The following is a 72,089-nucleotide window of genomic DNA, read 5'->3' as shown; positions in this document are numbered from 1 at the left end:
CCCTGCCTCTCTATGTGATTGCCATTTAGCGTCCAGTGCCAAGCCTCTCGAACCTTAGCCCTGCTTCTTTTAGGAGAGAACACCATGATTTTAGTCCTATTGGTGTTACTTTTCAACATATTAAGCATAGAATATTCGTGCAGAATGTCCAGGACAGCCTGGAATCCCTAGGTGTCAGATCTAAAAGTGGCAAGCCATTGGCATAGGCAAGCCACTTAGTGCCGGTCTTATCCAATATCTTTGGTGTGGAAACAGGATTCATAATTCCCTCTCTCAGATCTGCCAAATAGAGATGAAAGAGTATGGGGTGAGTATAGAGCCTTGTGTAAGACCTGTGTTGGTAGAGATCCACCTTGTCACTGCTTCTAAGTAGTTCATACGTACTTTTACTTTAGTGTCTTCATGTAGGGCAATGATCATACTTAACAGTCCCGAGGTAAATTCCAATTCGATAGCCTAAACCACGACCTGTCACTGTCAACCATATTGGAGGCTTCACCATAGACCAGAAGGGTCACATAAATAGGAAGAGTATGTATTAGCCTGGCCTGATATGATGGTCATAAGTGCAAGCCAGTTGATGGTAGTGTTAAAACCCCTCCTAAAGTCCGTTTGATTGAATGATATGATGTTGTTAGCCGTAATCCAACAATTTAGCTGTATCAATAAAACTGATGTGAAGATTTTGAATGGGGCATCGAGCATAGCCAGGAGTCAACAGCTATGTGTGTTGTGCCTACAGCCTTTTTCGAATACCGGTACTATAGTGCTCTGCCTCCAGGTTGAAGGAAGCTGCTGAGCAATGCTAATCAATCTGAAGACCCAGTGAAGTGCTCCCGCCAGACAAATGGATCCTCCTTAATGAGTTGGCTACACAGACCATCGGGCCATGAGCTCTCAAAGACTTACACGTCCCAATGATTTCATATAGGTCCGAGTGTTTTAAACAGTACTCCCATTGTATGCATGGTCTGTTTAACTCTGGAGCATTGTAAGCAGTAGATACCCCCAGTGTAGCCTCAATTTGTGCAATCCAGTCAGCCTCTAGCCCGTCACAAACAACTGCACTACTATCTTTGGTGGAGTTTCTAATCCTCCAAAGGTTTCTGGTGTAATTAACTGAAGCGCAATATGCCAATCTCTGCCATTTATCGCTTTCAAGAGTGTATTAATGCTTTTTCATCCAAAGACAATATTCACGTTGGATCTTATTGACTAATTGAGCATGAGAAATAGGCGGATGGCACTCATGGGTGATCTTTCACAGCTCCTATCTAAAGTCTCTTCCTGACACTCAATACCTTATCGTACTCACTCCGATGTACAAACCTTATGATATCAGCCCCCTTATTGTGTAGCCTTCTCCTAAGTGGCTTAGCACTGGTGTCAATAACTTCCATACAATTCTCATTCCTGGAGATCCTTATATTTGCCATTAAATTAGTCACCAGAGCTGCTGAGTTTTTCACAGTCTGATGAGGATTTTGTGAGTATACAATTGGCCACTTTACTGGCCAATGATACATTGTTAGTGGACCATGAAATATGGTTAAGGTGATTCTTGACAGTGAGCACACCTTGTTCTCTGCAGTAGGGGGTAGAGGAGACCAGCTCAAGATTCACAATGAAAGGCAAATGGTCACTACCATTAACCATAATTAAACCAAAAGAGTACTGCAAAATCGCCCCACTCAATCCTCATTTACTTTTTAGATGTAGCCTCGCAGGTGAAAATGGTGCTGAATTCCGCTCAAGTTCAGAGCAATTCACTGAGCTGTCATGGAAACCTTTGCGTATATGTTGCCGCAAAACTCCCAAGATTAAAAAATAAGGTTTCCAATCCTTTTAGAACATTACTATGCTCCATTGCAGAAGGGGGATCATAGACAGTGATGACCATAAACTCCTTCCCATATTTCACACCTGCATCCTTCTTGGCAAGGGTAATTCTACCAGCTAGAAGGTAGTTTGAGTTTCTGCTAAGTTCATTTAATTATAATGGGCATTCAACACCCAGGAGGAGTCCACCTTCAGGGCTAGCATGAGGACTCTGAGTAGCCAGCCTAGTGATCAAGTTCCATCCATCAATCACTAGTGGCTTCATGAACCAAATTTCCTGTAAGGCAATGACAGAAAAATCCTCTTTGGCCTAAGCATATACGACCTTAGCTATGAACGACAGCCTTTTTTTGCTTTAGCATTTTTAACAGCCGCTCCCAACGGTCCTTAACCCGAGCAATTCCACAAGGAGACACATCACACCTTTCTCTGACTGGAGGAGCCTGAGTACCTGCTGTTGCTGCCGGATTGCATCCAGGTTGAGCTGCCACACCTCCCCAACCCTGGTGAACCTCCTGACCCTCCACACATCACCATCACACCTGCCCTGGAGAGTTGGCCCACCCCGCTTGATTATATAGGTCTTCAATCTCCAGGGCCAAGCAGCAGTCATAGCCAAGGACAGCTTTACACAGTACAATATAGCTTATAACATCTTCCCCAATGTGTATTTAGAAAGCTGCACATTAAGAACATTCCCGTATGTCCACAATTCTAATGTCATCACCGCTGATGCAATGCAGATGAGTTACCCCATGTATAAGTTCCAAGAACCTAGTTCTGTTAATAAAAGTTACCTCCTGGAGGCCAACCAAACTGTTAACTGTAAGATCCTTACATTTTCTGGTTTTAACCACTGTCTTGCATACCTTGGAAGAAAGATAGGTCTTAAGTGTCAGTTCAGTGGTAAGCGTTTGTGACGAGACATGTATATGTTTAGGAAGCTCCGCATTTGCTGGTTTATAAAATGTCTATGTAATTCACCACTGATGCATTATCCACTATCATTCCCTTGTCAAGGTCACAAGATTGAGATGGGAGCTGATCCCCCTAGTACATTTTCCACTAAGGCACCCCCATCGAGCTAGGCTAAGAGCATACCGTGATGTGCCAGAAGTAGAGAAACCTCACGTTTCACTCACAGTAGGGTGTATATCCTGCACAGGCTTGGTAGTGTCGACAGTAAGCCCAGTTGTTTTGGAGCCTAAGCGCGGCACCAGGGGCCAACAGCTCAGACATCAACTCTGAGAACACAGCCTCCAATATGGAATTTGAATCTTCTTGAATTGGAAATAAATTAGTAATTTTGGCCAAACGCTTATGGCCATCCTTGAATGTTTTCTGTGGGCATGACCTTGTAGTACTATGAAACGGAGCGCTTGAGATGACTCCAGCACCTCCACAGCGCAGAGCAAGCCTGTGTCTGCCGGGTCCTTGCCCCCCATGTTTCCCATCAATGCCCTGGCTTGAGCATTAGTCATGTTACCTGCATATCACAGATCCACCCGGACACCTGACGGCGTGACATTGATGCGCTTTGTGTACTTCATGCCTAATGCTGGTGCAATGTTGGCATGATGCTGGCACGTCGCTTCATTGGCCTGGTATGTTTAAATATTCACAAAGCGGTTCTATGGGCGTCTCGTTTTCCCACAGTTGCCGTTTTGCCAAATGGACACAACCAAAAAAAAAAGAAAATATCTGAAGATCTAAGAACGGATACATTTAGCTATGGTTAGCATGAATAGAATAGAATAGAATAGAACAGAGGGTTTATTAGAGCAATACAGCTTACGGATGCAGCACAGATGGCACTGCGGAAGGCAATGGCAGCTGTTAGTTGTGTCGGTGATGGTGAGGCTGTAGATTGCTTTTAAGGCAAAGATGAGAGTGAAATAGGGCTCTGTTCTGATTGTTAGGCAGAATCATATGCAGTATCCTTTGGGAACACCACACACAATTAACACTACAAGTGACAGTAAAAATTAACCTTTGCTACAAGCCCATACTACACTGTAAAGTGGTAGCGATGGCTGAGCAGCCAGACGTATCTCAAGAGTAAAGTGAGCAGTATCAATAGTAACACAAAGGGCAGCAATGACTATGGTTCAAACAAACACTGACTCAAGGTTTCTGAGTAAAAGAATATACATTTATTTACACATCAGTTATAAAACATTTCACTATTATCAAGCAGTTGAAAAATCTTAATACACTACACAACACCCAATAGATTCTGGACAAGTTTAGCTCAAAATGAAGTGTGAGCAAAATGGCACTCCAGTAATTTAAAAGGGAGGGAAAGACAAAGTTAGACAAACGTTGAGCAACACCAACAAGTAAATAGGCAGGGCAATCTAGAAAAAGTAACTACAGTGAGGAATTCAAAGGACGGCGAACAAAGGAACCAAACACGAGAAAGAATTTTACAAAAAGAAATGGCGAATAAACCCAGCCGGAACCAAATAAAAGTAAATGGGGTCCAGAGGGTTTAAGTTCGAGGCTACTAACTCAGCCTAAAACAGTACCAAGGCTATTTAAATAGACAGTGGTAGGGAAAATAGGGTAGATTCCACTGCCACAAGCCAGATCTTAATGAAAAGGGAACGAAATAATGTTCAATGAGAAACATACAAAAAAGGATAACTATTAACCCTTTCCAGAACTCTATGTTAGATAGTTTGTACTGGGTCTGTGGATTTAAAAAGACTAATAAAGTCAATGGCAACTTTACATGTTCGGGGAGACAGTAGTCAGTCCCAGAAAATAGAGTTTAAAGGGGAAGTCTGAAAAATACAACCCTGTGTCACTGCACTGAAGGTGCTGTGTAACACACAGTAAAAAGATGATGCCTATGGAGTAGGTGAGGCTCCACAGTCTACGAACACAACAATGTTAAACACACACAGCAAAACACATGTAAGAGTGGGTAAAAAGGTTCACACTATTATCAGGTGAAAAAAATAAATCCTAGAAATCCAGCAAAGCTGCTGAGGGACTCAGTAGGTAAGGGAAATTAGCCATTCTGGAGAATTCTCCCTAACACTCACCCCCCACCCCCAGACTAAGGGACAGGAGCATTTAATCCACTCCTGGATGAATCTCTTCACTCTAGTTGGTTATAAACATCCTAGAGAGACCATCAGCATATTGGTGGTGACATCCTCATGCTCAATGGTGAAATCAAACCCTTCAAGGCAGAATGACCATCTTGGAAGTTGTGGGTTCTCCCCTTTCATTAGCATTAACCATCTCAAGGGTTGGTGGTCTGATTGATTCACAAAAGTAGATCCATACACGTATGGTCTAAACTTCTTCAAAGACCACACAATGGCAAAACATACACACTCTATGCTTGCCCACCTTGTTTCTGGTTCCTTCAGTTTCCTACTGATGAAGCAAATGGGGTGCTCCCTACCTTTCTCATCCAGTTGACTAAGGACTGCACCTATACCTGTATTGGATGCATCTGTCTGCACAATGAAGGGTTGGTGATAATCAGGAGCTCTTAGGACTGGAACTTGACAAAGGGTTTTCTTCAGATTTTCAAAGGCACTCCTCATTCCATCTAACCTTTTTAGGGAATTTTGTAGAGGAGATCACATTCAAGGGAGAAGCTATGGACCCATAGTTCTCTATTAAATTCCTGTAGTACCCAGTGTGACCAAGGAAGGTTCTCACTTGGGTTTGAGTAGTAGGGATAGCCCAGTTTTGTACAGCTTGTATTTTGCTAGGCAATGGCCTTATTTCAGCTCCTCCTACGTCATGACCAAGGTAGACCACTTTGCTCTGACCAATTTGACATTTGCTTTCCTTGATGGTCAGATGGGCCTGCTCAAGAGCCTGCAAAACATATCCTAACTGATCTACATGTGCTTTCCAAGTAGGGCTGAACATTGCAATGTCATCCAAGTATGCCATGCAGAGGTCCTCCATCCCATTCAGAACTTGATTGACAATCCTTTGGAATGTAGCAGGTGCATTCTTTAATCCAAAAGGGATAACCTTAAACTGGTACAGGCCTGCTGGGGTTGAGAATGCAGTTTTCTCCTTGGCATGGTCATTCAGGGCTATTTGCCAATAGCCTGACCTCAGATCAAAAGTACTGAGGTGCTTGGCTGCACCAAGTTTGTCCACCAGTTCATCTGTCCTTGGCAAAGGATGGGCATCAGTCTTGGTGACTGAATTTAGAGCTCTATAGTCCACACAGAAGCTCAACTCCTTGGATCCTGCCTTGTGTACTAGAACAACTGGACTAGACCATGGACTGGTAGACGGCTCTATAACCCCGAGATCAAGCATCTTGTTGACCTCTTCTTTGATGTGGGATCTCACAATTTCTGACATTATTTAACCTCTGCTTTTCACAGGTAAACGGTCACCAGTGAGAATATCATGCTGGTCCCAAGGGGTCAGGCCTGGTGAAAGTGAAAACAGGGATGCAAACTGATTTAACAGAACTTGGCACTCCTCCTGTTGTTCAGATGTCAGTTGAGAAGAGATATTGACACCTTCTATGTTCTCTTCTAAAGGTTGGCCTCTCAGGAGTTCAGGTAGAGGTTCACTCGCCTCCTCCTCTTGAGCTGAAGCTATAAGCAAAGCTCCCACTTCTGGTCTCGAGAGATATGCCTTCAAACGATTGGTGTGAAAGACTCTGGGTGACTCCTTAGACCTGCCTAAGTCCACCAAATAGTTCACCTCTCCAAGTTTGCCCACAACCTTGAAGGGTCCTATCCATTTGTCCTGCAAGGCCCTCTGCATTGCTGGCACCATAACTAGTACAAACTGGTCTTGAGTAAACTCAACCATGCTGGCCTTCTGGTCATGCCAATGTTTGACCAGAGCCTGACCTGCTTTTAAGTTATCACTAGCTTCTGCCATCATGTGTGACATTCTCCTCCGGAGATCTATCACATAGTCAGTCACTCTGACTGGCTTGGGGGAAGGAGCACTCTCCAACCCTTCCTTTATCAGTGCCAAGGGGCCTCTTACTGGATGGCCATAGAGAAGTTCAAAGTTACTGTAAACAACTCCCTCTAGACAGACTTCTCTATAAGCAAAGAGAAGGCATGGCAGTAGAAGGTCCCACTTTCTTTTAAGGGGTTCCTCTAAAGCACATATCATGCTCTTCATAGTACGATTACACCTCTCTACCAGTCCATTTGTCTGTGGATGGTAGGCTGTAGAGAACTTGTAAGTGGCTTCAGTTTTCCAACATGGCTTGCATGTAGTGGGACAAAAAATTGGATCCCCTGTCGGATAGCACTTCCTTAGGAAACCCTACTCTGGTAAAAATACCAAGTAGAGCCTCAGCTACAGCCTGAGCTGTAACAGTCCTCATAGGTATTGCTTCAGGGTACCTAGTAGCATGGTCTGCTACAACCAGTATAAACCTGTTCCCTGAAGATGTGGAAGGGACAAGGGGACAGACAATGTTGATGCCTACCCTCTCAAAAGGAACTCCTACCACTGGGAGAAGCACCAGAGGGGCCACTTTCTTGGCTCCACTCTTGCCAGAGGTTTGGCAAGTGTGACAGCTCCTACAGAACTTTTCAACTTCTGAACCCATTTTAGGCCAGTAGAAGTATAAGGAGAGCCTTTCCTTGGTCTTTTTGAAACTTAAATGACCAGCCAAAGGTATCTCATGGGCCAACTGTAGGAACTGGAGTCTGTTTGCAAGAGGCATTACAGGCTTTTTGTAGTCCCAAGGGATAGACTCAGTCGGTTCACTGTAGAAGAGGCCATCTTCACAGTGCAACCTATGCTTCCCAGGCTCTTGCCCATCGAGCTGAGAAGCTGGCTGTAGGCGAAGACCTTCAAGATTAGGATACTCTCTTTGTCCTTTGCTGAAGTCTGCCCTGTTGGGTTTACCTTCTGCCAGTAAAGATTGAAGCTCAGGATCGTCAACAGGGTAGAGATCTCCAACTAAAACAATCGCATCCTTCAGGTCTGACTCTTCAGAAACTGTATCAACCACACAGGGTTGTACCTCACACTCTGCCTCAGCAGGTGGAGGAGTCACAGGTGTGACTTTGGACAAACTTGGGGATGTCCTTGTTGGTAGCACAGGGGTGCTGTCTGTCTTTTTATTGGAGGTCTTGGGTTTCCCATTTTACTCGTTCTTTCCAGAAATAGCAGTGAGCAACTCTTGTAGATTGGGGGTGATAGCTTCTTCTATCTTCTCCCCTGGAGATCCTCTCAAGTTCCTCTCCCTTGCAGGCCTTGTTTGCTCTTGTTTCCTTTTACTGGGAGACGTGGTGGTACAAGAAACAACTCCAAGAGTTTTCAGGTCATTACCCAACAGGACTCTCCCAGGCACTTGACTCATCACACTAACAGGTATCTTGACAGTCATATCATTACACTGGAGGCGAGCTGGTAACTGGGGAAGCATTTGCACAGGGCCTCCAGTTAACTTGGTTAGGCGTTTGGGTGCCTTAGCAACATCCTCCACCTTGAAAAATGATTCATCAACCACAGGTATGCTGGCACCAGTGTCTCTGATGGCAGGAGTCTCCTGGCCATTCACAAGAATACTATCTTTATAATACTCTTTAGTATTATCTGGGATGGAATCATAGACATCTAAATTCTGCTGTTCCCACAAGCCCAGTGACACTAAAGAAACACTAGCTGAGACTCTCATGGGTTCATCAGCCAGTAGGTGAAAGGTTCCACTTGCCATAGGCACTTCTTCCTCTGGGGAGAAGGCTTATGAGACAGTGTGGACCCCTGAATGTTTACCCTTACATCTGGGATCCCCTTTCACATGTTCAGTTGACCCACAAACATAACGTTTTCCAAATGTTTTGAGGAATGGGGGTTTGTTCTGACTGCCATCTGGTTTGAGCCCAGATTGTGCACTAGCCTGGTTCGGTTTCCCTTGTGGTTTACCCTTATGTTGCTATTAGGGGCCCTCTGTTGGATTTGAGGTATTTGAATTCTCCTTGTTATCTTTCATTGACTGCTTTCCCTCATCCTTCTTCTGAGTTGCCCCAGAATCCTTGTGAGTAGCCCTGTTGGCAACCCACAAGTCAGCAGCCTTAGCTAACTTTTTTGGATCTATCTCCTTAGAATCAGCCAAGTGTTGTCTGAGCTCAGGAGAGCAGGCATCATAAAATGACTCCAACAGAACCAGATTTCTCATACCTTCATAAGTGTTTACTCTGTAACCCTTAACCCAACCATCTAAGTTTTTCAAACATTCACATACCCAGGTAGCCCAAGGGGTACCATCATGCTTATTGAGGGTCCTAAACCTTTATGGTACTGGGAAGGGGTTGTCTCAAATCTAGCAATTAAAGCTAGCTTCACACACTCATAATCCATCCTATCCACATCCCCCAACAACATCTGATGCAACAGTGGGTAGCCTAGAGAAGAGCCAAGGAAGCAACTGATTCCCTGTAATGTCTTGAATCCCATGGTTATATTCAAACATTGCCAACCAATCCAGAATATCAAACTTTCTTTAGCATACAGGGTCTCTTAGAACCGGAAGACCTAGAAGACTCTGGGAGAGAAGCATTTTCAATAGACAACGTTTTCATTTCTAAGGCGCGGTTCATCTCCATTTCTCTGTGTTTAAGTTCTTGATGCTTTTGTTCAGTTTGAGCATTTAAACATTTAAATTCCGACTGGATGTAGGACCTTTAGGGATCCCAGTTGAAAAAGGTTGAGGTTGCTGAGCAGGCAGAGGAGCAGTGAGGCCTACATTGTGTGACACACCTGCCTCATCTAATGCATCATTAATAGACATATTATCATCTTCTTCATTTTCCACATTTGCTGAGGTGTTAGGTATTTCAGACCCAACCTCCAGACTTTGTTTCGCTAACAACCAGTCAATCAATTAAGACCTTTTGCCTTTAACAGAGATTCCTTTCTCTACACAGATTGTTCAGATAATCCACAGTGTAACTAAGGAAGGTCCTATCAGTCATGATTAATCTTGCTTTTTCGTGATGTTTAGCCTTGTGGCTAGTTGATCCAAGGAAATAGCAGCACTCTAAGTGTAATGACTATGCTTGATCCTCACCGCTGTAAACCAGTGTTAGGCAGAATCACATGCAGTACCCTTTGAGAACACCACACACAATTAAGACTACAAGTGACAGTACAAATTCACCTTTGGTTCCCGCCTGTACTACTCAGTAAAGTGGTAGCGATAGCTGAGCAGCCAGACGTATCTCAAGAGTAAAGTGAGCAGTATCAACAGTTACACAAAGGACAGCAATTACTATGGTTCAAACAAACACTGACTCAAGGTTTCTGAGTAAAAGAATATACATTTATTTACACATCAGTTATAAAACATTTCACTATTATCAAGCAGTTGAAAAATTACAATCTTAATACACTACACCACGCCCAATAGATTCTGGACAAAATAAGCTCAAAATAAACTGTGAGCAAATTGGCACTCCAGTAATTTAAAAGGGAGGAAAAGAAAGTTAAAAAAAAGTTGAGCAGCATCAACAAGTAAGTAAGCAGGGCAATCTAGAAAAAGTAACTACAGTGAGGAAATCAAATCAAGAGGCCAGGGCCAAAGTCAAAGGACCAAAGTATTTGCAGAGGATCACACAGTTCAGATTAGTTTGGGGTTAAGTCTTTGCCAAGAGTTCAGAACGAAGTTGGTCGGACAAAAAGTTACTTTAAAGAATAGAGAAGGACAAGCCCTCAGATTGGCAAAAGATTTCAATCACTTTTACTGCAGTCGGACGGAACGAATGACCGGAGGATTTGAACAGTACCTTAAATGGAGAAGAAGGCTGCAGCTGAGGCGGACGATCCTGGCAGGTCTTGCAGGCTCACGGTTCCTGAAGCGACTGTCGGACTGACACGAAGTAGGAAGACTGGAGGATCCTGCACTGCCCAGGGAGGAAACCAGCAGTGGAGCAAATCAACAAATAAAAGGTGTGCTCCTTTAAACCCAAGCACGGTCCTGTCCTCCTGGCTATCCGGTTCACTGTAGCTCTGCACAGCAAATTCCACCAGAGGAGGGAGTCCTGGCTTGCAGTTTGGCAAACTGGTTAATCCAACCAGCTCAAGGGGAGAAGATTCCTTGCAGATATTCCCTGTCGTCGAAGTTTTGGGATTCTGACCCACAGCAGGGGTTCACCGGGAGGTCTAGTCATAGTAGAGGTCCTCTTCTGTTAGCTTATCTTTGGTTCTCTCGATCCAGTGTCGACTCTGCCTTCTCAGTCCCAGAGACCTGCTTTTTATGCAGATTTCCCCCATTCACACAGCCTGGCTAGCAATCACACAGCAGGGTGTCTCTACCGGCGGGACAGTCACCACAGCCAATCACACAGAGTGTGACATGTGTCTCCAAGGAGACCCTGTGCAGGGAATCTCAAACCCCTCCCTCGCATCCTGTCCCCCTCACACATTCAGGAGCCTAAAGAGGGCTTCTGTGCAGATGGCTGCCAAAAGACGGCGAACAAAGGATCCAAACCTGGTTTGGCGTGCAGAGTAAAACACAAGAAAGACTTTTACAAAAAGAAATTGCGAATAAACCCAGTCGGAACCGAAATAAAATAAACGGGGTCCAGCCGGTCTATAGTTCGAGGCTACTAACTTAGCCTAAAACAGTATAAAGGCTATTTAAATAGACCGCGGTAGGAAAAATAGGGTAGATACCACTGCCACCAGCCAAATCTAATGAAAAGAGAACGAAATAATGGTCCATGAGAATCAGACAAAAAGGGATAACTATTAACGCTTTCCAGAACTCTATGTAAGATAGTTTGTACTTGGTCTGCAGATTTAAAAAGTCTAATAAAGTCAATGGCAACTTTACATGTTCTGGGAGACAGTAGTCAGTCCCAGAAAATGGAGTTTAAAGTAGGAAGTCTGAAAAAGACAACCCTGTGTCACTGCACTAAAGGTGCTGTGTAACACAAAGTAAAAAGATGATGCCTATGGAGTAGGTGAGGCTCCACAGTCTATGAACACACAAATGTTAAACACACACAGCAAAAACAAATGTAAGAGTGGGAAAAAAGTCTTACACTCTTAGCAGGTGAAAACAAGAAATCCTAGAATTCCAGCAAAGCTGCTGAGGGACTCAGTAGTTAAGGGAAATTAGCCATTCTGGAGAATTCTCCCTAACACTGACCAAATCTTTGAACAACAGCTTAGTAGATGGAAGAGGGAGGTGAGGCTGGATTCTAAGGATGCTAACCAAGTGGTAGTGGGCTGCTGTTACTGTGGATTTGAGAGAGGACAAGCACTGCATGAAGCTTTAGAAGTGCCCTTGAACAATTTTCACTTGGGACTGATTGGATTAGGATTGATGCAGGGGAAATGGAAAGGATTAGAAGCGTAAGAATGGTAGATGAGGATAACACGTTTTTCTTCAAATCTGAGCTCAGGATAACTAAAGGCAAATAGCACTGAGGCCGTTCCCGATCTTGGTCTGAGGTTCGGGGCTACATGCAAGGGAAGAACATTTCTCTGGTGTCTGTACATATGATGAACAACCCCAAATTGGAATGTATTTACAATTGTGTGGGCAGAATAATCGGCTGGTAGAGGTAGGTGAAGATATTCTAGGTAATAGTGGGAAGTTGGTGCAGGACCAGGTAACGGGAAAATCCCAAACTCTGTTATGTAGCAAACCAAATCTCCTCCCAAGACTACCGTGTTCGCTTAATGAAATAAACTCCCAGGCACAAGCAAGGATCCCAGAGGAGTCACTGTTAAAACACACCCTAGTTAAAGATCACCCTAGTTCCACCCAGCTTTCTTGGCTATAGAACCTGCCCATTTGGGGCTTATGGAGTAAACCAGGGTGTGTTCTCCTGTTGTACATTGGTTGAACACATCCAGGTGGTGCAGGAAGGTCTAAGATCCTGACCATCATTGAGTCTTAGGCATACTCTGATCACTACAATATTTCAGAAAATGGACAGTTGACTTATCGTTCTTTTAAACCTTACCTCAAAGAAGTTCTCTGACAGTGAAATGACAAATTCCCCCCATAATGCCTTGACTCCAGTATTTGCCCATCCACGTATGCCACTGTGAGTGGTGGTCTGCAATCTTTATTCCAGCTCTGTTACATCTAACAGTTGCCTAGTGAATCCCTTATTTGCTTCCATCTACGGTCTCGAAGATTATATTGACACCAAACTGATATTGAAGCCTCAAACCAAAAAGGACACTTATAATGACAGAATCAACAAAGCTAACTCTAGCACTAGAGAACTATTCATCATCCTGAGAGAGTTAGAATCCCCCATTACAACAGTGGTAACCATTACTAAAGACACAACCTGGTGCACAAATATTCAACCCGCGCTCCTCAAAAAATCTATCTTTTTCAAAAGAAAATTGAAATATAAAAAATAAGCCTCTCAAGGGACCCATCGCTGCAGGAGTCACAGGTGATCCCTGTAATACCTTGTAACCGCTTTAAATTTGCCCCGGTATCCATCCATGAAGTAAGGGATATAATAGCAAGCCTTAAACCGTCTGAATGCCAGGGGGACACTGGCTTGGCTCCAATGATCAAACAGGCTGCCAGGGAACTAGCGCCTTTCATCGCTACTCTTTTAAACGCATCCTTCAAAACATGCACCATCCCTACCAACCTAAAAGATACCTGGGTACTCCCACTATTAAATAAAACACAGCCATGATCCCAACATCCCAACTAAGTACAGGCCAAAAACTACTGTTCCGTTCCTCCTGAAAATCCTAGGTAATGTGGCATATTTGCAGAATCAGACTCACCTTGGAATTAACAATCTCCTTGGTCTGCCACAGTCAGATTTCAGACCCAAACAAGGTACTGAATCAGCTTTAAACGATTTTTAAAAAATAAAAATGGATGATCTCAAGGATAAAGGCAAGCTTGCGCTCCTTCTTCTTCTGGATCTCTCGGCCGCATTTGATTTAGTCAATTAGAAAGTATAATGCCATCACCTGATAACAGCGGCCCACTTCTCTGCCAAAGCCACTGCCTGGATACAATCCTTCTTGGAAAATAGATCCATGAGGTATTTGCACCAACCACATCAGCTGAGCACCAGTCACCTGTCGAGTACCACAGGGATTGTGTGTCTCTCCAATGATGTACAATATTTTTACCAAGCCACTCTTCGATGATCTTGATAATCTGTGTGTGACCTAGACTAACTACGCAGATGACACTCAAATTCTCATCCCCATCACAGGCGACTGTGACATTGACTCAACCCTGCTCAACAAAATTTACCTCATTATCCGAGCGTGGATGGCCACTCATGGTCTTTGTCTTAATGACGAAAAGACAGAGCTACTTCTCATGGGGTCCACAGTAAGACTAAATAAACTAAGTAACCAATTTAAATCCTTCAACATAGACGGCATCAATATAAAAGTATCTAAGGAGGGAAAAACTCTGGGCATTTATCTTGACTCCGCCTTACCCTTGATTAGACAAGTCAATGCCACAGCTTCTGCCATGGCGTACACCTGCAAACTAATCAATGCCTGCAAACCTTTTCTCTCGACAGCAAGCTGGATTACACTGGCAAGAACACTAATCATATCTAAATTAGACTATTGCAACACCTTATACATAGGAACAGGTAAACACAATGTAAAAAAAACTACACATTTTGCAAAATAACGTGTTCAGAACCACACTCAATATCCCAGCACCCAGCACATATCCACTGCTAGACAAAATACCCAATATCTCTCAGTTAAGAACAGAATCCCATTGAAAACTGTAACCCTAACCCAAAAATGCCTTTCCAACTCGGCTCCTAAATACTTGGCATGCAAATTCTCCAGAAACACATCAGACCGACCTACTAGAACGGTACACTGACACTGCCTCAAAGTTACAAAATATTACCTTCAGAAAGCAGGTGATAGTAGCTTTCCCGTGCTTGCAGCCAAACTTTGGAACACTCTGCCAGTTAACTTAAATCCTACCACAGCTTCAGAAAAAATGCTAAAATCTGGCTCTTCTCACAAGAAGCATAATTAACGCATTTACCTGCCTTCCATGAATATATCTGTAATATCTTGAAATGTACCTTCTCTATATGTCTATCTATGCCTATACTTACTATGCAATATTCTGTAGTTTAACTGCTGTATATGTTACCTATGCCTATGTACGTATTATGTAACGTTGCAATGCGCCCAGATACCTGAGGGTTCAGTGTGCTATATAAATAAATAAACAAACAATACTCCAAGGCTGAGTTGTAGGAGAACTCAAGCTCATATTTTCCTGATATTTTAGTACTTCTTGAAAATACTAAAAGCTCTTGCTCCCCGCAACATTATGCATAGGCACTTTTTCTGATCAGCTGGTTTCCCTGATCTTTTTGCAATGCATTGATATGCATTTAAAGTATCACAAACTCTGCTCCTTCCTTTCATCCCCCCTACAGATGTTACACATCTCTCTTGTTTGTCTACATTCTTCTCGCTTTTACACTCCTCCCTCAGACAAAGGTCTGGAGACCTTATTATGGACACAATACGTCACACGTTTACCAAGTCTCACTGCTGCTAGACCACTGCCATAGTGACTGATGCAGTAGAGAAGCCAAGTAACAACAAATGTTAGCACATGAAGTTCATTATTGACCACCTCTCAGCCAATCAGAATCCTCAGATTGCAGTCAATAACTACGATATTGACTGCATTCTGAACATTCTGTCTTCATAAGCAGACAGGGAAACAACAATGCAATATCCAGACAAGAATGTTTTCAACAATACACTTCCGTTCTGGAAGGACCTTTTTTTGGCTACAAAATGCAATTTAACATGCAAATGAGAAAGCTATAACATTGGAAAATGCTTTCACTTTCTTATAGAGAAACTATTTACTTTACCTTGCACCAAGTGCATGCTTATATAAAACCTATTCCAGTTCGAGCATTTTGCAATCAAAATGCTTAACTCATGAAGACAAACACGTTATTTAAATGCTACAAAATAAAGCCACATTTAATTTACAATCTCATTGTGTCTATGTACTTTACTCGCTATTGGAGTAAAATGTTTACTGTATCACTAAAACTCCGAAACATCCATTGCTGCTTGCACCATGTGCTGATAGCCTTATAGATCTAGGGAGGGGTCTTTATGGCTTGGGATAATGACCCTTCCCCTACTTATGTCCCTCAGGCAATAACTCAGTGTTGGGTCATTATCCCATGATAACAACCCTTCCCTCAGTCTGTAAGGGCATATTATGCACACAGCCTAATGGAAGTGATACCATTGGCAAAGATGGGAGGTGCAGCTTCAAGAAAGTGATTTAAAGTGGCAAACTGACATATATTGTGGAAACGTCATCATTGATATATAGTGGCAGTGCCCACATAATTTAAGAGTGCAGGGTATGAAACAAATGTGCTCCTGTGTACTGTTGGTGACCTGGCAACTACTGGGGTTTGTCATGTTACCTTAGAGAGTCAGTTGTAAATTGTATGGATTTTTATCCAGTTAACCTCAGAAATAAATGTCCATGTGGGGCAACCCCACTCCCTAACCCTCTCACATTGCTTAGTGCTTCCTCTCTAGGCTTGCTAGCTCATGTACATTTGGGGGAGATGCTAATGTGTGCATGTCTACAATGCAGGGGGTGAGTGGCTTTTTATGCTAGGCTAAAAGCTTGCAAGTTGAATAGTGTACCACTGTTAATGCCGTTCCATTTAAAAATAGTCACCAGCAGCCATTGGCAATGAATTGATAGATAAGGAGGAGCAAGACTGTACGAAAAGCTACCACCACCAATTAAGCCCCCTCCCTCCCCCCAGGACATGGAACGCTCTGGATCCTCTGCTCTGCGCGTGTCAGCAACCAGAGCTGGAGCTTGTGCAGGTGATGCATGGGAGACAGGGCTTGCTGCAGAGGAGTTCCACGAAGCAACAGTGGATTCAGGAAAATGTAAACATATGTTTTTCTTTGTAAATGTGTGTGCATGCATGGGTGTGTGTATATGTGTATGTAATGTGTGTGATGTATGGGTTGCTGGGTGTGCGTGTGTGAGTGAATCGTGAGCGAATACCTTTGTAAATGAGCACATGGATGGTGTGTGAATGTGTGTGCATGCGTTTAATGCCTATATTACTTACCAGAAATCTATTTACTCTTAGTTCTACTCTTCCTCGTCCTAGTACTTGGCTATGAAGTACCTTGCCTCATAAGTACTGGGACAAGGAAGAGGGATGTGGAGTTAATGATAGCCAAAGGAGATGGTTTGGGGGTTGGAGGAGGTGAGTTGGAGAGAGAGGGGACATGTCAGGAGCATTGAGCAGGAGGAGGGTGCTAAAACAAAATGGGCATCCATGAAGAAGCAGGCATGATATGTGTTATTAGTGGCTAGACTGAAATTTTGGTAGAGCCAGTCTAGTCATAACTTACTGTGGAATTACATTTTACTGGATATCTGTAATAAAGTAAGCATGATAAGTGTTATTACCTGTCTAGAATGGCCTTTTGGTGTAGTAGACTAGCCATTTCTTAATGTGGCTTGCCATTATACCTGGGTGCAGCCAGTGCTTACTGTAGCATTGTATATTTTTCTGGGCATCTATGATAAAGTAAGCATGATAGGCAGTCTAGGTTTGCCTTACTGTGGCATGGCATTTTACACTGTGCATCATCAAGGCTACAGCAGACGTAAGTGTTATTGGATGTCTGGCCTATATTGTGCATCCAGTTTTGATATATTGTCTTATGTCTGTACTGCATTTTTAATAGCAAAGCAGTAAATCTCAGCACGCTTTTATGCCAATTGCACAAATCTCTGTTGCCTCCAATTTCTCTGGCATCTTCACTCGTCTCTAACCACCTGTTTTCTTAAACTCCAAACTTGTATGCACCGTGGCTGCCTCCATTTAAATCCTTCTTTTTCCCCTCTTCCTCTATTTCCCCCTCAACTCCTCCAACCTGTTCTACTCTACTTGTCTTTCCCTGATCTCAATTGTGGTGTCCTCTTCAATTCAACTCTTAACTTCTCCTCCCATATCACCAATATACATCATATGTTATTTCCGATTGTTTAACATTTGCAAAGGTATGCACTCTACTTATCTTCACTGCAACTAAAAAACACTTATCTTTGCTTTTCTTTTCCATTAACTCTTCTACTTTGCATCCAGCGTTCCCTGCTTAACAACTCATCACTATCTATAATTTCTCAATTTGTATCCTCTTCTGCTCCCCCTTACTCGTCTATTTCTACTTCTGTGCTCTCACTATACTGGCTCTTTTAAAACCTGCCTTCTCTTTCACCTTTATTCCATGGTCTTTACATCTTTTAACAGTCTTGCTCCTCCTTATCTTTCCTCCATTATAGTCCTTCACTCTCCGCCAGTCTGCTGCACTCCCAATCACACTCCTTCCTTTCTATTCCAATGCTTCCCTTCACCATGTCCTGCTTTTGCCTTTTTTCCTAAACATTAGAAGGATCTTCCAGTTTCTATTTTCCCTTTTACTTCACTTCTGCTTTTCAGTTCTCAACAAAAGCCATTGCTTTCCTCTCCTGCCCAATGTAAACTCATTGTTCAAATTGCTTTTCATTTTTATTGTTCCGCTCTTATTATTCAGTGCTTTGGCGTAAAATGCACTATAAAAAAAAAATGCATATGCCAGATAAAGATATCTATGACTCGGACAGCACAATTAAGTACTTAAACAATGTTGAGTAAAACTATTAAAAGTCATTTTTAAACCAAACCTATACAAATTAAGTTCCCAGTTCACAATTTCTAACAGATCCAGGCAATCGTCTACAGAATATTGGGCTGTTTCAATTGGGCTTCATTTTGAGGGGACGCGGGGGGAGTGAGGAAGAGGGGCATTGAGATTTATGTTCAAGTTGATAGGTTGGAAACGTAGTGATAAAACAGTGCATGGTCCTCTGGTCTTGAAACTGAAAATAGCTGAAAGATTTGTTCTGCATAAAAAGAAAACAAGCTTTACAATATAACCACTATTCCTTCACAACATTTAGCATGACCGCAACTTCAGGTGGTGTGCAATTACTTGAAAAACTGAGGTGGTGCATTCATTCTCTAAGCAAATGACAGCTCATTTACTTGAACAAAAATATAAATGAGCAATTGTAGCCACCTGAATCATCTACTCACTGCCATTAATCAGTGGCAAGTCTAGACACCTAATCTAGAGAATTGCCGCTCAGGACCAAACCTATGTTCATCCTGCCTCACTAGCTTGCTAAACTAAAGCCACTTCTGCCAGTATTAAAACACTCAAATGAATGTCCTTTAGATTCACCCGACGTTTACAATCCTTCTTAGAGTAAAAGCAGACCTGTGCATGCTCTGGCTGCCCAAGGTCGGTCTCCTGCTCAATGCATCTTAATGTGCAACTGCAGTTGGATCAGCATTTCAGTGTTAAAGGAGACGGATTTCAATTTTGAAATGTGTAGACCTTTAACAATCTTACCCGCTCCGACAATAGAATTCTCCCACAACAATGCAACCAACACACTTGTTGGTGCCATGCAGCAGAGCTGCCAGACACACTTGGTAGCCATGATCCACCCTGGTACACAATAGCTAAAAGAAAGTATTTTGGAAGTCCGAAAATCTATACAGTCTTTACCTACTCTCTGTACTTGCCCAGGGGACAATATGTTCATGAAATCTTCTTGACCCTGACAATAAATAACTTTTCCTGGGAGTTGGGCTATAGGAATACCACGCCCCTGTGGTAATTCAAATATTCTTGTTTGCTTGAGTACCTATTTGTTTTTTTTAAAAACAATGTTTATGTGCTTGTACTTGTTTTAAGTCTGCAAGCCACTCCTGCTGATGTCACCAGGGCTAAAGAGGAACTGGTGTTATCAAAGTGGCATCACTACTACTAATTTCCGCTACCTCAGGCAATTGGGTGAATCGACTTCCCCCCTTGCTCCACCAAATATAATGCACTACTGTATAAAACGTCAAAACCAATAGTTGACCACTACTGTTTTAACTCACTGTGCTACTTTCAAACGATGTCCATGCTCTAAGCAATACATACATACATAATAAACCAGCGCGTCGATTCAGATCTGTTGTTTATCAACTGTGCCCGAACTCTGCCCCTTTTGCAACCTGCACACCAGAAATGTCAGGAAGTTCTGTGCAACTACTGCCTTTGTAGCATCTTAGGGTGAATTATATGTAAACCTCACCTGTGTCCAGCCAGCCAATCCCGGTCTACAGTGGCTTAGCCTCATACTAATTCTGATCTTTTAATCCAGCCAGGTAAACATTTCCTCCATAGTTCAACATTGTCCTTTAAGAAAAGACAGTTGAGCTGTTTGACATGGCGAAGTCATGGTCCGGATTCTGGGTCTCCTCCCATAACCAAACACTTTGCCAGCTGTCTGAACTCGTTCTCCAAAGCTTTAGATTGTTTATTCTGATCAAAACACAGTGGAAAGGGTCCCATGTTCTTTCATCACCTGCCATTGTAACGCCAAGCTTTAGAACGTGTGAATTCTAACGAAAACGTTCATCAAAGATTTTTTGGGGGGTTTTCCCCCGAACTCCCTCTACCCACCTGTTTTGACCTATTCCCTACCCCCCCACCCCTTATCTGCCCTTTCCCACCCCCCCCCCCCCAAAAATTTGATGAACATTTTTGTTCTAATATACACATTGAAATGCCTGGTTCTACAATTGCAAGCGATGAAAGGACCTCATACCATGGAAATAGCGTGTAGCCAATTACAGGGATGACACTTATATAGCATAGATTGTTCAAAGGTCAGTCCAGCATTTTTCTGCTGATGTAATTCACTTTTTCAAAATGGCTGAAAAGCAGAATTACACTACAGAAGAGTCATTGCAATTGGGAATTTAAAATTATTTTTTAAAAAAATACATCCTGCTCATCACGCAAGGTCACATACACTTACTTCATGAACAAACAAGACATTGTGCCAATGTATCTTAAGTTAAGGCCATCAGACCACAGCTTGTGTTATATTAAACGAAACCTTGAACAGTTTAAATGGCTTAAGTTAATACCCTTCTCAACAGACATCATATAACCAATTACACCTCGACAATCAATTTAATGCCACAGCCCTAACAACATAACAAGGTTTCCTAAAACTATGGGCAAATGAGATGTCCTTTCTGGGCACAAATGAATCTATGCTCCAGGCAAAGTATATCTAGAAACTCACCGATATGCAGCACTTAGAGTACTTCCAATTTACACACCTGAACACAACAGCAACACTAGCTAGACGGTCGCTTTCCATACACTTTCCGAACCAGCGTTCCTTTTTAAGATCCACCAGAGGACATGGAGAGCATGCAGAAGGCAGTGACAATACAATTCCCAGTAACATACCATATCATATGTAGATAGCACACCACACATGAGATGACCATCCAAGTGGGGATGCAGAGCGATGTTGAGCTCCATTGACTTGGAGCAATTTGGCAGAATCACGTTACAATGTATCAAAATCTACATTAAAGGTACTGGGGGTGTTGTTTCAATGGTCAAGTGTCAGTGTTTTTTTCTACAATGGAAGCCACTATTTTTGCTTGGTTTTGTTGTGTCACTTTTTTTGCTGGTGAAAAATGCATCACACATCAGTCCATTATTTTTCCTTTGCAGATAGTGAAGGACTTACTTGAATCCCCTTACTCCACACTTCCCCAGCTGATACAAACATGCTACCCCACTAGTTAGGGTGGGTGTAAGCAATTGCCATCGAGCAAGTGTAAAAAGCATGGGCTTTTCTTTTTTTTAGTACACACAATTATGCGGGTCATTCCTTCTTCAACCAGATGCCCCTTTGTTGAAACTCCATGTCAAAAGCATAGGGCATGTGGTAGCCTGATCCGCAGCCCATGCTCTGCTTGTGGTGCAGAGCAGGTTCAAAGGTCACAAGATACCACTCAACCGCTGCAGTGACAGCAAATACACTGCTGCACCAGGGTGACCTTTAAGATAAACCTTGTCTTCCCAAACTACAATGATCATGAGTCCCCCATGCTGGTGGCAGAATAAGCTAAGAAGAAGCTATTCCTGAATGTCGGCATATTACATGATCATGGCCACCGTGTCTCAATTGATATTGCACATCTACCAACTCCTGTTAGTCAGCCTTGCTGTGGCAGGTATTGTGTATTCGGATCAGATGGGTTGATACTTCCACCTGGCAAAACAGTAACCTTGAGGACCCAGCCTCACTTTGATTCTCTTTGTGAGGGCTGGTAATCCCCTCCCCCTGAGACAGCCACACAGCAGGGAGATGCCCTGTGCCCATGTATCAAAGGAGCACACCCATTCAGGAGAAGTAGCATCACACCAGAGTGCTACATAGCCAAAGATTGTTTGTTGATAGTTGGAGGGAACAGGGTGGGAATAGAGTAGGCAGAAGTGCTATGGGCACTGGAAGAAGCCTTCCACCATCTTGTTTCTCAGTGCCTCTTTCCCTTTCCTGTCTCCTTCCCTTTCTCTGGAGCAAAGCACCTTGTACACACAATCAGAAGGGCAGAGTCCACTCCAGCCAGGAGCAGGGATTGGTCCCTAAATCAGGCTAGCTTTAGATCAATCACCTGAGGATTTGGACACATCACACTCCTTTGGCAGACACCTTCAGTTCTTGAGAATCTTTTAAGGCTGAAGAGAAGTTCTGAAGGCTCTCACATGGACTTCCTTTTCGTAAGTTGCTCTATCCAAAGCCCACTGCTGGAGGTGAAGTAGGAGCCATCCAGGACAGAGAATGATATGTCCCCTAACCACTTCCAAAATACTGTTTACCCAGTGATAGCTGATCAACACACCCTCAATCACCACTTCATAACCATCACCCAGCGACTCGGCCTGGCCAACGAGGAAGCATTCTTAGGACTGCTCAACCAGCATCACTTGAACCACCACTGTTGGACTAAACAGAGAATCTATATTTGACCCTGCTCGATGCCAGCTTGCTGCCAGGGCATCCACGGTCTGATGTGTCAGTCCCCAATAACCAAATCCAGTTACTGTGACACTGATCTGCCCCCACCTAGGCCCTAGAGACTGATTACATCAGGATCGCTACTGTCTTCAACCAATATCCATTTTGGTAGTATCTTATCTACAATCCCTGGAACTATACTCAGAGTGTTACATTCTGTAGCCTGTCACATCACTTCTGTACTTTCCTTTGGGGTGGGTCTTTTTGCACAATGATTGATGTCATTCTACTGGAGATGGTGCGGTTTATTAAAGTGTTTATACTGTTATAGAACCTTGTTTGGACATTCCCTTTATTTTAGACACTAATACTGCGGTGTTTGGGTCAATAATGGTTCATCTTCACACTGCTCTTGAGAGTACAGCCTTCCTTCGACCTTTTCACCACAAAGCCAAAGGAAGTATATCTCTCGGCTGTCACTGTTTTATCTGTTCGATTGCGTTGGGTTTTGGTTTGTAGAAATGTCAGGGCTGAGTGGGCCGTATACCCCCCTACTCATCCTTGTACTCCTGTGAGGAAGAATCTAATTCATCACAGTGGGGATTGACCAGAATGCCACCGCTAGAGTTTGTACGGGGAGCATTGGCAACCCAATTTTTTTGTTGTTCACAGTTGTTTATTGCATTTTATATGTAGGAGCAGTGGTGTGAAGGATATCCATCTTCCAAGGGTGTCGAAGACCTTTGTGTTTTATTTTATTTTAATACAAAAAAGGCTGTGGGTAATTCACTCAGAAAGGGTGGGGTTCTTACCAGAACCCCCTCTCCACAAACTCGATGGCAAAAGAATAGTGTTCACATGTGCCTTGCTGAAACAGTGACCTGTTGTGTAGTGCCTTATCCCCTGTGGCACAGAGCACGTTAAGTGAGCACATGTGTACACTGACAACTGTACAGCCAGCCAACTCATTGCAGTTCAAGGGCTGCATTTACGATTTGCACCCCTTTTTCCCAAAACCACATAACTATGAGGGTTTCTATGCTGTTGGCAGTTAGAAACATGAAATATAAGCAATCCCTGAGTCAGGGTATGGCGGGTAGCATCTCTCATACTTATTACAGCCACATCACTTTGATATAAGACCTGTGTCAGCACTGCAAGCCCAGCTCAGCTGTGGACATTTTATGCATTCTGGTCAGACAGATTTGTGCTGCCAAGTGACAGGGCAGGAGACCGGATGACCAGGCTTCTCCATTTCAGCATTTGTGAGTTTGGTTAACACCTCCCTCTAATGAGCCAGCATTCCAGCAGGCGCTGGACTGGGAATCAAGAATCAAAGGATACACCCACCACAAAAGGATTAGCCTCGAATCAGGATGCTGCTTATCAAAAGGGCCTTTGATGCTATTGACATGCAAATGGCAGAGTTAGTGTAGACAGGGGAGCTCAGAACATATGGAGGAAGCTTCCACCATCTTGTTTTCTCTCTTCATCTCTCTTCCTTCCTGTCCCCTCCTCTTCCTGTAACACATAGCACTGTGTTAAGACTCTTCTTAAGAAGCTGTCCCTTGATCCGGATGTACTGTCTAACTATTGTCCTATGTCACTTCCTCCTTTTCTTATGAAATTGATGGAGACTTTGGTGTCTCCTCTTCTTTCTAACTTTCTTGAGTCTTCTAATTTCTTCGACCCTTTTCAGTCTGGTTTTCACCCTGGGAGGGGCACGGAATCCGCCCTGAACTCGGTACTTGACGACCTGGTATGTTTGGTGGACAAGGGTGGTGTCGGAGCAGTCCTACTTTTGGATCTGTCGGCTGCTTTCGTCAACGTCGATCACTCCATCTTGCTTTCACGTCTTTCCAACGCCGGTCTTTCCGGCCAGGTTCTTGACTGGTTCACTTCATTCTTCTCTGACCGCTCTCCGTCTATTTCTCTTCCCCCTTTTCGATCTATGCTGGCTACACTTGTCTATGGTGTCCCTCAGGGTTCAGCACTCTCTCCTATCATTTTCAATGTCTATATTATATCTCTTCTGCTTCTCATTCACTCTCATGGTTTCCGCTATTATTCTTACGCGGACGACACACAGATCCTCGTCCGCCTTATCTTACTCAAGCTGAGACCGCTGCTCATCTCAGGAATTGTCTGGAGGATCTTCGTCATTGGATGATGACTAATTGGCTAAAACTGAATGGCAGTAAGACCGAGGTCCTGGTGGTGGGTACCTCTTCCCCCCTTCTCTTTTGGACCTCGCAATTCTGGCAATTGAGCCTGGGCCCTATCCCGCTCCCGGCTCAATCGGTCCGCAATCTAGTTGTTAAAATGTCTGCCTCCCTGTCTCTTGACAATCAGGTTGCCTCTGTTTGTAGTTCTGGTCATTTTAAACTTCGCATCCTGTGGAAAGTCTTGCCCTTTATTCCTGCTGAATGCCAGGCTCCGGTAGTGGCGGCCCTGGTTCTCATCACCCTTGATTATTGTAACTCTCTTTATCTGGCTCAGCCTCGCTATCTGACCCAAAGGCTTCAATTGTTAGAAAATGCTGCTGTTCGCTCTATACTTTGCCCCCCTTTGAATTCCATATCCCCCCGTTGCTCAAGAAACTTCACTGGCTGCCTGTAGCTAGTCGGATCTTGTTCAAATCGATGTGCCTGGTGCATCGTGCCTTCTATGGCTCCAAGCAAAGTTTACTCACTACACACCTGCTCGTCTGCTGTGCTCCCAATCTGTATGCCTTCTCAGCACCCCCCGCTACTGTTTGTCTCATCTGGGAGGTTATGCCTTTTCGGTGGCAGTTGCTAGAGCCTGGAATGAGTTGCCTATGGCCCTTCGTGCTACTGAAGACCACTTCACATTTCGCCGGCTGCTTAAAACTACTCTGTTCTAAGTCTTTCTCTCCTTGGTGTTGTTACCATACTGTTTTTGATTCCTCCTGCTGTAGCCAGCGCCAAGATGCCTTTGGGTGTACGTGCGCTTTACCAAGTTTACATAACATAACAACATAACCTAACATGTGTGTATGATGTCAGGAAAGGTCCGCTTGTCCCAAAGACATGGATTGGACCCCTAAAGCTTCATACAAAGACATCTGACTTTGAAAGAAAGGGTCATCGACTGATTAACTTTTGGAACAAACACCAAATGAAAAATATGTTGGTCCTCTGTTGGAGTGAGGTGAACACTGTGTGTCCAATGCAGAGGAGAGTCTGTTCCCGACCCATCCCCAGGGCAAATTCTGGGTGACCTGCTGCTGGAACAAGCCCTGTATCTCACAGCCCGAGAGCATGGACCACACTTGACCCTGAGAGAGTCTCACAGCACGTAAGAGCTAAGACAGACAGGATTGCTGCATTTTCCACCATCGGCCCACTTCATGCATTGATTTGACATGCTCCAGGGGGCATTGATACACGTGGCCATCTACAATTATCTACCGGTAAGATTTCGTGAGAATGCTTTCTGGTCTGGAAAGCTGTATAAAGCAGGAACCACCCTAGAGAAATAAAGCGGGGCAGTTAAGAGCTTCTTTAAATGCTAAAAGAGCTTTGTTGCCTGCCCTTGAGATTCATAAAAAAAGAAGCTTTTATGTTATTTTTTTTCTAGGGCAGAAATCTGGGGCTATGTTAACACCACATATTTGACTATAAGAGAAAACAAATTACTTAAAAACCTCTTGATGTTACTGCAAGGTTCCCATTGTGTGTCTGGAAGCTGATGTCCCTCGGATTGGAGAAGGCGTTAACTAAACGCCAAATTTTACACTGGTTGAGACTTTGTCACATGGGCCATTTTAATTTGCAATGGGAGCATGAGCTTCTTCTGGGTCAAACATGTGAAAACAACCTTGAGCGCTTTTAATGAATCCTCGTTTTGGCTGAATCCTTCTAGGGTAAATAGGGTGACTGTCATTAAGTTCAAGTGAGCTATCACTGAAATGACAGGGGCAAAAATGGTGGGCGATTGTGGTAGCCTTACACAGGGAGTTGATTATCTGCATTCCAACCGTGAATCAGGCTAGGAGAATGTTCTTGATGCTCCTATTGCACTGTATGAGCATGCATTCATTGTGAGCTTCAGGTTGGCTGTTTCAGTTGATGCAACTCAGTTGAGTTGATGCATTTACCAAGTCATGGAGTAACATTGGTACAATCACCTGTCCCAAGTGTGGTTTAACTGAAGACACAGTGACTCATTTTATGTTTTTATGTCCTCGCCTAATTATTCTGAGAAAGCGCTACTGTGTTCCTATGTTACACGCTGTAGCTAGTTGTACAACAGCTCATGCAATTACCTTTTGTAAGAATACTAGCATAGGTATGCTGTATCCCTAATTGCAAAATATACTCTTCGAAGCTGGTTGCTAAGAAGGAAATGTGTGGCAGTGTAATCATATGGAGGTCTGTTGCATAAGGCAGCATCTTACATTACTAATATCTGAATGTGCACTCTACGTGGTGTTTGTTATGAGACAAATGGCTCCTGGTCATTAAGACTCTTCTTAGGACATTGGTTAAAAGATTGGTACACTTTGTAGGGGCTGCGAAATTCTTCTCCCCTAGTTCTCATGACATATACGGTTGTATTTGTTTCCTTCTTATGACCATAGATCTGATAGCCTGTGACTGATCTAGTACTTTTTCATGTCTGTTTGTACCCTGTTCATCTTCTCTCTGTGCGTACTGAGGCCTCGCTGTGCGTACTGTGCGTGATGCGCTATAATAGAAATGAAATCACTATAGAATAAACAATAGTATTGTATAAGTAAACATGTAACCACTCTGTATTACTCGTTTTAGTGTATTTCTTTTATTGTTGGCTTTTTTGGCTTTTTTGGGTTATTGTTGAATAAAGGTGGCTTGACTAGACTTTGAGCTGCAACAAACTTCAGTTTGATGGCTGCACGAAAATGCTCCTCTTTTATAACAGCGCAACTGCCACATTCAAGCTGCTTTGAACCGCACAAATGGCATCTAGATGCTCTAGTCACCGTTGTTGAACTGTGTCAACAATCAAAATGAATACCTTCAACTACAAATTAAAATGTGTGTCTTTTACAGAACCTTCTATAAATCGGGCTAAGATTGTCATAGTGGGTTTATTGGGTGGAAATTACCATCGCTATGTACAGCCAGGTCATAGCGACATACCGTGTATTGTGTGGTGTTTTGACATTGTATGTTGAGGTATGTTTTTAGCAAATGATTTTTTGTTATGACAAAGCAGGTGATTGCACTTGCTATTGGATGAATTAGTAAATAAAATGTTGTAAATATTTTTGAATATAACATCTTCTCGATCCTTCAACCTATATTTGTTTTAAGGTTGTTACAGAGAGTCCTTTAGTTAAAATAAAAGATACACATTTTAATTTGTATTTGAAGATCTTCATTTTGATTGTTGACATATATGAATTCCCACTTAGTAGGAAGATGTAACATCTGATAGTAGCTTTATGCCCATAGGATAATAGTGAAACCGTTGTTGAACTGCCAAGACTAGTGAAAGGTACTAATGACTAGTAACTGCCCCGTTGGTCCTAGAGGCTGGCTAGGTCACCACGCATTTTGTTTCCCTAAAGTAGATATCCTTTTAACAATCATTGGGCCTCATTCCGAGGTAGGAGGTAACCATGCCGCTGTTTGCGGGATGGCAACCCACTTACCGGGTACTGGGTCCCTGTTCCCTGAATGAGGAATTACCAGGCCATTCTGATCTTGGAGGACCCGGTAATTCCTCATTCAAGGAACCCATTCCCATTCGAGCCCCCATAGGGCTCAATGGGAATGGGGTGGGTGCTAACAACGGGCCCGTTAATAACGGGCCGGTTGTTAGCACCCTGGCCTGCTAGCGGAACCGGATAAGGGTGCCTGGTTTACCAGGCATCCTTTGCGGGTCCTATGAGCAGACTCGTAATGGGGTGGTAAGGGGTTGACAGCTCCGACACCTTTACCGGCGCCGTTAACCCCCTACCACCAACCTCAGAATGAGGCCCGTTGTCTTTAAATATTGCGTGGTCTCCCCCTGCCTCATTACTCAGAGTTCTGCATTGTCAGTGTCGTTTCTTTTCACAGGGATGGGTTTTGAATGTGTCTTTTTAATTAGTTTTCTTGCAGATGGAATGATTAGTTAAAGTATACATATTGTTAAAGAGCCTTGATTGGACATTCCCTTTATTTGGGACTTTTATACCGTGCTGTTTAGGTTGATACTGAATCACATGAATGCCTCTCTTGAGAGTATAGCCTTCCCTCGACACATATTATCACAATCTCTTAACTGTGTCTCTTTTATCTTTATGGTTGGGATCATTGTTGCTTGGTAAAAGTGTGAGTGCTGATTGGTTTCACTACTACTCACCCTTCTACTCCTATTGTATTGATATTTTATTTCTATCGCGCTCGCTCGTACACAAGTGTTTCAGAGCGCGACAAGGCAAGGGAGGGGAACAGGGGAGAACAAAACAATGATCTTACTAGGCCCAGTGACATTGAGAACGTGCAAGTGCATGGGAGAGGAGGAGGGGAAAAGTGCATGGAAGGGGGAGAAGTGGGAAGTGCTGAGCAAAGGAGAAACAGATACATAATAATAAATAAATAATAAAGGCAACAAACAGTGGTAGTGGAGCCAGCAAGTGGCAAGTGCTGGGTTTAAGGCAGCAGACAGGGTTGGTTTGATGAGTGCAGGAAGAAAAGGGGAGGGGGGGCTGCATGGGTACAGATACAGACACCAGTGTAAGGGGTGGCCTGGAGGCAGTGTGGGAGGGTGACAGGATGAGCAGGTACCTGCGCCCAGAGGACAGAGGGTGGCCAGGTGCACAGTGACAAGAGAGAACAGATCAGCGGGGGGAGGGGGGGCAAAGTCAGAAGCAAAGAGGCAGGTCTTGAGGTGCTTCCGGAACCGGAGATGGTTCTCCTGTAGTTTTAGAGTGGCAGGGAGGCTGTTCCAGAGGGAGGCCCCAGCTGAAGACCGAGATCTACCCCCAGCTTGTTTCTTTGAAAAACGACTGATCCTGAGGGAGTTAGACGTAGAGGAGCGAAGAGCTCAAGAGGGGAGGTATTTGCGGAGGGATAGTTGAAGGAGTTTTGGACCCAGACTGCAGAAAGACTTGTGGTCAATGCAGAGGGTTTTCAATTGAATCCTTGCATCCACTCGGAGCCAATACAGAGATTTCAGATCTGAAGAGATACAATCCCAGGGCTTGAGGCCAAGGACCAGTCTTGCAGTTCTGATCTGGATTAGTTGCAGAGGGCGGAGAGTAGAGACAGGTAGATTTAGAAAGAGGCTGTTTCAATAGTCCAACCGAGAGAGAACCAGAGCCTGGAGACAGTGAGCTTCTGGGGGAAGGAGAGGAAAGGCAGAGTACCTCTGAGGAGGTGCAGAAGGAAGTTTGACTTTTTGGAGACATCAGAGATGTGGGCGGAGAAGGAAAGTGTGGTGTCAAAGATGAGCCCTAGGTTCTAAGCCTCACAGGTAGGGATAGGAGGATGGCCAAGGGAGGCGGGCCAGAGAGTGAGGGGAAAAATGGTGAAGATGTGCCGATGAGGAGGCTCTCCGTCTTGCTGGCATTCAGACAAAGATCATTGGCGACACACCAATCTTGAATGGCAGTTAGGCATTCAGAGATGAAAGAGGGAGAGGAGGTGGGCCAGGGTAGCCTTGAAATGAGTTCTGTGTCATCAGCGTAGCACTGGAAATTTTAGCAGAAAATGGCAATGCAGTGGACAAGAGTTGCAGGTACTGGCAATTCTCGCCTAACTCCTAAAGGCCAGAAGTCATTTTGTCACAGGTGGTGTGGAGTGTAGGAGTGGTGGAGGTGTTGTTGTATTGTGTGGTGCTATAGCGTGAAGTTATGGTATGGAGTGCCGTAGAGTTGTGTTTGTGTGGAATGATGTGGCACAGAATGGTGGTCTGGAGTGGGGTTGCATTGGTGGTAGGAATGAGGATGTGGATGTGGTAATGGTGTGGGGAGACATGCGGTGAGGAGATGTAAGATGATGTAAAGTAATAGAGGGCGCTAGAGCGCACCAAGATGGCCGCTCTGGTGTGAGCTCTGCCAGCGCATCGCATTAATCCTGTAAAATAACGCAGATCCGGGGGCCATCTGACCCCCCCCACGGTGGTACAGCTATACCAACATGAGAGGCGTCAGCCGACACCCCCCCTGGAAGACAGAGGAAATCCCTCGGCGGCCAGCCGGTGCGGAGTGGGAGAGAGGGAGAGGCCCACGGCAGCATTCTATGCGAGGAGCCGCGGGCGGGAAAGACGGCGGCCCAGGCGTCCGAGCTTTCACTCGAGTGAGCGGCGGTGAGTCCTGCGGCCCCCGCGGGGTCGCCCGTGGGAGCCTGACGCTGTGGAAGACCACGCACGAGAAGACTTGGCTCGGGACCGCATGAAGACTGGCGGGGAGGGACCAGATCCAGTGGCCCCATCGGCGGAGGCGGAGTGGGCAGCAGCAGCGTGGCCTAGTGGGCCCAGTCAATACTGGGACAACCCTGCTTCCCCCGGGGCGGCCTGAAGGGTGGGTGAAAAGGAGAGAAGGAAGTCCGTGCCAACAGCGCTTAGCAGCCTCCACCTGAGGGGAGAACACAAACGAAACGCAGCACGACAAGGCCGGTGGGCTCCTGTGCCGGTCCGCGGGAGTTGGGTGGCCATTATTAGCACTCGAGTGGGCCCCGTGATTCGAGCCCGCTCTGAAACAGCGTCACATGCGGGGAGCAATCACCCCAACACACTCTGCTCAATCACACCGCCAACAACGAGAGGGGGAAATCAGACAAGTCTCAGCGGAAGCTAACATTTGAGGCAGGAACCATAGTGAAAGCCCCTAAAGCACACGAGCAGCAAGAGCAACCGGAGGAGAACATGCCCAGGGATGACAAACCCGCGCATAGCATAGACATTAAAGAAATCTTGCTCGAGTTTAAAGCGGGAATCGGCAAAATAGATAGTAAGATGGACTCCCACCAAAGTTGACCAGCTACAACATCGGCTGGCCAAACATGGGATCAGGCTAGACACTGCCGAACAACGTATCTCCGACGAAGAGGCTAATATGGCCTCCATGTCCACTAAGGTTACAACATTGGAAACACAAATGAAAGCTGACATGACCAAAAATGAGGACCTAGAAGGGTGATCACGCCGGAACAACATTAGGGTCCTGGGGGTAAGAGAGCAGCAACCTGCGAGAAAAATGGAAGACTTTGTTGAAAACCTGTGCAGAGAATTATTTGGAAGCCCGGCACTTTCCAATCTATTTGTGGTGGAGCGAGCGCACAGGGTACCAACCAACCGACCTGTTCCCGGAGGGCCCCCCCCCGATTATAGCGAGACTGCTTAATTACAAGGACCGAGATACTATTCTTCACCTTGCTAGGGAAAAAGGGAACCTGCAGTATGATGGGGACAACGTCCAATTTTTCCCCGACTTCTCCCCCTCAGTCCAAGCACTGCACAGAACGTTCACAGGAGTGAAACAACAACTACAGGACAACAAATTGACATACTCCATGCTCTACCCTGCCAAATTGCGGGTTCAACACGATGGCAGATCACAATTTTTCAACAAGGAGAGACCGAGCAAATGGCGACCCACCCTGAGGCACATCCAAACTTGGAGGCCGGCTACCCCGCGCCGTTTGAAATGATCCCCCGGATTCAGGAAAACTGCATTAGAGTTAAGATGCGCTGGACCTTGGGAGTTCCCTAGCACCCCAGGCGCAGCTAAGTTTTGTTAGGGTACTTTGGGGGGGGAAAGCTACTGGGCGAGTTGGGGGTTGCCCATGATTGGGAGGGGAAAAAGTTCATGTTATGGAAGCGTACTTGTTAGGGGGTCGTACCTCCCCCCGCCGCCACCTGGAGACACCTAAAGAAAGCACCGAAGCAGTCCTGCAGTTCGAAACCCCAAGATTCAAAAAAAATAACTGGGTCACTGCGCAGCAAATTAAGTCTGACATTTTGGACAAGAAACAAACACAATTTTCCCATCCACAACATTCAAGCTTGCCACCTGGAACATACCTCCGGAGGCACAAAGTGGACATTGCCTTGGTTCAGGAAGCACACCTCCTCCCCGGAATGGAGAGTCGATGGTCACGTGAATGGGGCTGCCACAGGTACTTTGCATCCTACTCCTCATACGCCAGGGGAGTGGCAATCCTATTAAACAGAACACTGAAATTCAGACTGATTGCAACCAAGAGCGATGAAGAAGGGAGGTCACTTCTGGTTCATGGCATTCTGGAAAATACAGAGTTTATTATTATAAATTCTTGCGGACTGAATACAGACAGTCATAATAACTTTGATTGGGCAATGACACACCTGGGAGAGACAAGATCCGCAACAATCATATGGGCAGGAGACTTGAACACCGCTCTTGACCCTCAGAAAAATAGATCACACCCAACCTCTACAGAGCCCTCCAGGGCGGCACTCCAGGTTTGCGAGATTTGCAAGGCCTATGATCTCGTGGACATTTGGAGACGCCAACATGGCGAGTCTCGTGACTTTTATTCCACTCCTGGGTCCACCAAACGAGCTCCAGGCTAGATTACATCCTAGTGTCCACACGCAGTTTAGATCAATGGTAAAACAGCCAAATACTGGCCAGATCCTTGTCCGACCACTCGGCCGTCACTGTTGAATACGCCCCGCCAGATCTCTCGGGGGGAGGAGGCACTGGAGGTACAAGCCAGGGTCCCTGTAAGATCAGGTTTTTGTCCGAGGAACTACGGTCAGAAATTTTATCGTTCCTTGACATCAACCAGGGCTCAGTATCATCCGCCGGGACCCTGTGGGAATCTCTGAAATGCTACATCAGAGGGATTTGTCTTACCAAAGAACAAGGAATCCTGAAACTCATCAGACGTGAAGCCAACATGATACTACTACATAAAGTTGGCAAACCGCCGGAAAAATGCGGCTCATACAGGCCAATATCTCTGATCAACTTAGATAACAAAATATTGGCCAAGATCCTTGCTTCCAGACTCATCCCCCTGGTGCCAGCAATGGTCCTAGCTGACCAAGCCGGATTTGTGCCAGGCCGCAATACCACGTTTGGTATAAGACGCATGTTTGGGGTCATGAAGGCATTAGATCCCACGCACCAAGCGGTGGCAGTTCTTTTAGACGCCGAAAAGGCATTTGATTCCATCAAATGGCCATTCCTTTTTGAAATCCTACAGAGAATGGGCCTGGGCAAAAGGTACCTCCAACTTGTAGCCTTGCTGTATAATCAACCCCGCTCCCACATTATCCTAGGGAAAACTAGATCGGGGCAATCAACCTCCAGAGGGGGATTAGGCAGGGGTGTCCACTGTCCGCCCTGCTCTTTGCATTGATGATGGAGCCAATAGCCTCAGATCTTTGGGCTCGGCATATACAGAGAGGCCTGTCCTTCGGTCCCCATAGGCTAATAATCTCACTATACTCAGATGATATCGCCCTTTTTATATGTGACCGGTTATCAAACTTAAATCCAGTAATACGTGATATAATACAATTCGGCAACTTCTCCGGAATAAAGTTCAATCACAGTAAGTCTGTCATATTCCCACTCACTCCGCAGACCCAACAATTCCAAGATGACTATGGCTTCAAATGGGAACACTCTAATGTGCGCTACCTGGGCATCCACTTAGCCAGGGATCACCAAACCCTGTTCCAAGATAACTACGGCAAAGTGTTTCAATCATTGCAGGTGAAAGTGGAGAGGTGGAAATCATTACCACTCACTCTATGGAGTTGGGTTTCGCTGGTAAAAATGGGGATACTCCCCAAACTTCTTTATCTATTCGTAATTCTCCTTCTACTAGTGCGCCAGAAACATCTCCAATGACTACGGAGCATGATTCTCGAACTGCTCTAGGTGGGTAAACCAGCCAGGATAGCCTATAAGACATTAATTCAGCCAGGTAAAAAAGGCGGGGTAGCTCTTCCCGACGTAGAACGATATTACTGGGCAGCACAAGACCAATTTCTGGGGCACTGGTATGCTACTCAATTAATTCGTCCCCATGTCCAACTTGAGCGGGCCTTGGCATCCCCGAATCTGCTCAGAGCTGCGATTTTAGGCACGACACAAACCCCACACTACTCCCTAAACCCGATGCTCACCACCATTACCATATGGAAAAAAATAGCGCTGAAATCCAAAGTCCAGACAAGGTTTTCTCCCCTACTTCTGGTAAAATTCATTGCTAAAAGCTAAAATTTAAGTGTAGAGGAGACCTCTTCATAGACGGGCATTTCCTTACCCCCCAACAGGCCAAAACTTGTGGGGCCTCCACTGCCCTAGACACGTTCATCTACTTCCGCCTCAGAAGCGCCTTACAAACCATACTACCCTTGTTTCCCCACCAGCCCGAGACCTGGCAGCTACTCCATGGGGTTATCCAATCACAGGGGGAAGGTAAGCTGGTCTCAATGCTATATAAGTCCCTCAAAGCAGATACCACCCCGAACCTGACAGCATCTAGGGGAGATGGGAAAGAGCGCTCCAGGCCCCAATCCCAGATGATGACTGGGATTATATTTTAACACAGACGCAGAGGGTATCACTAAACACGAGATACAAACTAATTCATCTGAAATTCATTCACCAGGCATACCATACCCCCGCCAGAATTCATCACTACCATCCCGCAACTCCCCCACAATGCGGCCGTTGTGGTAATCCGTCAGCGGACTTTATCCATCTCGCATGGACCTGTCCACCGATACAACACTTCTGGGTTTCAATATTGGAAAAAACATCAGAAATTGTAGACACACTCATCGAACCAGACCCCAAGATTACCCTATTAGGGCTCACTAAATACCTCCCCCTGCAGTACGCAAGCTGGGAGGGCTGCTGCTATTGTTGGCACGTAGAAGAATAGCAATGGCTTGGGGAAAAGGACCTATACCGACAGCTCAGCAATGGCTGCAAGACGTATCATATTGTCAGGACACAGAGGCGAACTTCATCAAACTTCTCCCCCTGCATGCTCGACCTCCCGACATCTGGGGCCCATATATTGCTTATTTGTTGTCCACCGAAAGCAATAACTCATCCAGAAGTGTGACCCCAGAATCCCAAGAGGGTCCCAGAGACACACGTCCCAGTACGACTGCTGTAGTCAACGGCGGAATTTTACTGACTCAGGCGTGGGTGTGAACAGGAGGAGGTGGGGGCGGGAGGAAGGGGAGGCGGGTGCAAAGGTACAGTCACTTCCATGTATGTTCGGTTATGACTTTATTTTTTCTGTTTTGCAAATACCGAAAATAAAGTGTTAAAAAAAAAGATGGTGTAAAGTACTGTTGTTGAGTAGTGGTGCTCTGTAGTGCGGTGTTGTGCAATTGTAGTGTGAAGTGCGCGTGTGTTGGTTTGAATTAGTTTGTGTAGCTCACTAGTGTAGAGCAGTGGTGCAGTGGTGTGGTCATGTGGAGAGGTGTGTTGTTGTGGGAAGTGGTGGAGTGGGGTGGGGATGTGAAGTGCTTTAAGGATGTGGAGGCTGGGGATGTGGTAGCTTGCAGTGTGGAGCTGTAGGATTGTGGATGTGTAGGGGTGTGGTGTGGAATTGTGATGTGGAGTGGGAGCATGTAGTGGTAATGTAGAGTAGTTGGGTTTAAATTTAAAGTGTGAATTGTTGGTATGGTCAAAGTGCTAGTTCGAAGTGGTAATATAGGATTGTGCTGTAAAGTGGTGTTGGTCTACATTTAAACAGTGGAGTGTTGTTGTGGTCTAAAAGTAATTTTGGATTAGCTCAATTAATGAAAACTTCATGCACATTGATTTCAATGGCAGGTCACTTAAATTGACAAATTGTGCTTTTTCCATTTCATGCCACCAACAATGCTCTTTAGCCTTGCCAGTTACATATTTGTGTTTCCTACACCCCTAGCACCATCTCTCCTCCCTTTCTCTCTCCCTCTCCTTTATGTGTAGCAAAGGTTTTGCAACACAGGATGATGATTTGTGCCAATAAAATGCACCAAAACCAAAATCAGCGAAAGAATTACTCAAAGATGTGCACATAGTGTCTACCCCCCTGGATTAGATGCATGCATGCAGTGCAAAACTAAGTAACCCTAGATTCCCTGCAGGCAAGTTGCAATTTCTTGGTCTGTTTCTGCCCAGTGCAGAATATTACCAAATGGGGCACAATATCAGTAGGACTCTTTGTGAGGACTATACCTACTTTTTCCCTCCGACTTCTACAACTCATCTAGAACAGAACCGCAAGAGTTATCCTTGGCCTCAAGTCCAGGGATCTCCAGTGCTGAAATCCCTGCACTGGCTCCCGGTGGGTGCAAGGATCAAGTTCAAGACCCTCTACATAGTCCTCAAGGACTTCTGGAGCTGGAGGCTGTACTATCTACAACTCGCTCTCCCTAAATACTCTCCTTCTAGAGCCCTTCGCTCGTCCTCTTCCAACTCTGTGGGTGAGCCGTTTTAACCAAACAGAGATTTGGGGGTAGATATCGCTTTACAAATAAACAATTACAATTACAATACCATGTGCCATTGTTTGAAACTCAAAGCGGAAGTTAAAGGCTATTGATGCTAAGCAGTTTCTTTAAAGCTGTGCTGACGTGCTAGCCCCAACCATCACAGCCTTCATAAATGCATCGTTCTCCAAGAGCACGTCCCAGTCAGCCTCAAAGAAGCCTGGGTCCTCCGCTCCTAAAAAAAAAACAACCTTGCCCCTGTAAATCCTTCAAATTATAGGGCAATCACCACAGTCCCCTTCATCTTGACAACCTTAGACGGGGCAGCTACCTGCAGGTCAAGCGATTTCCTGGAAGATAACGCAATTTTAGGGATGCGCCAATCAGGCTTCCTCCCAGGACACAGGACTGAATCTGCCGTGCTTGACCTAAAAAATGTACTTGACAAGATCAGAGATTAAGGAAACTCTGCCCTCCTAGATGAAGGAAACTCTGCGGCTTTGGAATTGACTCATTAGGCATAGCATATACTAACTATGCCAAAGATACTCAAATCTTGATCACACTATCAGGGAACTACTCCACGGATTACACCTCCCTTAATAACATCTACCCAACCACACAAGCATGGGTGGCAGCCAACCACCTTTGCCTTAACAGTGATAAGACAGAAATCTTAATTGTCGGCCTTCAAATGCTCTGAAGTCCCTCAACAAACAATACTCTGCATTCAAGATGGACAATTGCATAATTCCCGTCTTATCAACCATGAAGTCTACCTTGATGCCTCCCTTACCATGTCCAGGCATCCTCATTCTCCCACGCACCAGCTGGGCAGCAGTTGTCCGATGGGTACTGCAACCTCTCTCCTCCATCGGATGACACCATGTTCAGCCCTAATATCTCGTGAGGATGAAGGTAGGCGCCCACTGGGCCCTTACAGGCAAGTAAAGAGCGGCACTGCCATATTTGCAACTTGCTACATTGCAACGATGATCGTGGCCCTATACTTCAATTTTCTGGACTTTGGATATTTCTGCACATATGTGTGCATTTCTGCCAGCTTTAACATTTTGCCAATATACTTTAACAGCGAGCCGCCATTCCAAGATGGCAGCCCACACATTGTGTTGTGTTTGTGTGTACTTGGAGCTGTGCCCCCATTGGCCCAGGCACAGCTCTTCAGCTGCCAAATAGAAACCGGCAGGCTTGGCCGGCCTTCCACCAAAGGCCCGATCCTGGCCCCGAACAACTTTCCCCTTTCTTCACCCTCTCACGCACCAGCTGGGCAGCAGTTGTTGGATGGGCACTGTGCCCTCTCCCCTCCATTGGATGACGGCATGTGCAGCCCTCCCCCTGGGGGTTTACAGGAAAGTGCACATCGGGAACTGCCATATTTTCTAATTGCTCCACAGCAACGATGATCGTGGCTCTATACTTCAATTTTCTGGACTTTGGATATTTCTGCAGATGTGTGTGCATTTCCGCCAGCTTTAACATTTTGTCAATATACTTTAACGGCGAGCTGCCATTCCAAGATGGCGGCCAGCACACTATGTTGCATTTGTATGTACTTGGTGCTGTGCCCCCATTGGCCCAGGCACCAGTCTTCAGCTGCCAATGAGAAGCTGGCAGTCTTGGTCTGCCCTCCGCCGAAGACCCGAATCTGAGGCCCTGTCTACCCCTGTCCACCAAGGTACACCACACCGCCGCCTGAGTGTATGTATGCACCCCCACCCACCCCCATGGTTGCCTGAGTGTATGTATTCACCCCCACCCACCCCCATGGTCACTTGTGTGTATGTATTTACCCCCACCCACCCCCTTGGCCGCCTGAGTGTATGTATGCACCCCCACCCGCCCACATGGTTGCCTGTGTGTATGTATGCACCCCCACCCACCCCAATGGTCGTTTGTGTGTATGTATGCACCCCCACCCAACCCCATGGTCGCCTGTGTGTATGTATGCATGCCCACCCACCGACATGGTCGCCTGTGTGTATTTATGCACCCCCTCTCACTCTCATGGCTGCCTGGGTGTATGCATGCACCCCCACCCACCCCCATGGTCGCCTGTGTGTTTGTGTTCACCTCCATCCACCCCTTGGTTGCCTGACAGTATGTATGCACCTCCACTCACCCCCTTGGTCGCCTGAGTGTATGTATGCACCCCCACCCACCCCCATGGTCGCCTGTATGTATGTATGCACCCCAACCCACCCACTTGGTTGCCTGTGTGTATGTATGCTCCCCCACCCACCTCCTTGGTCGAATGTGTGTATGTATGCTCCCCCGCCCACCCCCATGGTCGCCTGAGTGTTTGTATGCACCCCCACCAACCCCCTTGGTCACCTGAGTATATGTATGCACCTCCACCCACCTCCATGGTGGCCTGTGTGTTTGTATGCACCCCCACCCACCTCTTGGTTGCCTGAGTGTATGCATGCACCCCCACCCATCCCCATGGACACCTGAGTGTATGTATGCACCCCATCCTCCCCCTTGGTCGCCTGTGTGTATGTATGCTCCCCCACCCACCCCCTTGGTCGAATGTGTGTATGTATGCTCCCTCACCCACCCCATGGTCGCCTGAGTGTATGTTTGCACCCCCACCCACCTCCATGGTCGCCTGTGTGTTTGTATGCACCCCCACAAACCTCTTGGTTGCCTGAGTGTATGTATGCACCCCCATTCTCATTCTTGGTCACCAGAGTGTTTGTATGCACCCCCACCCACCCCCTTGGTCGCGTGAGTGTATGTATATCGGCTTCCAAGATCCAAATGACCACAAAGCACTGGGCATTGCCAGTACTCTAACCGATCTGGGTTTCTCCAATTGCATTCATGAACCCATCCACAACAAAGGGAGAACCCTTGATTGGCTGATCGAACTGAATTGCGGCATCAATGTACTGTCAAACACACCTTGCGCCTGGTCAGATCATCACACGATTACCTTTAAAATCAAAGCCAATAGCCAATGTTCTAAGCAGAACATTGCTCCATCCATTAGCACGAGAAATAAAAGGGATATAAAAAAGGAGAAACTGCTCCCACTCATTTTACCTCTACTTAACATTGCCTCAGTGTTATGTACTGACCCCACAGTCCTAGTCGATACCTTCAATCAAACCATACTTAAAGCTATGAATAGCATTGCCCCAATTAAACTATGGAAACCCAAAGCGCGTGCACACCTCAACACTTGGTTCACACCACACCTGAGAGTACTACGCAAGGAGAAGAGAACTGCTGAGGTCCGCTGAAAAAGCCTTCCCTCAGACGTGAATAAGGACAGTGTTAGGCAGAATTGCATGCAGTACCCTTTGGGAACACTACACACAATTAAGACACAGGTGTAAGCACAATCTACCCTTTGGTATAAGTCTGTACTACACAGTTTTGTGGTAGCAGGGCTGAGCAGCCAGTCTTATCTAAAGAGGGATGTGAGCTGTACAAGGTGGTACACAAAGGACTTACAATCACAGTGGTTCAAACAAACACTTACTCAAGGTTTCTTGGTAAAACAATATACATTTATTTACACAGTAAGTTAGAAAACATTCCACTAGTAATAAGCAGCTCAATATCACACTATAATATGTTATGTTATGTTAAATGTTCTTATAAAGCGCACGTATGCCCTAGGGCATCTTGGCACTGAGCAGAGGCGGATGGCCCAGAACAACAGATCAAGCAGAACCTCAGAAGAGAAGGGTCTTCAGGCCCACCGGAAGGCCAGATGGTTGGTGGTTGCATGCTGTCCCCTGGCAGTTTGTTCCAAGCAGTGGTGGCAGCCACAGAGAAGGTACGGTTCCGGTCCTGGTCCATCTAATGCGGGGGACAGAAAATAATAAGGCAGCCTGGGACCGAAGGGGGCGAGCAGGAACATCGTGGACAAATTTCTCTTGAAGGTATTCAGCACCTAGCCTGTAAAAGGCAAGATGCACCAGGCACATGGATTTGAACAATATTCGGTTTTCAATTCCTTTTTCAATTGGAAGCCATTGAAGTTGTTTCAAGAGAGGTGACATATGCATACGTGCCAGGGGGCAGAGAAATGTTCTGGCCACCACATGCTGAAGCATTTGCATGCGGTTAATTAGGTAGCGTGGTTGGCCAAGGTATAGTGAATTGCAGTAGTCAGCAGTGCTAATAACCAATGCTGCTACCACCCGGTATGAAAGTTACTAGGAATGAAGGGAAGGACCTTCCATAGGATGCGCAACTTAAAGTGACCGGATTTGCAGACTGCACCCACCTGCTTGGTCATGGCCAGGGAGGATGAAAACTTTACCCCCAGATTTTTCACTACAGGGGACGGAGAGGGGAACGGGCTAAAGGAAGTAGGCCAGAAGTCAGGGGTCCAGTAGGTAAGTGGACTGGTTGTTCCTACAACAAGGACCTCAGTTTTGCTGTCATTAAGTTTAAGAGAGTTATTTGCCATCCAGGTCCCCAGATCCTCAAAGCAATTCCTGAGCTGGGTTGCTGTCTAAAGGTGAGAGAGATCAAGGCGAACCAAGATCTGTGTGTCGTCTACATAATAGTAAAAGCGGAAGCCATGAGACATGATAAGAAGAAGAAGAGGGTGGATGAATATGTTAAAGTGAATAGTCAAAAGCGCAGATCCTAGTGACATGGATTCAGAGCAAAAAGGGGGCAGAAAGACTGACTGGGACCGGTCAGCCGGGAAGGCTGTGACCCAGTTCAGAACCTGACCTCCGAGGCCTGCGCTAGACAAACGGGATATCAGAATGGAGTGATCTACCATGTCGAACGCGAAAGGTCGAGCAAGAGAAGAGCTCCCACCCCATCTTGATCAACTAAGTGGGTGAGGTTGTCGAATACAGAGTTCAGAACTTATTCAGTTCCTCTCCCTGGTCTGAAACCAGACTGAAAGGTATCAAATTATCCAGATGTTTCCATAAAGGATGACAGGATGGGGGAGACCAGAGCATCAAGCACCTTCATCAGAGAGGGGAGAAGAGAGATGGGATGGAAGTTAGCCAGTACAGCTGGGTCCAGAGAAGGCTTCTTCAAGAGCAGAAGCACACAAGCATGCTTCAAAGAGCTGGGAATTAACCTCTATTTGAAGGACAAATTAACTGCCGAGGTCATATGAGTAATCAGATCTGTAGAGATGTCTTTGAGTACATCCAGTGGAATAGCATCTGCCGGCGACGCAGATTTGAAACCAAGGATTGCTTTAGAGATGTCCTGCTCGGAAAAGACAGGAAAGTAGAGCCATGGGGTTATATCTATAGGAGGCACGGAGATAGTCTGCTCGACGGTAGCCCAGGCAGAGTTATCTCTGATGTCCTTACATATTGCATCAATCTTGGAGTGAAAAAAAGAGCTTGTGAGGGCTCAATAGAGACACCTGTCTAAGTCGGGTTGGGAAGAGACTGCACTAAATCGAAGAGTGCTCAAACTTTTCACTGAAAAAAATATTTTTGGGCCGTCAAAATACACTTTACAAGTTAGGCTCTCCTTAAGTGGGAGCAAAATGGCACTTGGGTAACTTTCAAAAGGGGTAGAAAGGCAAAGGTTATAAGAATCAAACACAATTACTTTCATAGGTAGGGCAAATAGTTTTAGTTCACTACAAGAGGCAGTTCAATTCAATAAGCATGGGCCAAAATCAATGGATCAGTGTCTTGGATAGGATAGCCCAGTACTGGTAGTAAACAGTTTAGTCTTTGACAATGTTCTTAGAAGTAGTTTGCATGAAAAATAGATATAGGTCAATTCAGGAGTGAAGAACACTCCAAAGTTGGGAAAGTTTCACAAACTTTCACTGCGGCAAAGAGGATTTCTCTACCGCATTTGAACAGTACCTTTTGGGTGAAGAAAACCTGTAGCTGAGGCAGTTGTTCCTGGCAGTTACCTGCAGGTATGAAGGAGGATGTCGGGAGGTTCCTGCACTGCACAGGGACGGATCCACAATCTTGGCAAAAGGTCGGTTTAAGGTTTGAGTGCCTAAAAGTCCACAATCTGGTATCCTTCTCACTAGCTATCCAGTTTTCAACAGCACTCTGAAGAAAATTCAAACAGTATGGAGATGGTTTCCAGGTGGCTTGCGAGTTGGCTGTTCCCACCAGCTCAAGGGAAGAAGTTGTCCTTGAAGGGGCTTCTCTGTCGAGGGAGTTTCAGGCAATTCGGACAGTTGTAGCAGTCCTCTTCCTTCAGCTCGTCTTCGGTTCTTTCGTTCCAGTGGTCGACTCTGCCAACCAAGTTCCAGGGACGTGTTTTTAAACAGTTTTCTCCAATTCATTCCAGCCTAGCTGTCACTCACCCAGCAGGGTGGCTATCCTTGCTGGACAGTCAGCCAGTCAATCATGCCAGAGTGCATTCAGTTCTCCTAGGAGACTAAGCACAGGGAGTTGTGGGTACCTCCCTCACATCCTGTCCACCCCAGACACTCAGGCACCAGAGGGGGTATCAGTACAGAAGCCCACCAAAGTCAAATGAACAAAGGGACCAAACCTGGTTTGGCGCACAGAGACAAACACTAGAAGGACCTTTCCAAAAGGAAATGGCTAAAAAAGTCAATCAGAGCCTGTTTTTATAGTGGGGGCTCAGACTCCATCTTGAAAAACATGGCTCCAGTGGATTTCAGGTTCCGGTGCCTTTAAACGGGTCACGGTCAGGGAATTCATAGTAACACCACTGCCACCAGCCATTCTGAGAGGAAAGGGTAGCTTTTGAGGGTTACATGAGTTTTCTAGGCATAGGGAACACTAGGTATTCCCGCCAGCACTCTGCTGTAAGGCAGTGTGTGCTGGGTCTAGCAATTTAAAAAGACTAGCAAAGTCAATTTAACTTTACATTCACTGGGAGACAGTAGTCAGTCCCAGAGAAGGTATTTAAACCTTGGGAAATCTAGAAGACATCCCTGTGTCCCTGCACTGAGGGTGCTGTGTGACACACAAGAAAAAGATGATGCCTATGGATTTGGTGAAAACTCCATGACTAGAGAAAATAAACACAGAAAACAAATAGAATTAAAAAGTACAGAGTCCCAAAGTTTAGCAAAAGAGCAGTGGGTCTCTAAGGTATAGAGGAATTAGCAAATTTTGAGAATTCTCCCTAACAGACAGCATTATCCTAGCATCACCTCAATTACAAGGAGGCAATTCTCCAAGGCAAAACAGACACATATAAAAAGCGAATTCTGCAAGCGGAATCCAACACCAAAGAGCTCTTTAAGATACTTAAAGAACTGGAAACACCTTCAGCCCCACCTGAAACCTGTAGCAAAGACAGTACATGGTGCACCAATATACAAAAGCACTCCTCGACAAAATCCCCGCATTACAAATCAAAATCAATGCCAAAAAAGCAGTTTTTTGACCGACCCTCAGCACTCTATTCCTAAGGGAATAACAACCACTCCTCCTCACACCCAGCAACCTTCAGTTTTTCACATTTATCTATTAAAGAGGTAGAAAACATCATGAGTTAACTCAAACCCTCCAATTACCAGGGTGACACATGCCCAGCCCCATCTTTAAGGAGTCCACCCATGTATTAGCACCCTTCATCACCGCCTAATAAACTCCTCTTTCGACACAGGTATCGTCCCGGATAACCGGGTTATCCCACTACTCAAAAAACCCTCCTTATGCCTGAGCACCCCTACTAACTATAGGCCCATCACCACTGTTGCCTTTCCTTCTAAAAATCCTAGATCGTGCTGTCTATCTTCAGATCCAGGACTATTTAGAATCAAATAAACTCCTCGGCCTCAGACAATCAGGTTTCCAAACGAGACACGGAACGGAAACTGCCCTTATCATTTTAAAAACTCAAATCGAGGACCTTAAAGATAACAGCAAGCTAGCCCCTTTACTATTGTTAAACTTATCGGCAGCATTTGATCTAGTTAACCATCAAATTCTTTGCCATCATCTCAAATCTGCAGCCCATTTTTCCAACAAAGCTACCACATGGATTAGATCCTTCCTGGCAAACAGATACATGAGGGTCTCCGCCCCTTTGGCCTCAGCTGAACCCTCGCCAGTCCTATGCAGGGTCCCTCAAGGGTCGTGCGTTTCACCTACACTTTATAACGTGTTTAAGAAGCTGCTCTTTGATATTCTTGACTATTTGGGTGTCACCTACACTAACTACGCAGATGAGACCCTAATACTCATCCCTATCACTGGTAACCACACTGCTGACACCAAAGCCTTAAATGATGTCTATCAGGTCATCCAGGCATGGATGCCACAACACAGGCTCTGTCTTAATGATGAGAAGACAGAGCTACTCATCCGTGGTTCTCACCAGAGACTTAATAGATTAGATCCTGCATTCAAATCTTTCATCATTGACGGTAATACCATTAAGGTATCCAGTGACACAAAACCCTTGGCATTTATCTTGATTCAACACTATCTCTCACGAGACAAACCAATATCGTAATCTCATCCTCATTTTACACATGTAAACTTATCACAGCATGTCTCCCATTCCTCGCCACTGCCAACTGCTCCATCCTTGCCAGAACCCTCATCATGACGAAACTCGACTACTGCAATGTGCTTTATCTAGGGACTAGTCAACAGAACCTAAGCAAGTTACAGGTTACCCAAAATAACGCCATCAGGGCTACACTAAATATCATTTCTCTGTCTCCCAAAGAATCTCCCTTAAAACTCTCGCTCTTACACACAAATGTGTGGCCAACCAGGCTCCAATATACCGGGCGAACTGCTTCACACCACACACTTCCACACGCCCACAGAGAGTAGCCCAAGCTCATTGTCTTTCAATACTGAGATTTAAGCTTCAGAAAGCAGGGGGGGCAGTTTCCCAGTTCTTGCCACTAAACTGTGGAACTCGTTACCTAATCCTCTCAGATCTGAATCCTCCTTTCTCTCATTCAAGAGTAAAGCCAAAATGTGGCTCATAGCACAGGACTGTCAAAGCCTCCACCTGCATCATGGACCTTTTCAATTCACACTGCCTGTTTGATGCTCTACTTTGCTAAGCCTTGATGCTCCGAATTATTCTGTTGTAAATATTCTGTAATATCCTGTTAATATCTTGTAAATATCTTTGAATGATTTGTTGTTGTCTTGCTGTTTACAATGTCACTGTAACCTCTAGAAATGCACCCAGATGCATTTGGGCCAGGCGCACTATACAAATAAATAAAATACAAATACAAAAATGTAAGCACTCCCACCCACCCCCTTGGTCGCCTGTGTGTATGTATGCACCCCTTCCCACCCCCCAGGTCACTGGAGTGTTTGCATGCACCCCTACCCACCCACTTGGTCACATATGTGCTGCATGAACCCTCCACCCCTCTAGGGACATATATACCATAGTAGCCTCTGCTTGCCCAAGTATATATTCCTTTGTACCTATCATAACTATATGTACCTGATGTAGTTCCCTGTAACATGAGGTGAGCTTGCCCAAGAATATTTACCTGTGTACCTATTATGACTATATGTACCTGATGAAGTTCCTCGTAACATGAGGTTAGCTTGCCCAAGTACATATAGCTGTATACCTGTTATAAGTATATGTACCTGATGTAGTTCACTGTAACATGTGGTGAGCTTACCCAATTATATTCCTTTGTACCTATTATGACTATATGTACCCAATGTAGTTCCCCGTAACATGAGGTGAGCTTGGCCAGGTATATATACCTGTGTACCTATTATGACTACATGTACTTGATGAAGCTCCCCGTAACAAGAGGTGCGCTTGCCATTGTATATATTCTATGTATGCACTTCTCTGGCCTATGTACACCAGGTAAGTAATTGTATCATTGCACTTACTGTAACCATATTCTTATGCCAAGTGCTTAGATGCCTCATGGCTTTGCACGCTATATAAATAATACACCAAACCAACCAAACCAGGCAAGAAAGCGCCATTGCCTCCTCAGCTGCCTATTCCACTAAGGTCCTTAACGCAACCATACCATCCCTCACACTAAAAAACTGGCTCACAATTGACTGTGCCATCATTGGCTCGAAGATCAACTATTGTAATGTCCTCTTCACAGGCACCTCAGTCAGAAACATACACAGATTACAAGTGGTCCAAAGCAATGCCTTGAGAGCAGACCTCCACATCCCAAAAAGAGATCACATTTCCAAAGCTAGAAGAGAAGCACATTGGCTCCCCAACCAGGAGCGCATTAGATGTTAAACTCTCTCTATTACACAAAAGTGCTTATCAAACTCAGCTCCCCCATATCTCACACACAGAATCACTAAGGCACATTCCTCCAGACCCACCAGCGACCCTAGACTGACCGCCTTCTTGTGTCAAAAGTCAAGAGATGCATAGCCGGAGGCTCAAGCTTCCCTAACCTTGCTGCGAAACACCCCTGCCCCCACAACCTGGCAGATACGGCCGAGAAATCATACTGGTTGTTTCGCAGAGCTATCAAAACCTAGCTTTTCTCCTACCCCCCACGTATCACTTATTCTTGTAAATATATTTAGCTTTCCGCTCACAAACATGTATGATACTACCATCTCATCTATGGAACTGTTCCATTGTTCTTATGTCTGATGTAAGACGCTAAATGTATGACAAAGTACGTTTCCTTGACTTGTACCTGCAACAGCACCTCAATGTTTGTTTGTGCGCTTTATAATGAAATAAATAAAATAAATAAAGCTATTGATTATGCTTTTGTTGACCTTCAAGTCATCTCCATTGTGAAGGAATATAAAATGCTCATGTTGGGTTAGCAGTTATGTTGACAGAAGAGACAATCAGGCACCTTAATCAGTGATCTCACCATAAAATGTGGAACAGACAGTGTTAGGGTGACTGAGAATTTTAGTCAAGCTGTTTCTGAAATTGGAACTGAAAAAAGCGGGGCACGTTCACAAATCGGCAGCATGACTGAAATAAAATGTAATGCAGAGCCATCCACTCGCTCCCTCTTTTTGGTTTAGTGTGCATAGCCTTTCCATGGAGAAAGACCTTGCAAATGCAGCTCTAGAACTAGCAGGGAATGAAAATGCTTTTAATCAATTAAGCTGATAAACTATTCTTCATCCTAATGAATTAGCAATAATATTAACTATAATCAGGAAATTATAGAAATATGCTTTTAATGCCAGCTGTTCATAATATCTACTGGTGTGCGACTAATTCACACGACTTTCCACATTTCTATTTTGTCACCTGGAGTTCGTCATTCATGTTATTTTCTTTGTATCACAGGTGGTTTGTTTTTTAAACAGAAGGTACATTAAGGGAATATCAGCAGAACATTATTTGTCAGCAGGTTGCAAGAATCCCAGTGAGCAATGACATCCAGTATTTGGAATTAGTCCTGGGCAAACATAAGAATAGTAGGCAACATTGACCTGCGGCGATCCTCAACAGTGCCTATGCACACATATATCTCATTGGGAATGGGCACACACTAGTACACAAACCTTGCGCATTCATACACTGGAGTGGCTGGTATGAAAAGAACACCAGATCCATGGCTCTCCCATTGCAAAACTCAGGGTTCAGGGCATGTTGGTGACTGATAATTCTCCTGGCAAATTCTTCACATTAAATTGATTAGGAGCCACTCCGTTGAAAATGATGTTCAGCACTGTGTCACGACCCTCGCCCAAAACCCCCTCTGGCAAACCCATTGGCCAGGTAGAGTCTGGACTCGAGCCTCTAGAGCCTGGCATCCTCTTCAAAAGCCCTCATGGGGCCAGTCCTGGCACCTAAGGCGCCAGGCTAATACACCATGAAAAACAAAATGCTTGGGAACTACTTTATTGTACTGTCAACCAAAATGGAGGCATCAACATAGCTTGGTTCCTAGGAACCAAGCTATGTGGTCTAGTGTTTTGGGTGTGGTAGCCTTGGGACTACTTTACCTGGACTATTTTGTTGGGGCTATTTAAACCACACCCGAGCAAGACAACACGCTTCGCGTTACTTTGCAGCTTGCAACGTGATGCTCACCGTGTCCAGCTATTACCTCGAACCTCGGAGAAGCAGAACCTGCAAAGAGACAAAAAGAACATCATTAGCAGCAGCATCTTACCTGCAGTCTTCATCGTTAAACACTCGCAGCTACTGAGAACATCTTCCTCGAATCGGCACGTCTCCCGGACAGAACGACTTGAAAGAGGAAGATGGAGGCAACATTAAAGAAAGCAGTAGAGACATTTACAAATTACGAACTGCTCAAAAGGCTTACTTTGCTGGTCGCCTCTTGGCTGGGACCACTCCGGACATTCCACTCATGCTGAAGAACGCTGCGACCTACAAGGAAGGAAAACACAGCTTAGCAAAGGCAAGACTTTGCAGCGCTGCGCATAGCGCTTACTTACCGCATCATAGCGCTCTCAATGCGCCATCATTTACCAGCGGGGCTCAACCAAGCCAGTTCGCCACGCTGAAGCTCCTCATACCTAAGGGAGAAAAAGAGACATTTTAAACAAAGAAAGGCATGCCGGATAGCAACAATACCAAAGAACAGCAATATGATCTACCTAAACAATATCAAACGGGCCGGCGTCAGTGAAGTAACTGGACCGCACACGTCCACGAAAGAAAACACACCCCTGCAAAGAAGGCAGGACGGAGAGCACACCTAACTCTACCACAAGGTGAGGAGAGGGCCCCAGAGGGACTGAAATTATGCAGGGGTGGAGAGAGGATACATACCCCGGTTGGTCAGTCTTGAACACAGTCCTCCTGTATTTTCAGGTAGAACCTTCGCCGCAGACCACATCTGTGCAAAGCTGAAAAGTATACCAGCGAGGAACCCGCCTGGGTAGCGTCCCTGTGGATACCAGGTGAGCGTAACAGAACGCAAATCCTATCATAACAAATCCACCTGGGCCCCATGTAAACATCAGAAATGGACCAATTGGCCCAATTACTAGGAGAGCTTTGTGCTGAGGTTCATTCTGCCCGACAAGAGACTAATGCCCTCCAGAGAGACCTAATAGTGACCAAAGAACGCACTGACGAGATTAGGATGCAATACTTGCAATCACAGGCAGGACAGACGCCTCTACCTGGAAGCAATCCAATGATGCAAAACTCCACCATACCATCCAGTACCTCTACTCTGGTAAAGATCACGTTACCTGGAAAAGTTCCCTTGGCACCACCAGGAAGGTTCTCGGGTGACCCACGGAAGTATGCAGCATTCCTCAATCAGTGTCGCCTTCATTTTCTTTGTAGGCCTGGAGCATTTCCAAACGACCAAGCTCGGGTAGCTTTTGTCTTATCACACCTGAGTGGTAGTGCAGCAGATTGGTCGGTGCCGTTGGTGACCCATGACGATCCTCGTTTACAGGACTTTGGGGGCTTCCAGAGAGAAATGGAAAAACTTTTTGCTCGCCATACCCAGGAACAAGCAGTAGACAATTAACTCTTATCCCTCTGACAGGGGAATCAGGACTTGTTAACGTACATTGCTACCTTTAACAGACTGGTTGCCGAAGCTAGGTGGCCAGAAAACAAAGGAACCACGTTATTCCATCGAGGCTTACGAGGCGAATTAAAGGACATCTTAGCCCAGGTGATTGTTCCGCCCAGAGACTGTGCCGAATTCATAAATCTGGTCATGCAGCTAGACCACGGTTACAAGACCGAAAAGCAGACTGGTCTAAAACGGACATTCGGACCGTGTATGTTCGACCAAGGGAAGACACATCCCGTATCCCTGAGAATGCAGTAGAACCCATGCAGATTGGAGGGATATGGCCTCCATTAACAAAACAAGAGCGGGACAAATGAAGACAACAACAACTTTCTTTGTATTGTGGGAAACCAGGACATTTCCTGAAAAACTGTTCAGTAAAACCCCCAAGAAGAACAGTCGGGCCACAGAGAAGGATGAAGCTAAGGAATCGGAAAACTACCAAGCTCGACAAACGTAGAGGTCAGTTTGTCGAGTGAGAAGAAAGAGTTGCTGACCTCACACTTTGCAATACCAGTGATCTTAATCAACCACCAACGGTCGTCAAGAAGGCATGCCGTTGAAGCATACATCAACAGCGGAGCAGTTGGAAATTATATTGATCAAGAACTGGCAGCAGAGATGGGGCTTTCTTTGTTTTAAGCCAACTATGGACAAGGCAACCACAGTGGATGGGACAGAAATCGCTTCCGGACCAGTAACCCAGTGCACAGCCAGGGTAACCTTGCTGTGCCAGGACGGTCATCAGGAGTCTATTTCGTTTGATCATATCAGGGCACCTCAGTTCAGAATAATATCAGGGATGCCATGGTTGGTTGCTCACAACCCTTTTATAGACTGGCGGGCACAAAAATTAACCTTCCCCAATGACTGCTCCCCTGCCTGCTATTATCAAGAGGAGAAACCTGATGTCTGTATCCCCATGACTCCTGGAGAGACAGTATCAACCCTGGGAGTAACTAATACCTTGCCAAGTGAGTACCATGATTTTCAGGATGTATTCCGAAAGGACCAAGCCAATACATTGCCACCGCACAGGCCCTATGATTGTCAGATCGACCTTGTTCCTCGTGCACAAATCCCTTGCGACAGGATCGATGCTCTCACAGAACCAGAAAACCTTCATTTGAAATCCCATTTAGACCAGTACCTTGCAAACGGATTTATCCGTCCTTCGAAGTCCCCCGCAGCCAGTCCTTTGTTCTTTGTACCGAAAAAGGAAGGGGACTTGAGATCCTGTATTGACTACCATGCATTGAACCAGTCACTGTGAAGAATCGCTACCCCTTGCCACCTATCCCTGAGATGCTATACCAAGTTAAAGATGCCCAGATTTATACTAAATTGGACCTTCGAGGAGCGAACCACCTGGTCCGAGTCAGAAACGGAGATGAATGGAAAACCGGCTTCCATAATAAGTACGGCTTGTTTGAATATCAAGTCATGCCCTTCGGGTTATTCAACGCTCCTGCGGCATTCCAATATTTCATGAATGACGTTAATTGATGTGTGCACCTTAGTGTACATAGACGACATCTTAGTATACTCAGCCTCGAAACAAGATCATATCAGGCACGTTTGTTCAGTCCTCACCAAGCTCCGTCAACATTGCTTGTTTGCAAAGCTTCAAAAATGCTTTTTTTCATGTTCCCGAATTAGAGTTTCTTGCTTTTATCCTTACTCCAGGAGGCATCAGAATGGACGTGCTCAAGGCAGATGCCTTCTGAAATGGCCTTCACCGACATCTCTGAAAGGTTTACAAAGCATGCTGGGCTTTGCGAACTTCTACCGCCGGTTCATCCCAGATTTCTCTCAGGTTGTGCACCCAATCACAGTACTGTTACAAAAAAACAATAAAAAGTTTGCTTGGACCGAAAAAACACAAGAAGCCTTTCAGGAACTTAAACAAAGGTTTACCTCTGCTCCAATCCTGCGACACCCTCGTCCAGACCTCCCTTATGTCATTGAAAATGATGCGTCCAGTATCGCAATGGGGGCTGTCCTTTCACAGAGAGACCTGGAGACCAGCCAACTACATCCTGTGGCCTTCTGATCAAAAAAGTTCTCACCTCCAGAGATTAATTATGCTGGCACGGACAAGGAACTCCTGGCTATTAAATCTGTCATTAAAGCCTGGAGGCACTACCTTCTGGGGGCCAGAAACACCATTACAGTCATCACAGACCACCGAAACCTGCAATATCTCAAAACATCCAAAGCCCAGTCCTCATGCCAATTACGGTGTGCCCTTTTCTTTTCCGAATACGATAACGTAATGACGTTTCAACCAGGGGCCATAAACGGAAAGGCGGATGCCTTATCTTGCATGGGCATGGATGAAATGGTATATACAACTCCAGATCCAGTACCTATTATACCTGAAGAAACACTCTTGGGCATCACGACAGCCTTAACACAAGCAGAACTACGAAAAGAAATTCAATGGACAATGAATCCGGATGTTTTCCTTGCATGGCAAACTCAAGGAGAGCAATATACCATCAAGCACCATCTACCCTTTTTTAGGGATCGCCTATATGTACCCAAGAAGGAATTACAACAGCATATTATTTCAAATTATCACGATTCACTGATTGAAGGGCATCCTGGAATCTCCAAAACCCTAGCTAAGGCGAAAGAGAACTTTTGGTGGCCTACTTGGCGTAAGGATATCATTCAGTATATTCAGTCCTGTGGTGTCTGCGCACAAAATAAATCACAGAAACAAACACCATCTGGTCTCCTACAACCATTGGACATTGCTCCAGTTCCATGGCACACTCTTTCTCTTGACTTCATCACTGATTTACCTCCCAGCCAAAGGTTCATTACCATCCTTGTAGTTGTGGACATATTCACGAAAATGGCACATTGTATTCCTCTCCAAGGCCTCCCAGACGCAGCCGCTTTAGCAAAAGTATTCCTAGAGGGTGTTGTTAAGCTACATGGCTTCCCTTTGGTTCTGGTCTCCGATCGAGGCAGCCAGTTTGTCTCTAACTTCTGGAAGAAATGTTATGCTATGGCGCAGATCGGCATTCGGCTATCTACCAGTCACCATCCCCAAACAGATGGCCAAACCGAGAGAACCAATCAGACGTTCGAGCAATATTTACGGTGCATGCTGCACCACGAACAAAGGAATTGGAAAGACTTACTATGGATAGCTGAATATGCATATAACAATTCCTTGCATTCAAGCACGGGACAAGCGCCCTTCTATACCCTTTATGGCAGACATCCAAGTACCTCTGAACTAGACCTTCCAGCCAGCTTGAAAATGCCAGTGGTAAAGACTCTACACACAACCATTACTCAGGCTTTCAAGAAGGCAAAGGAACATCTTATTCATGCCAAAGAAAAACAAAAGAGATTTGCCGACCAACACTGGAAAAAGGCCCCTGATTATCAAGTAGGAGACAAAGTTTGGTTAGCCGCTAAATTCGTACCCATCAAGGGAACCCAGACCTTTCATCCCAGATACTTAGGACCCTATACCATTAAGTCAATTACCAACCCAGTAGCCGTGAAACTGGATTTACCACCTAATCTACAAATCCACACGGTATTTCATGTGTCCCTCTTGAAACCAATGCAACCCGGTATACGTATTGGGACACCACCTAAGCACATACTTGTTGACAGAGAACCAGAATTCGAAGTCAAAGATATCTTGGACTCTAAATACTCTAGGTCCAAGCTATATAATCTCGTTGATTGGAAAGGATTTGGACCACATGATATATCCTGGGAGCCCAGTGAGAACATCCACGCACCACGTCTAATCAGGAAATTCCAACGGAACTTCCCAATTAAACCTGGGCCAGACAGAAGGAACACTGTGAGAGGGCCCTTAGGGGGGAGTGCTGTCACGACCCTCGCCCAAAAACCCTCTGGCAAACCCATTGGCCAGGTGGAGTCAGGACTCGGGCCTTTAGAGCCTGGCATCCTCTTCAAAAGCCCTCATGGGGCCAGTCCTGGCGCCTATGGCACCAGGCTCATACACCATGAAAAACAATGTGCTTGGGAACTACTTTATTGTACTGTCAGCCAACATGGAGGCATCCACATAGCTTGGTTCCTAGGAACAAAGCTATGCGGTCTAGTGTTTTGGGTGTGGTAGCCTTGGGACTACTTTACCTGGACTATTTTGTTGGGGCTATTTAAACCACACCCGAGCAAGACAACACGTTTTGTGTTACTTGGCAGCTTGCAACGTGTTTCTCACCATGTCCAGCTATTCCCTCGAACCAGCAGAACCTGCAAGGAGACAAAAAGAACATCATTAGCAGCAGCATCTTACCTGCAGTCTTCTTCTTTAAACACTCGCAGCTACTGAGAACATCTTCCTCGAATCTGCATGCTTCCCGGACAGAACGACCTGAAAGAGGAAGATCGAGGCAACATTAAAGAAAGCAGTAGAGACATTTCCAAATTACAAACTGCTCAAAAGGCTTACTTGGCTGGTCGCCTCTCAGCTGGCACCACTCCGGACATTCCACTCACGCTGAAGAACACCGCGACCTACAAGGAAGGAAAACACAGGTTAGCAAAGGCAAGACTTTGCAGCTCTGTGCATAGCACTTACTTACCGCATCATAGCACTCTCAATGCGCCATCATTTACCAGCGGGGCTCAACCAAGCCAGTTCACCACACTGAAGCTCTGCATACCTAAGGGAGAAAAAGAGACATTTTAAACAAAGAAAGGCATGCAGGATAGCAACAATCCTAAAGAACAGCAATAAGACCTACCTGAACAATATCAAACGGGCCGGCGTCAGTGAAGTAACTGGACCGCACACTCCCACGAAAGACAACGTGCCCCTGCAAAGAAGGCAGGACGGAGAGCCCTCCTAACTCTACCACAAGGTGAGCAGAGAGCCCCAGAGGGGCTGAAATCATACGGGTGTGGAGGGAGAATACATACCCCGGTCTGTCAGTCTTGAACACAGTCCTCCTGTATTTTCAGGCAGAACCTTCCCCGCAGACCACATCTGGGCAAAGCTGAGATGTATTCTAGCGAGTAACCTGGCTGGGTGGCGTCCCTGTGGATACCAGGTGAGCGTAACACACTGCCACCAGACAAATCACGGGCCTCATTACTAATTTGTTAGCAATTAGGTGGTAATTCTGCCAAATTACTGCCAAATTCAGTTATTGTTATCGCCACTTGGTCCCATGGGTTTAGTACAGCATTATAAGTGGTGGTAACCTCCATTTCTGGAGACCACTTTGGCGACTTCAACACTGGCAGAATTACTGCACAGTAAATCCGCTGATTTTTGGAGATGAAGTAGTGGATTCACGTCCAGCTTGTTGATGGAGCCAAATCATCCACTTTAGCTCACAAAAATCAATTGATTTACCTACTGGTAATTCCGCTCGCAGTAAATCTGCAAAAACTCCCCATGGAGTCATCCAGATTTCAAAAAATAAATGGGGAGTTACCACCACTTATAAACCTGTCTGTACCCCACTCAATAAAGTTGCAATGTTATACAAAACCCACACAAAAGGCCCACGTATGTATGTTTGGCAGTCAAGCCAGTCACATGAATTTTCACGTAATGTGTGTAATTAAGCATTTGTTTTTCTTGGATGTAAAGCACCTCCTTCTAAGCTAGTCGCTGTGATTTTCTGTTGCTGCACTAAACATCCTATGTGGATTTCACAATCAAGCCAGTCTCATTATGTATCTGCCGCACACTAATCAATCTCAGTGTGTGCGTGTGTGTGTCATTTGAGACATTCACTGTCTTTTTCTGCATCATCATGAAATAATTGCATGCTATATGTATCACAGACGACATTGAATGTGATGCACACTTGATTACAAAAACATGTTTTCTGTGTTTAATTGTGTAACATATTGTGTGCTTGCCATTATATCATCCTACACCCAACATACTCTAACTCATCAACAAAAAATAACATAAATCTAATTGTACCTGAACGGAATTATAGCTTTGCAAGCCATCCAACCTACTTGTGCCTAAACACATACTCATTTAAATGTACTTATCAAGAATTGTGTGTAGGTACACAGTGTAACATACGATGGGACCGATTCATGGAATAATTTGCGCTGAGAATCGGGTACTTGCGCGCGATATCTTACCTGGGTCTTGCATGAAATCCTCGCCAGTCCAACACATCACTGCGATACCGACAAACGCATTCCAAAAAGAGGGTGGGTCGGGCCTGAGCAGCCACCTAAAAAGGGGGTGGAACACACAGAATGAAGAAGAACAAGTGAAAATATGGGCATTATGAGGGACGTTCCACAGTCAAACAATCACACGGCCTTAACACACGCAACACAACAGCATTCTTGGAATTGAAAAGGGGTCACCGGCACACGAAAAAGCACACACAAATCCCAAAACACCTATGCAGGTGTAAACATCAACGTGCACACAAACAAATGCATACAAAGCATGCACGAACAACAAACACACAAATACAGCCCCAATGAATGCACCATTTGTTGCAGCAGTCATCCTGGGACACCGCAGGTGGAGGAGGATGGCCAGGGCCCGGATCTTCCACACACTGACCAGCCTTTTTGGGTTGCCTGACGAGCAGATCTATGCCAGGTATAGGTTCCCCCTCATATCATCCAAGACATGGTCCTGAAGTGGGAAGATTACCTCACACCACCCCTGTGCTCCCAAGCACCGAGCCCCTTGCAAAAGGTGCTCTCTGTACTGCATTTTCTGGCCACTGGCTCATTCCAGGAGACCACCGCCATAGTCAGTGGCATTTCACAGACCGCACAGGCACACTGCCTACACCAGGGGTTGGCATAATAACTGTACGTACTTCTGTCCATCGGCATATCTATATGCCCAGAACACCTTGCGAAAGGCAAGCAGTAGTCCAGGATTTTTAATGGGTGGTACATTTCCCAAGAGTGCTACGTGTCATTGATTGCAACCATGTTGCTCTACGACAACCTCGAGCAACAGAGCACATCTATCAAACCGGAAACACTTGCACTTCATCAATGTTCACATTGTGTGTGATGCCAAGGGCATCATTACTGAAGTGTACTCCAACTATCCTGGCAGCACCCATGACAGGTAAATCTTCTAGATGTCCTCGCTACACCGGGCCCTGGAAGCTGAGAAGCATGGCAAAACATGGCTCATTGGTGAGTATGAATGGCCATGCATATGCATGCATGTTGCACACAGACCAATAGACACTGTCAATAAATGACAATGACAACCATTCTAACCTCTACAGGGGACAGTACCTACCTTCTGAGCACATACATGATGACGCCAATACGCAACCCCAACACACCTGCTGAGGTAAGATACAGCACTGCCCTTATTGCGACTCTGGGCAAAGTGGAGCACACATTCGGAATGCTGAAGTCACGTTTTCCGCTCCCTTGACCTCTCTGGTGGTGTGTTTCTTTATGCACCACCAGTAGTCTGCAGGATCATTGTGGCAGCATGTGTCCTGCAGAATGTTGCAACATGGCATGGTGTCCCGATGGACCTGGTGGTGGCACCCCATCCACACCCACAGGCCCACCGCTTGCATATGGCTGGGCAAAGGGCACATGGAGAGGCTGCACGTACCCAGCTCGTGCAATCATATTTTATCTAAAAACCCTCCCCTATGCAGTGCACACTATCCCGCTACATCACAGTTGCCTCCAATGATGACAATGGGCCAATCAACTCTGCCCACAAAACCAACCAGCGAAAGTGCCCATGGAAGTGCTATTTTGTGTGTATCCTGTATGGGAGGAAAGGTCTTTAGGCCCCCCTCCCTCCATTTCTCCCCAACATGCAGCCTTTGACTCGCCCAGCAGCCATCCATGCACCTGGGCCCGGGTTGCGGGATGGCTGTGGGTCGACACATGGGACTTCAAGGCTCATCCTGTAGTATGATACAGACTCCATTTTGTGACACACCTAGACTCCATTTTGAAAATAACAAATTTAGGCCTCACTGGCACAAGCAGTCTGCAGGGCTGCAGCTCTCCCCTTCTGACCGCACCCAGCAAACCCAGCGCTTCCCTCACCCTCCTCCCCTTGGCGGCTCTGCTGCAGGTCTGTTCTCATGGGGACTAGGCATGAACAAGCTACATTACAAACACTGTATCTTTCACCTTCCACAGTCCATCACTGACTTGCAGATGACCGGCTGGGGTCTGAGAGAAACATGCTGCTTCCATAAAACTTTACCAGTCCTCTCGCAGACCCCACACTTATGACATATACTGTAGATGACCCCCCCATCCCTGTTCCCCGTTTGAAGTGCCCATTTATGCTAAGCCCGTGTGTCACCCATGCAGCTAATCCATCTGAAGGGACAATAAATTTGCTTTGAGTCCATGAGATTGATTGTACATATTGAAATAAGACAGCCCTCACCTATCCCAGATCCCACACAAAGTTATGAAATGTATGTTTGAACCTTTCATTACTAATCAAGGATTATTGTTGCTGCCTCCATACATAAAACAATGTATGGTATCCATATATACTCTATGATTTCCTGAAACGTACAAGTTTACAAATAAGACAATTAAGTGTTGCAATATGTATGGTTTTTAATGTAATGAGTGCTGACTGTATTATAGAGTGTCCTTTGTGGCATTTTCTTGACCTCTCAGCATTGAGTTGGGCAAGTCATGTTATAGGCAGAACGTTGCAGACTCTTCCCTGTACCAATGCACGCACTAAACTGTTTCTACCTCATCTAGAATGCAAGCTTTTTGTGGGTGTCCCTCACAAGGTAGAGAATATACGGACCAACATGCTACAGGGCTGTTTCTCCTCTCACCCCTATCCGGTACCACCACACACACAGCAGCCCACACCTATCTTCCCCCTCTGGCTGGGCCCGGATGAGAAACCCAAGCCCTATGAATGATGTGATACTAGCAAAACTGTTGTTGTGTGTTGATAGAAGTTATCTTGTAACATGATACTCATAGTAAACGTAAACGTGTAACGTATACAATGTTCATAAGCTCACATAATGTTTGATGTATATGCAACTACACTGGTTTAATCCTACCTCGTATATTAAATGATGTGCATGCACGCTTATAACGTAGACGAGATAGAAGCAACAGGCCTCTCTCTCTCTCTCCCTTATCCTGCAGCGCCACACGCTCAGCCCCCATCGCCCACCCCGCCTCAGGTCGGACTGACAACTAAAGGCCCTTATTTCATTGATAATGTGATACTGTAACTGTAACCTCTCACTTTTCCACTAAGCCCGCACACCGTATCAGACCTCCCCTAAGCTCCCAGACCCGCAATAAAACCATAAAACATGTTTCACACCCCAAGGCAGTGGTTAAAAGAAATATAGGTAACAAGCCTCTCATCCTGCTGCCTTTTTGATATACCAGTTATGTGCCCTCTGACCAGATAGTCTCCAAGCACACCCCAACCCTGACTGACCATGGTGGCAGTATATCTACTCTTGTACTAACATACTATAAATATGCCCCCCTTAGATCTAACAAAGCAGAATGATGGAGGTATCCCAGACATGTGCCCCCTGATAGAGTACCTGAAGCAGCCTCTTTATTGTATAGTGTTTTTATGATGATGAGATCCGAGCACCCAGTGCTATGTGCTATTTCTCTTGTAATGTTAGATTAACAACTTTTTAGGATTTACAGAGCATCATGAATTGTAATGAATGCTGAATGAGTATGTGTGGCCACAAGGGCTATTGTTAGCACAGTCCAAGATGTATCAATCAACTCTCTTCTGACCAGAGCTCCACCCCGATGAGTTCAGCTGACCTGCAAGCATCACAATGACACCTCAAGAAGCCTCGCCAATCCCAGAGCTTCACCCCTATGGATGTATATGTGCCCTAACCCCACTGCCCAATCTCATCAATTCATGTATCCCTTAGCTCCTACGTCATAGGTGACGTGGTTTTGTAACAAAATGTGAATGTTTGCTGATGTTTGGAAACTCCCAGAGTTTGCAGAGTTCTCTGCTTGCCCTATATTGGTTGGATAAACGTTTACCTTTTAACTTCACCCTCACTTGTTTCTTGGTCTCATTCCGATCTGGGGTGCGTCCATTATTGACTCTCATTGTGGAGTTGTAAATGCCTTTTTTGGGGGACGCTTACTTTCAATCCCTTAGTACTGAAATACATTTCATCTTGTGTTTCCAAAAGAAACATATTGAAGAGGGAATATGCCACTACCACCATGCCAAGCATTCAATTCAATCACCTCCGTGTCACCAAAACCATCCCATATGTAATGTAAAAGCATACCAATACTGTGCACCATACCCACTGTAGTGGTCCCCTTCTGCTGTGGTGGATCTGACTAACTAACATACTGGTCAAATGTGTAAGCATCAATAAATCCAGAAACATCATGTCTGAGCTGCAAGCCATACATGGCCTCAGCTATTTACATGTACACAAAATTCAACAAGCACAATTGCAAATATATGCATACATGTCCTAGATTGTGCATGATGTGCACAAACATGTCCCTTTTGTGGGGTGTCGAAAAGAAGTGCAGCATTGGCTCACCAGTTCCTCAACATTCCATAACGATCAATATAAATTAACATCTTACCTGTCCCTTTGGCATGCAGTTGACAGTCACATTTCGTTCCTTGAAATAGTCCTCATGCCCTGGTGGAACGTATAGAGGAGCACTTAAATGCCTCTGCAGGAAATCCTGCCCCCTACCTCCAATATGTTGGAAGCCTGAGATTGTGCCATGCCTAACACCTGCAGTTGTGACAATTCCACAGTGAGTGTTTGAGAGAAGATATCCTCTGAAAAAACCCTATAAAATGTATTCCTGAAGAGACGACAATCAGAGGGAGGAACTCCCTGAAGGAATGTGAAAAGGAGCAAAAAGAGGAGCTGTAACGTTATAAGATGAAAGTGATAAAATATCTGCAGGAAATCAATCTGGTAAATACTAAAACCATATAGTAAAGAGAGTCTTTCTGGATAATTAGAACTTTGCCGCCACGCATGCAGTAATAGCAATTACTGCATGTAAAAACACAACAAAATTGCATTTAAGAAACCAGTAATGTATCATTGCTTCCAGTAATGCTCATACCAGAAGCAGAAACACCACATATGCTCAAGTACACACCTCAGAGGGCAGCCAGCCTACCAGTTCAATTCATCGATAATAACAGCCAGGGAAATGGATACATTTTTCAGGATGGTCTGCTTAGATGCCTGTGATTAGCAAGTGTACATAAAACAATAACCTTTTAGGATAACATTTATGGTAAACTAAGTTTTGTTTGTACAACGTATTAGGCCCTACCAATTTCTTACATGACATGACAATTCTTAATAAAGCATACACATGATACAAACAATATATACATAAACCATTAATTACAAAGATATTAAGAGAAAACAAGCTGCAAAATAATGGACTAGCACTGAGTTACTTCGCCCAGTTCCAGTTTTCACACCAAACGACCATCTACTTAAAGACTGTAGGTCAACTCCAGGTAGACAACATTCAGTCTACTGCTGCTCACATAACTGTGCTCTGTCACAACCTTCCTCCTATTAACACCCATGTAATCAGTCCTTCTTAGTCATCCTCATCCAATAACATGCTAAATCAAATGCCTCACCTGTTTCTATCTATTCAACTATCATTGGACCAGTAGTCAGACCCACTATCCTACATTTCACCTACACACTAATCACTACTATTCAACAAAACATATCCTCCAGAGTCATCCTTAATGTCTACCTAAATGGCACTATCATGGACCAAGGTCCTCATGCCAATCTCCTCCTCTTCGATAGGCGCTTCCCTCGCCTCATCAACTTCCTCTCATCTCCAGCTGTCCCCTCCTCTCACTCCATGGCTACCTTACCCACTTTTTCCTCCTCCTCTGCCACTCTTCAGGCTACCTCCACAACTCTGCAGGGCGTACCTCTGATTTGTACCCCTCCCCAGAAGGTCTTTAAGGCCGGCAACCTTCTTCATCTTGCCACTCTCAACTCTCGCTCTGCTGTCAAACACGCCTCTGACATCTGCCACCTCCTTGAAGAACTGGACCTTGATGTCCTTGGTCTTACCGAGACATGGTTTATGGCTAGCTCTGTCACAAGCTTTGACACTCTACTCCCTGAGGGCTACAAGATCCTCTCCGCACCCAGATCCACTTGACCTAGAGGGGGCGTAGCCCTGATCTTTCCTGAGTGGATTCCTGCCACTATCATTCCCATTCGGATTTACTCCTCTTTTGAATGCCTTGTCTGCAGGCTCTCACTCTCTCATAGCCACTCTCTTACTGTTGCTACTCTCTACCGGCCTCCCGGGCAAATCACCTTTTTTCTCTCTGAGTGGGCCGACCTCTCCTCCTCCCTCCTGGCCTGAACCACTCAACTCCTCCTCCTTGGTGACCTCTACATTCACCTCGATTCTCACTGACCCTCATTGCTGCTCTTTCGCAACCTCTGCGATACCCTCTCCCTCTCTATCCTCCCCTCTGGCCCGATGCACTCTGCAGGACAAACACTTGATGTCTTGATCTCCCCTGGCCTCCCCCTCTCTATTCCTCTGACCAATCCTCTCTCCTGGAGTGATCACTGCCTCCTCTCCTCCCATCTCTCACTCTCTTCTCCCCAAGCCAACCACACCCCAACACTTCCACTTACCTTCTTGGACTTCCAACCTATGGAGCGTGTGTCAGCTGAGGCTTTCGCTGCCACCTTCTCTCCCCCTCCTCCTCCCCTGGCTGACTCACACCCTGACACAACCCTGTCCCTTCTCTACTCTTCCATCTCCGATACTCTTGATGCTCTTGCCCCTGTCATGAGGATCCGCTTGAAGTCCAAAGCCAGCGCAATTCCTGGTATGATTCCGACCTAGCTACACTTAAACGTAAGTGTAGGACGGCTGAGAGGAAATGGAGGTCTTCTTGCTCATCCTGTGACAAACTGGCCTGTCGCCTGCTCCAAAGGCAATACCGACTCTCTGTCTGCACTAAGAAGAGAGCCCACATTCAAGCCCGTGTCTCTGCGGCATCCAACAACTCGGCCGAACTCTTTAAAATCTACAAGGAGCTTGCCAACTCTGCAGCAGTCTCTGCCCCTGCTCTTGCCTCCCAGGCTCTCTGCAATGTCCTTGCCTCGCATTTTATCTCTAAAACCCAGGGCATCCTGTCCACCCTCGCCTCCCCTTCCCCTCCTATTCCCTCTCTCTGTGCTTGGAGATGCCCCTTTAAGCACCCCCCCCACAAACCTTCACTTCCTTTCTTATTTTCTCCCCTGACGAGGTCACTAGACAAGTCCGATCTATGAAAACTTCATCAAAAGAGGTTCATCCCTGTTCCTCCAAAACCATCAAGGACCACATTGACACCCTCGCTCCTGCCCTTGCTGATTTTTTCAACCACTCGTTTGCCTCAGGATCCTTCCCCTCCCCTCTGAAGTACTCCCTTGTGCATCCTCTTCTCAAGAAACCCACAGCTGATCCTTCCTGTCCGGCAAACTATCGCCCAATTTCCATTACCCCCTTTCTGGGCAAACTCCTGGAAAAGCTGGCCATCTCTCAGCTTAACCTTCATTCAGATTCTGTTGGCTGTCTCCATGACCACCAGTCTGGCTTCAGAGCGCCCAGAAGCACGGAAACTGCTCTCCTCAATATCCGTGAAGATCTGCTCTCCAACCTTGATTCTAACATTCCCTCTGTCCTCATCCTTCTTGATCTCTCTTCTGCCTTCGACACGGACAACCACACCATCCTGCTCAACAGTCTCCATGATAATCTGAGTATCACTGATCAGGCTCTGGCCTGGCTGACCTCTTTCCTCTCTGATCGACCCTCCCAGGTCCAACTGGGGTCTTTCCAATCATCTATCTTCCTCTCCACCTGTGGGGTTCCCCAGTGGTCTAACCTCTCACCCTGGCTTTTCAACCAATACCTGGCAACTCTCGCTCACTGCATTGCCATTTTCTGCTCAAATTTCCAGTGCTACGCTGATGACACTCAACTCATTTTTCGGCTGCCCTCAGCCACCTCCTCTCCCTCTCTCATCTCTGACTGCCTAACTGCCATTCAAAATTGGTGTGCCGCCAATGATCTTTGTCTTAATGCCAGCAAGACGGAGATCCTCCTCATCGGCACACCATCTCCATCCTTTTCCCTCACTCTCTGGCCTGCCTCCCTTGGCCCTCCTCCTACACCTACCTGCGAGGCTAAGAACCTTGGCGTCATCTTTGACTCCACACTTTCCTTCTCGGCCCATATCTATGATGGCTCTAAAAAGTCAAACCTCTGACTGCACCTCCTCAGAGGTATTCTGCCTTTCCTCTCCTTCCCCCAGAAGCTCATGGTATCCCAAGCTCTGGTTCTCTCTAGCTTGGACTATTGTAACAGCCTCTTTCTAAATTTACCTGCCTCTACTCTTCGCCCTCTACAACTTATCCAGAACACGACTGCAAGACTTGTCCTTGGCCTCAAGCCCTGGGATCGTATCTCTCCAGCTTTGAAATCTCTCCATTGGCTCCCAGTGGATGCAAGGATTAAATTCAAAACCCTCTGCATTGTCCACAAGGCTTTCTGGGGCCTGGGTCCAAAATACCTTCAGATATCCCTCCGCAAATACCTCCCCTCTCAAGCTCTTCGCTCCTCTATCTCTAACTCCCTCAGGGTCAGTCATTTTTCAAAGAAACGAGCTGGGGGTAGAATTCTATCTTCGGCTGGGGCCTCCCTCTGGAACAGCCTCTCTGCCACTCTAAAACCTGAGGAGAACCATCTCTGGATCCGGAAGCACCTCAAAACCTTCCTCTTTGCTTCTGCCTTCGCTCCCCTTCTCCCCTGCTGATCTGCTCTCTTGGCACTGTGCACCTGGCCACCCTCTGTCCCCTGGCCCAGGTACCTGCTCACCCTGCCACCTTCCTGCACTGCCTCCTAGCCACTCCTTGCACTGGGGACTGTATCTGTACCCATACAACCCCCCCATTTTTCTTCTTTTCTGCACTTATTCAGACTTACCCAGTCTGCTGCCTTAAACACAGCACGTGCCACTTGCTGGCTGCACTACCACAGTTTGCCTCAATTTTCTATTTATTTTATTTATCTGCGCTCCTCGGCTTCAGCACTTTCCACTCTCCCCCTTCCATGCACTTTTTCCCTTTTCCCTTTCCCATGCACTTGCGCGTTCTCAATGTCACTGGGCCTAGTAAGATCGTTTTTATGTCGTGCTGTGTTCTCCCTTGTTCCCCTCCCTTGCCTATTCGCGCTCTGAAACACTTGTGTACGAGCGTGATACAAATAAAATATCATATCATATCATATCATATCATGTATGTCCTCCCTTCACTGCTCATCCCCACTGCACTAAACATCAATGGCCATGTCACCTAAACAGACCCAGACAACAATTTTACCAAACCTCATCCACAACACTGTTTCCCCCAACCCACTATGCACCACTATTCATTTTACATCTCTCTATGTCAATGCATTGCTTAACAACATATTGCATTACATAGCATGGAACCCAAATAGATGGCTGTGCTTTCAAAGCGCACCGTTTGCACGCAAATTGGAAAAATGCCAAATATGATTGTTCAGTATACGAAATTACTACAATTATACAACAGTACTTAAGTATGAAAGCATTTCCCATATACTATGAAGCCCTACCCACTTTGCCACCAGATCATCACCTTTTTCACTTGGTAATTTCACACTTCCACAATTCTAACACAGTAGAAAATCAACAATATAGGGTCACAAAAAACTGCTTAATATCCAATTACAAAGCACACACACACAGCCACAATAGTTATCAAGGTTAGGGTTATACTGCTTGGTTCAAACTAGGATTTCTTATGCACCCTCTTTCCCATCACATCTTGCAATGTCACTGAGGAAAAACCTTTATTTGCAAATATATTTTCTGGCTAACTTAAGCAGATCATACCGTGTCATACTGCTTCATCACTCTCCTAAAAGCAGTGAAGTTATAGAAAGCCCCAATTTGCAAACAATCCCTATAAACTTGACCAAATGAGACACCCAAACATACTTTAGTTATCTTACAAATACAATAATTTAAACTGTACTTAAAGTATATAAAAGCACACTATCACGCACCTTCAGCTGCTCCAATTAATGAATAGATCTTCACCAGAGACAAACACAGAACATGTGCACACTATGAGTTCTGAAATCATACTGTCAAAAGTTCACACAAATGTCACTTTCATAGCTTTCACAATTCAATAGCACAAAAAGAGGGCGGTAGAAAGCAAACGTAAAATGACGAACAGATTTCAATCACACGCTATATCACTCAATAAACCCCAACACAATCCTTCAAAAAATACTTTATACAATATTTACACACTTCATTAAAAAAAATGTGTATTTTCTTCCTAATTTTTCCCAGTAACATACCTGCGGCTATAATCCCAGTTACATGACGAAAACCCACCTAGAGTAACGGCTACACGAAAATGTTTCTAATGCGCTCAGAAACACGTATCAGAAACATTTCAAAATGAATTCACATTAGCGTTCACGTGACAACATCCAAATAAAAACACATGTACAAATCTGACAAAACATCCATAGTATAATATGATCACTGCACCAAAATGCAACTGGCTTCAGTCGCGGCAACACCCGTAAAAATACACTGCGTGCCATTTGCCTACCCATACCCCCGGCTATCCTGTGGTTGAAACCTGTGACTATCAAAGACCCCAACATGCGATTGGTGCATTCATACCCGCGGCTAGGGCGTGACAGTTAGAATCTCGGCTGCACCCGCTGTTAGGTAAGAATTGGTGCAGTCACACTGAGAGACTACACAAAACATATCTGATTGGTGTTAGATAACCCACCTTTTGGTTTAGGTATGTACTACACAAGTCGGTTAGTGTAACTGACCAGTCAGGCCTATCTCAAGAGGGGTAAACGTGAGCTGTATAGCTGTGCAAATGAAATCAGTCAATACAAGTAACCAAATAACATTTATACTCAAGGTTTCAGTTATAAATATGTAGTTATTTATTTATTTATAATCAGTTTTAAATAAGCATTCATTAAAAAGGCAATTCTTTGTAACAGTTCAAGCAACTTTAAGCAATACTTTTCAGAATCAGTCAAGCTGGTGAATACTCATTGGATATGCACAATACACTTCTTAAAAACCCTGAAGTGACTTCAATTACAAGGATAGTATTTGCATTTATATATCACACTGATATACTTTGTAGACTCTGGGTTGCAGACAGGAAGAGTTAAGGAAAACAAACAGGTTAGAACAGTTTCTTAAAAAGGTGAAGACAACCAAATCCTCCAATGAAGTCAAAGTAAGCCTTTCCCAGCGGTAACAGTATTCAACAAGCTGCAACCTATGGAGGTACAAGCAAGACCAAAGTCAATGGATTTAGATGAGTGCCTATAGGGAGCCAGGACAGCCAAAGTTATTTACTCAAAGTCCATAGTTTTACGCACTTCTTGGATCAAAGTCTTTCACAAAGTAAGATGGTTCAAAAGGAAATCACTGAAGACACACAAGCTGTTAGGCCTGTGCAAATGTGAGTTGAAATCAACTCAGAAAGTTAAGCAGGTGCAAATCTCAAGTGAGACAGAACGACGTAAGGCAAGAAGGTAAGTACCCCCAAGCCCAAACAGTACTTCTGGTTGGAAGAAGAGTGGGCCAGTTGGATACAGTCTTTTCTTTTTTAAACTTATTTTTATTGGTACAGTAACACGTCATGGTCATTGTCATCATATCAATGTCAATCATTTAACAGTGCAAGGTCACAGAACACAGGAATCATATGTGACAATACATTCCGGAGGTGCTCGGGGGGCACAGCGGGCCAGCCCCACAGACAGCTCCCAGTGTGGGACTATGGGGGAAAGCCAGGTCTCGAACCTGCGCCACTGCGTGCCTCGTATTCTCTGTCCAGCAGCTCAGCATATGTTGGTTAGCTATGTCTCATCAATCCATTTTCCCCAAACCTTCAGTTGCTTCCCGGGGCAACCCCAGGCATTATATATGAATTTCTCAAGGGAAGCACACCGGTCCTTTTCATTTATCCATCGGTTAAGACACAACCCTTCCACGGAGCCCCAGGTGACAGCGATGAGCTTTTCCCTAGGCCTAGTGCCACTGCGAGAAATGCCTTTTCATATTTGGTATGGTCTCCTTCTCCCCAGATCCCGAGTATGACCCACTTTGGGTCTTGTTGAACTGGGGACCCCAGGACCCTGCTAATCCGGTTAATACATTGATTTCAGAAGCCCTGGATGATATTGCAGTCCAAGATCATATGATAAAATGTGCCCTCTGCCCTACTGCAGCGTAGATAGTTTCCATACTCTATCGTCCCCCATTTCATCATTGTGGCCCTAGAATGATAGGCCTGGTGAAATATCTTGTATTGTAGCAGGCGAGGTTTGATGTCTATGCCGAATCAGCGCCTCAACCCATTCCTCAGGCTCTAATGGGCCCATCAGTCTCTCCCATTTCTCCCGAAGCCTAGAGAGTTCCTGGGCCCCAAAGGCAGTTATCACTTGATAGAGTGTGGACGTTACCTTGGCTGTGATCTTTGTCTGGAGCATGTTCGCTTCTAGGTGAGAACACTTTGGGATGTCTGCTGGGACAGGAAATTGTGCCCGGATAGCATGTGCGAGTTGCAAATGTCTGTAACGCTCCCGGGCCGGTAGAGTGAATCTGTCCTGTAGATCAGTGAGTTCCCTTAGGGACCACTGCAAAAAGTTTAAGACCACAGGAGTTAGCAGTAAACCCAATTGGTAGCAGTCTGCACCACCCAGATTTACCTGGTAGCTGTGGCTGAGCAGTCAGACAACTCTCAAGAAGAGTTAGGCAGTATACAGAGCATACACAATAGGGCAGGTAAACACAGTAAAACAAGCAAACACTGACCAGAGCTTTGGTGTAAAAGATATATAATTATTTATTTAAAAACACATCGATAAAAACACACTGGCACTATTATCAAGCAATTTCAAAAACACAGTTACTAAAGTATATACATCCCTTAAAAGAGTATTAGACAAGTCATAAGTAAAGCACCACTTATTTTCAGACAGCGGTGAGCGCCTAATGCAGATGGCACTCTAATAATTTGGTTAAAAGGGAAAGAAAGGAAGAGCATAAATTGAAACAGATCCCACCACTTTCAAAAGAACACAGCAAGAGAGGAAGGCAGAATAAAACCGTGAAGTTAGAGTTCAGGAAGACGGATCCACTTTAAGAGGATCAGAACGAAATGTGTCCAAGGTCACGCGGTTGGAAAGTGCACAAGAGTCTCGAGAAGGTTCGGAAAGAAGTTGGACCAACAGAAAGGGATCAGTTAGATGGTCAAGGGGCCAACACAGTCTAGAAGGTTAAGGATTTACTGTCACCTTGTAGCAATCTATAGAAAGGGAGGCCAGGCGGACACAGTACCTTGAAATGGTGAGAACACTCCAGCGGGGGCAGTTGTTCCTGGCAGCGGTTGCAAGTCGGTGATTCGTCCGGCGGAAAGAAGATCTCATCGGGGAGTAAAACAAAAGGTTGTTGTACTGCCAGGGAAGAAACCAGCCGCAGAGTTCTCGATACGAAGGAGCGGTCCTTTTATTCGCGGTTCAGTGGTAAGTGGCTATCCGGTTGCCGGGGTGCTTGGCACGGGCAATTCGACCACTAGACGTCCTGGTAGGCGAAAAGGAAAGCAAACTGGTTGTCCCCACCAGCTCAAGGGGAAGAGACTCTCCGGCAAGAAGATCTCCTCTGTCATCGGGAAGTGGTGAGACGGTTCAGCAGGGCTCCACCGGTGGTGTCATCGTTTCAGGTCAGCTCAGCTTCTCCCTCTTCGGATTTTCAGGTCCTGTGGCGACTTCTGAAGTTCCAGTCCCAAAAGCCCTGCTTTTATGCAAGAAACTCCCATTCATTCAGCCTAGCTGTCAATCAAACATGCTAAGTGGTGAGCCGGCCCGCTCACCACTTGGGCCAATCACACAAGAGTGCGACTTGAGTTGCCAAGGCAACTCAGTCCAGTGTGCCTAAGCCCCCTCCCAAACCCCCTTGGGACCCAGACAGAGTGGCATCACTTTTGGAGTCTTCTGTGGAGAAGCCCGCCAAAAAGTGGAACAAAGGGCTCGACTTGGGTTGGAGTCACAGAAGAGAACACAAACACCATTTTAGAATCGAGTTCTGGCAAAAAATGCCAACCGGTGAATTAATATTAAATAAATAACCCAGCGGTATGTTCGAGGCTATAAGAATTAAATAATTAAAGTTGGTAGCCTCGAACAATGGGAAAATCCCATAGAGATATATTTGTGGTCGAATATAAAAAGTAGTATCCACTGCCACCAGCCAAAACTTGATCAGGGGGGACGGAGATGTGCCCGCTCGAATAACATACCCCGGGGCAATCGAATTGCCCCGACCAGTACGTCCACAATATGATGAATTGTACTGGTTTCTGTTCATAATTTGGGACTAGTAAAAGCCAATGGTGACTTTGCATGCCCTGGGAGACAGTAGTCAGTCCCAGGGTATGGAGTCTATGGTGGGGTGCCACCATGACACCCCTGTGTCACTGCACGGAGGGTGCTGTGTAACACATATAGTAAAAACACATGAGACCCTATGGAGTAAAAGACCCCATAGCCCATAAAACACATTAACAGTCAAATGAACCCCTCAAATCGTGTCCAAGAGTGCAAGGAAAAGAGTCTCATTCTTGGCAGGAGAAAAAAACAAACTCAGGAAATCCAGCAAAGCTGCTGGGGGACTCACTAGGTTAGGAAATTCAGCCTAAACAGAGAATTCTCCCTAACACCCCCCCCCCCCCAGACTAAGGGACAGGAAGATTTAAACCACTCCTGGATGAATCTCATACCTCTAGTCGATGACATACATCCTAGAGAGACCATCAGCATTTTGGTGGTGACACCCTGACCTGTGCTCAATGGTGAAATCAAACCTTTGCAAGCAGATTGACCATCTCAATAGTTTTGGGTTTTCCCCTTTCATTTGCATTAACCATCTCAAGGGTTGGTGGTCAGTCTGAATGACAAAAGTAGAACCATACAAGTATGGCCTAAACTTCTTCAGAGCCCACACAATAGCAAAACACTCTTGTTCAATGGTTGCCCACCTTGTTTCAGGATCCTTCAGCTTTCTACTGATGAAGCAAATGGGGTGCTCCCTATCTTTCCCATCCAGTTGACTGAGGACTGCACCTATTCCTACATTTGACGCATCTGTCTGAACAATGAGAAGTTTGGTGGTAGTCAGGAGCTCTGAGTACTGGGGCTTGGCAAAGAGCCTTCTTCAGGTTTTCAAAGGCCTGATTGCACTCCTCATTCCACCCTACCTTTTTAGGGAATGTAGGAGAGGAGATGACATTCAGTGGAGAAGCTATGGTCCCATAGTTCTCTATGAAATTCCTGTAGTACCCGGTGAGACCTAAGAAGGCTCTCACCTGGGTCTGA

This window comes from Ambystoma mexicanum, chromosome 5p (genome assembly GCF_040938575.1).
Source record: "Ambystoma mexicanum isolate Mex_15411 chromosome 5p, UKY_AmexF1_1, whole genome shotgun sequence".
Taxonomy (NCBI): Eukaryota; Metazoa; Chordata; class Amphibia; order Caudata; family Ambystomatidae; genus Ambystoma; species Ambystoma mexicanum.
The sequence above is the reverse complement of the archived record's forward strand: the minus strand, read 5'-3'. Positions refer to the sequence as shown.